The sequence below is a fragment of the Herpailurus yagouaroundi genome, unplaced genomic scaffold, assembly GCF_014898765.1.
Source record: "Herpailurus yagouaroundi ecotype Mexico unplaced genomic scaffold, PumYag 139, whole genome shotgun sequence".
NCBI classification, from domain to species: Eukaryota; Metazoa; Chordata; class Mammalia; order Carnivora; family Felidae; genus Herpailurus; species Herpailurus yagouaroundi.
Window position 1 is genome coordinate 3,582,634 of NW_024412394.1, and position 69,158 is coordinate 3,651,791.

Sequence of the window (69,158 nt, forward strand, 5' to 3'; positions counted from 1 at the left end):
ATTGGAGAACTTAAAATATTATGTTGCAGTTTTATTTTGTGCTTATTTTATTTTACTTTTTAATTTTTAAAAATGTTTACTTATTTTTGAGAGAGAGATAGAGAGGAAGTGCAGAGAGGGAGACACAAAATCCGAAGCAGGCTCCAGGCTCTGAGCTGTCAGCACAGAGCCTGACTAGGAGCTTAAACTCATGAATTGTGAGATCACGACCCGACCCGAAGTCGGATGCTTAACCGACAGGCACACAGGCGCCCCTGTGTTTCTTTTGTTACAAGTGAAAATAAATATTTTTCACATGTTGAAAAGCCATTGGTATTTTTTATCCCCCATGAACTGTCTATTTATTGATGGTCCCAATTTCTCTATAGGAACTCATGATCTAAGAAGGAAATGAGCTTATTTTCTGTGACATGTGACTATTTCTTCACAGTCTGCTTTTTGACTTGTCAGTGGCTAATTATTATTAATTTTTTTTGCCATTCAGACGTTTATTTTTTATTCTAAAATTTCTATTTCATCATATGTGTCAATCTTTTATGGCTTCAAACACTTTGTGATAAACCTGGAATGGCCTTACCTGCTCCAGGATTATTTAAAAACCCATCCCATGATTTCTTACAGCATCTGTTGAAACATACACAAGAGTAGAGAGAATAGAATGAATCAGTCGTGCCCTCGCCAGCTTCAACAGTAATCAGAACAGGGCCAGGGTCTTAGTTCATCTGTGCCCCACCCATCCTTCCACCCCTCCATGACTTTGAAACCTATCCCAAACATATAATTTTATGGGTTTTTAATGCTTGAACTTATACCATCTGGAACTATTTTATTTTATTCTTTTTTTTTTTTTCAACATTTATTTATTTTTGGGACAGAGAGAGGCAGAGCATGAACGGGGGAGGGGCAGAGAGAGAGGGAGACACAGAACTGGAAACAGGCTCCAGGCTCTGAGCCATCAGCCCAGAGCCCGACGCGGGGCTCGAACTCACGGACCGCGAGATCGTGACCTGGCTGAAGTCGGACGCTTAACCGACTGCGCCACCCAGGCGCCCCTATTCTTTTTAAAGGATTTAATTTATTTCTTTATTTTTAAACATTTATTTATTTATTTTGAGAGAGAGAGAGAGAGAGAGAGAGCATGAGCAGGGGAGGGGCAGAGAGAGGGAGAGACTGACAGTGCAAAGCCCAATGCAGGGCTCGAACTCACAAACTGTGAGATCATGACTTGAGTCGATATCAAGAGTCAGGCGCTTAACTTAGCCACCCAGGCGCTCTTAGATTTTATTTAATTTTAAGCAATCTCTACACCCAACTTGGGGCTTGAACTGAACCCCAAGATCAGGAGTTGCATGCTCTACCGACTGAACCAGCCGGGTGTCCCCATCTGGAATTATCTTGGAGCCCCAACTTTGCTTTCTGCAGATAGCCAGTCCATTCTCTGAATGGTTTTTTGAGTAAAGCATCTTTTTAAAAATCTTTTTAAAAAAATGTTTATTTATTTTTGAGAGCGAGTGTGTGAGTGGGGGAGGGACAGAGAGAGAGACAGGGACAGAGGATCTGAAGCAGGCTCTGTGCTGACAGCAGTGAGCTCAATGTAGGGCTCAAACTCAGGAACTGTGAGATCACCACAGCCAAAATCAGACGCTCAACTGGCTGAGCCGCCCCGGCACCCCTTGAATAAACTGCCCTTATCCACTGATTTGAAATGCCACTTGTAACATACATGAAATTCCCATATGCATTTGAGTCTATTCCTGTCTATTCTGTTCCATTGATTCATCCCTGTATATTCATGCTCCAGTACCCCTCTCTTCTGATGGTTGTAGTTCTACAATACATTTCGGTGCTAAGTTAGACTATTCTCTAAAAGATGATTTGAATGTAAGCCTCCCCCGGTATTTGCAGACACTGAGTCACGGTGTACAGTTACCCCGGGGCAGTCTGTATACCAGCTTTAGCCATAATGTACCCCGTCAACACTCTAAGGCATAGCATCACCCTGGCAACCAGAGACTTGGGTCCGAGTCCTGGCTTTGCCACTGAGAGCTGGGTGACCCTGAACAGCCCACCTTACCCTTCAGAGCCTCTGCTTAGAAGGACCTCCCCTCTAGTTCCAGCAGTCTACAGTTCTAAGCTTCTAGAGAGAGGGGCCTGGGGAGTATCAAGCCAGATTATGAAAGGACAGCCAGTACTCGCTTCTACAGGAAGTCCTGTAGATCACACAGGAGATTGGCTTGCTGGGGAACGGAAAGGACGATTAAGCAAGAGACAAGACTGTTAGCAGTTCCAGAGCTCGTGGGCTCCTGGGGAGCAGCGGTTGCCTCATCACCAGGTCCAGGAGGCCAGCACTGGGTGCCCGACTGGGAGCCTTTAAGAGGTGGGAGCCACTGGAGTTGCAATGCTTCTTTTCTTTTGGAGGGGTGGTGGGGGGGAGAGGGAGCAGTGGTCCCCATCTGGCTCCTATGACAAGGGTGCAGAGATCTGAGCCTTCTTTTCTCAAGAATTGGGAACTCTCTGCATGGTCTAATGAGGGCCCTTGAGCAGGGGACTGGGATAGATTGCCTACCTTAGATGGCTGTGTGACCTTGGGCAAGTTACCTGGCTTCTCAGAGCCTTGGTTTCTCTATAAGTCAGTGAGGGGAAGAGAGAGGGGGAGTAGACCACAGCAAGGCGTTCAGTGGTCTCTCAGACCCACCAACCTGGACATTTGGGTTCACTATTATTTTCAGTTATTGAATTGGGGTGAAGGGCAGAACCAGTTCCTTGCCCCTTTGGTGAGAGAATGATGGAATTGGGGAAGCCCTAGGATAGCTGTCGCTTATCCCATTTCTCTTTTTACTTTTTTTTTTTTTTTAATGGTTCTTTATTTTTGAGAGAGAGACGGAGCATGAGCAGGGGACGGACAGAGAGAGAGGGAGACACAGAATCGGAAGCAGGCTCCAGGCTCTGAGCCATCAGCACAGAGCCCGATGCGGGGCTTGAACCCATGGACCCTGAGATCATGACCTGAGCCAAAGCCGGACACTTAACCAACTGAGCCACTCAGGTGCCTGCCCCCCTGCCCCATTTTTCTTATGTGGCTCTCTGCTCCCTGACCCAAAGCTCGTGGTGCCTGCTCCCCTAACCCAGTCCTCCAGTGGGGAGAGCTGGTTCCTATAGATGCCTGGGAGCGAGATCCGTTTGCTTTCAAGTTTGGCTTTCACGTTTGTATGATTGCTTGGGCGAGGAATGTGGGGAAAGGGGGTAGGGCTGAGGGTGTGTGTGCATGTTCCTGGTCGTGAGGGGCTTCTGACTGTCATGGGTGTGAGGTAGCGATAATGGCGGTGGGGATGTGGCAGAGGATGGAGGGGTGCCCCCGCTGGCTGACTCTGAGGGGTGTTGACCCGAGTGACTCCGAGTGGCCAGGGACCTTCATCCGCGCCAAAGACCAGTGAGGAATGTCCTGTGAGACCCGTGAGGGAGGGGTCGGCGGTGGCTGAGTGGGAGCTGGCTGAGGAGGGAGTGTGTGTGCGTGTGACCCCACTATCTCTGAGGGGTCGTTCCTGGCCGCGAAGGGGGCGCGGACTGTTTTTAGGGTTGCTACAAGGCCACGAAGGGAGAGTTGGCCATCCACGACTGATGGTGTTCGTACTTTGAGGCGGTGCTGGTGGTCGGGCACCTGCTGTGCTTCTATCCCGGGACCTCCTGACAGGCAGGGGGGTGGTACCTCGGAAAGGCCCTCCGGGGGAAGGACTGAGTGCTGGGGCTGTGGCCAAGTGGCAGCCGGTGAGGTGTCCAGAAGGTGCTGCCTTCTTACCAAATGCCAGGGAACTGTTGGAAATGGGCTGCGGTGATGCAGTTCGACCAGGAATTCCCAGAAAGGGATGTCAAGAGCATCTCATATCCTGGGATATGGCCACAGGGAATTTGTTTTAGGATTCTCATTTCCTTTACTTGCGGGAGCCTGACAGACTCAGTGATGTGGCACCCGTATCGTTATAAACTCTTCCCCCAGGGCTTTGGTTCTAGAAGCTTCCCCACTGAGAGTCTTATCTTGCTGCCTCCTGTGTGTTATCTCCATCAGCGGAAGTCCACGTGCAGCTTGAGTTTCCAAGTCTCACACCTACAGGCAAAGCCTGCCCACTCGGCCCTGTTCCAAAGCCCTTGTCTCACGCATGTGTGTCAGGCATCCGTGGTCCCCAGGGGGCCCTTCGGCCCACCAAGGAGGGACCTTTCTAGGAAGTGGCCTTGGGGGAAGCCCATCCCACACAAACCAGCACGGTAGATCCTGTGCCAGTTCCACTACTGGTGTCACGGCTTGGGCAGGTCTCTTGCTTCTCAGAGCGCCCCTCCCTCGGTTTCCTCGCATGTCAAGTGGGAATAAATCGCATCTGCCCGGTACTCGGCTCTTATGAGGCTCAAGCAGAATTCTGCCTCCATCTGCATCATCACCACTATTGTCAATGCCGCCTTCACCCAGCAGTCACTGTGTGCTGGGCACAGCTGTGAGTGCTTCATTGTGGGCTACGTAGTCAACAAGTATTTGCTGAGCGCCAACTGTACGCAAGGCACTGTTTGAGGCCCTGGGTCATTAGGTTACAGCAGTAAGCAAAAGCGCATACTTTCAACTCATGGGAGGCTTGCATTTCAGTAAGAGGAGATGGAGAATTTACAGAGTAAGTGAATAAAAGACTATTCTGAGAAGGTGACAAGTGTTAAGAGAAAAAAAAAGCCAGAAAGGGAGGGGGGCTGTGCCAGGGAATGGGAGGTGGTGTTTCAACTTGCATTATCATATCTAATCCTCACTGCAACCCTGTGGGGTAGACAGCAGTCCCTTGTTGCAATAAGGAAACAGACATGGGAATGTTAAGCGATTTGCCCTAGGTCACACTGCTAGCAAGCGGCAGGACTGGGAGACGCAGAGGTCTGTCTGACTCCAAAGCGCTGTGACTGGAGGTCACTTCCTCTCTTGGGCCTCCTTTTCCATGTCTATGATTCAAGAGGGTGGGATGGACTGCCAGGGGGAGGGGCACCTCTTCCTAATTCACCGAATGGAACACGGCATCGTGGCAAGACTGCTACCTTGCGCTGGCATTCAGTCAGTTCTCAGTAAACGCTTGTCACTCAAGCGCATGCTAGATCTTGGGAAGGGTCTGGGCAGAAGGAAGTCTTCTTGGCAGAGAAGACTGCTAACTGTCCTGTGGGGTGGGGAGCCCTGACTTGTAGCATTTGTTGGTTCACATGGCTTAAATACTCCCCCGGTGGCTGAGCCCAAGCCACTGTGCTAGAAAGAGACGTGCACAATTGGCTTTTGCAAGGGCCTCAGATCTGACTCTGCGATTTTCATCTATGATCTTAAAACTGCATCTGAAACAGATTTGGAAGGCCCCGAGAGAGGCAAAGATAGTAAGCTGGAGAGAAACAGATGGAGACACAAAACACACAGGAAGAAAGAGAAAGACAGGTGGGTGGGTGGAGAGAGATTGAGGGACAGACTCTACTTCCTTTAAAGTCTGGGGGGCTCCACAGCCTGGGGAATTGCTTCATTCAAGTCCTATGCAACCCGTGCGAGGGAACACGCCCAAAGGGAGGCTGGACCAGTGGCTCCGGACCCCTGGAATAAGCCCCCCATCCCTGAAACAGAGTCCCCTGACCCCTCCACTCAGCCTGTCTGTGACCTTTTACCCCGGCAGAGAAAGCCCAGAGGGGCCTTCTTGTTCCTGCCGTTCAGTTCCTTTGCACATGCTGTTCACGGCTTCTAAATCCCACCTGCCTCCTTTAGAGCTTGGCCCAAGTCCCATGCCCGGCAGAAAGCAGCGTGCCTCTGAACATCAAGCTCCTCCCACCCTACACAGTTTCATGTGCCCCAGACTTATTCCCCGCCCAGGGCAGGCTCAGACTACACCCCTTTCAGACTCCAGCCTCCCTCTCTTCTGTCCTTGGGGTCTCACCTAGACAAAATCCTCATCAACTGACCTCAGACCTTCAGCGACAGTGGGGAGGTCCCCAATTAATGAATTGGACCACGCTTTTATTTTTTTTATGTTTATTTTTGACAGAGAGAGAAAGAGCACATGAGCGAGCGGGGGAGGGGCAGACAGAGAGGGAGACACAGAATCCGAAGCAGGCTCCAGGCTCCGAGCCGTCAGCCCAGAGCCCGACGTGGGGCTCGAACTCACGGACCGCGAGATCGTGACCTGAGCTGAAGTCGGACGCTCAACCAACTGAGCCACCCAGGCACCCCTCTTTCTTTTTAAAAGTAGGCTTCATGCCTAGCAAGGAACCCAGTGTGGGGCTTGAACCCATGACTCTGAGACCAAGACGTGAGCTGAGATCAAGAGTCAGACTTCCAACCGACTGAGCCACCCAGGTGCCTTAGAGAAGACTTTCCAGGAGCAAACATCTGAAAGAGATGAGGGCACATAGATAGGCAGAAGGAACAGGAAGGGCAAAGGCCTCATGCTGGAGGCCACGAGGTTGGGGATGGGGCATGAAGTTGGGGAGGCCAGCTGGGGTCCAATCAGCTTCATCAGCCATGGTGTCTTGTCTCCAGGAGCCACCAGAGGGTTTTCAGCAGAGTGACTGTGTTCGGCAGCCCGGTACCCCCTCACCACTCTTCTGTCCCCAGGCCGAAGCAGTATGGAGAGTGAACAGAGAGTTTCCCGAAAAGGCCGCAAGCTGGGCTCCAGCCGCCGCCGGCAGATGAGAGAAGCAGCCGATAGCCTGGATGCTGCCGCGGCCCCAGAGCCAGAGTCCTGGTCCTCCCAGGCGGCTGCCGAATTGCAAGCCTTCTTCCAGGACTGTGGTGCCAAGGAGAGGGGCTTTGTCACTCGCGAGGACCTGGCGGTGAGTCCACGTCCCTAGCTCATCCCCTGAATCCCCTTTCTTTCTTTCCTTTTAAAGAATGTTTATTTATTTCTGAGGGGGGTGGAGAGGATCCAGAGTGGGCTCCTCACTGACAGCACAGAGCCTGATGCAGGGCTTGAACCCATGAACCACAATATCATGATCCAAGCCGAAGTCAGACGCTTAGCTGACTAAGCCACCCAGGTGCCCCCTGAATCCCTTTTCTGTAGCCGCCTGAGACTTTCCATCCCAGGAAGACAGGGCATGCCTGTTCTTTGTCCTTTCTCTCATCCAAAATTTGCTTTCAAAGAGGAACTCTTGTGCACTGTTGGTGGGAATGTAAATTGGTGCAGCCACTGTGGCAAACAGGATGGGGGTTCCTCAAGTATTTTGAAATAGAAAAACCCGTACAATCCAATAATTCAACCACTGGGTATCTGCCCAAAGAAAACAGAAACACCAGTTCAAAAAGGTATATGCACCCCTGTGTTCATTGCTGCATTATTAGTCAAGATATAGAAGCAACCTAAGTGTCCATTGACAGATGAATGGATAAGGAAGATGTGGCATATACATATAAAGGAATATTACTCAGTCATACAAAATGATCTTCTCATTTGTGACCACATGGATGGACCTAGAAGGTTTTGTAGTAAGTGAAATAAGTCAGAGAAGGACAAATAGTCTATGATTTCACTTATATGTAGAATTAAAATCAAAAGAAATGAACAAACAACCAAAAAGCAGAAATAGCCTCATAAATAGAACGAACTGGTTGCCAGAGGGGAGGTGAGTAGAAGACCGGTGAGGGGCACCTGGGTGGCTCAGTTGGTTAAGTGTCCGACTTTGGCTCAGGTCATGATCTCACGGTTTGTGGGTTCCAGACCTGTGTCGGGCTCTGTGCTGACAGCTCAGAGCCTGGAGCCTGCTTCGGATTCTGTGCCTCCCTCTCTCTCTGCCCCTCCCCAGCTGGCACTGACTGTCTCTCTGTCTCCCCAAAATAAACAAACATTGAAAAAAAAAGGACAGACTGATGGGAAGTGGGGAACAGAGGCTTCCAGTTATGGAGGCCATGGGGATGAAAGATACGGCATTGGGAATACACTTAAGAGTATCATAGGCGCATCTGGGTGGCTCAGTTGGTTGAGCGTCCAACTCTTGCTTTCAGCTCAGGTTCTGATGATCTCCCAGTTTGTGGGTTCGAGCCCTACATCAGGCTCTGCACTGACAGTGCAGAGCCTGCTTGGGGATTCTCTCTCTCCTTCTCTTTCTCTGCCTCTCCCCAGCTCATGCCCTCTCTCTCTCTCTCTCTCTGTCTGTCTCAAAAAAAAAAAGGTATTGTAATAGTGTTGAATGGTGGTGTCTACACTTCTGGTGAGCACAATATACATGTAGACTTGCCAAATCACTATGTTGTGTAACTGAAAGTAATATAACATTGTGTGTCAATGATGCTTCCATTAAAAATTAATTAATTAAAATATAAAGACCAGTGGGCAAAAAGCACAATGTACATATCAGGTATTTATGTTTGTATGCAAAGAAATGTTCTCCGTTTTGTTGGTTTCATTTGAACTGGTTGCCTGCAAAACACATTTGTTACACGATAACATTAATGTTTTTGTGTCTGGCACAAATTATTACCTTTTTTTTTTTTTAGATTCAAGTTAGTTAATATACAGTGTAGTATTGGTTTTAGGAGTAGAATTTAGCGATTTATCACTTACATAACACCCAGTGCTCATCCCAACAAGTGCCGTCCTTAAGGCCCATCACCCATGTAGCCCATTCCCCCACCCAACACCCCTCCAGCAACCCTCAGTTCCTTCTCTGTATTTAAGAGAATCTCTCTCTCTCTTTTTTTTTAATGTTAATTTATTTTTGAGAGAGAGAGACAGAGTGTGAGCAGGGGAGGGGTAGAGAGAGAGGGAGACACAGAATCCAAAGCAGGCTCCAGGCTCTGAACTGTCAGCACAGAGCCCGATGTGGGGCTCGAACTCATGGACTGCAAGATTATGACCCGAGCCGAAGTTGGACGCCTAACCAACTGAGCCACCCAGGTGCCCCTGTATTTAAGAGTCTTTTATGGTTTGCCTCCCAAAATGTTCTCTGGGTTAATTGACAAATACACATGTTTTCTGAGGCAAGTAAATAAATAAATAAAAATTGCTCTCAGAAAAAGTGAGGAATTTGTTTATATTAATGTGTAACTAAATGACTGACAAGACGTTATGTGTGCCACTCTTCCAGAAACATTTGCATTTTAACAAAGGAAAGGACTTCAAGCCAAAGAAGGAACTTGCAAGTGATAGAATTTCGGGCCCATTGAGCAGGGAAGTTTATCCTGGGGAGCAGTCAGAGTCCTGGAAGTCAAACCATGTCGATGACCGTAAACATCAATGAAACATAAGATCGGCCATGGTTGTGTGTTCGAATAACGAGTCTGAGGCTCTGGCCTAGACCAACATTGACCAATTCTTCTTTGGTTTTTCCTCATTCTCTGCAAAGGGGCCCATGTGGGTTGCTGGAGTCACACTGGGCCTGCCCGTCTCCTCCTGACACCGTTCCGTGCTCCAGACTCTGTCCTTCTCCCATCAAAACTGACCTTTCTTGTGTTCTAGCCTCAGGGCCACAAGGTACAAATGGCTGACGTTAAAATATAATTTTCAGGGGAGCCTGGCTGGCTCAGTCGGTAGAGCATGTGATTCTTGATCTCGAGGGTTGTGAGTTCAAGCCCCACGTTGGGTGCAGAGATGACTTATTAATTAATTAATTAATAAGACTTTTTCAGGGGAGCCTCTGCCAACTCCCTAGAATAATTCAGTTAAAAAAAATATATATATATATATAATTTATACACAAATTATATATACACACATATATAATTTATACACAAATTATATATACGTATATATATAATTTATACACAAATTATATATATACATATATATAATTTATACACAAATTATATATATACATGTATATAATTTATACATAAATTATATATATACATGTATATAATTTATACATAAATTATATATATACATGTATATAATTTCTACATAAATTATATATACATATATATAATTTCTACATAAATTATATATACATGTATATAATTTATACATAAATTATATATATACGTATATATAATCTATACATAAATTATATATATACATATATATAATTTTCAAAAAGGTAAAAAATAGACTTTCAAGTAAATATAAAATCAACACTTATCAAAGTTCTTATCTAATGAATTATTATTGTTGATTAATGAAGGAGCCAGGAAGATGTTACGACTGGCTCAAAAAGTATGTAAGAAGCTAGGATACAGTATTTAAAGGTAATCTGACAGGACAGTGTTAGGATAAGATTGCTGAGTTAAATTTTTAACATGGCTGATGTCCCACAGGCTGTAAATCTTTGGGGTTATCTGTTCTACTAGACAAAAATTATTTTCATCTCTCCTGGGCAAAACTTCACAAGTTAACCAGTAACTTCAGCACGTCTGGGACTTTTAATTAAAGATAAACAATGAGATGGACTGAGTGCATTCCTCTAGTCTAGACAATGCTTGAAGCGACATGCTCTCTACCTTTCGGCCCTGTTTCCAAGTTTCCAAGTATTCAGGTGATTTTCTGTGATGATAAATACTCTCCCAAGCTTATTCTCGATATAAAAAAGCCAATTCTCATTAGGTTTCCATAAGTGAAACATGTGCATCCTTGAGTTTGCTCTGCAAATCCAGACTTCGAAGGCATTAAGCCATTTTAGCTTCTGTCTAAACATTTTCATGCAGAACCTTAGATTTAAAACTTCTGTTATTTGCTCTTCTATGTAAAGTGAATGTTTGTCCCAGTTTGCCTGGGACTGGAGGGGTACCCGGGATGAGAGACTTCCAGTGTTAACACTGGGAAAGTCTGGGGCAGACTGGGTCAAGCTGGCCACCCTATTTTCTATCCTCAGGCCAGGAAACTAAACCCAAGACTCTCTCTCCACCACCTTTTACCTGCAGCCCCTATAAATGCAAAGGGTTTCCTTTCTCCTTGGGGTTCCCAATTTTACTAAGGTCCCTCTCCTGCCCGAAAGTGGTTTTCTTTATCAACTGGCTCCAGGCCAGGTTTCTGGAAGGGTTTTGCAGACATTGGTTCCATGGCTGTTCTTTACAATGGACTCGTCATGTCTGATTATATGAGAATCATTCTCCTACATGACTCATCAGTTACACAATTGATTCATCCAGCTATATCCCAACAGAAAGGAGGACAGATTCTTATTGAACCCGTGTAAATAACTATGTTAACATGGAAACTAAGGAGGTTCAGTAAAATTGTTGGTTTCTGGTATAGGAGGGGGTCAGTCAGTGAGATTCAGACAGCATTTAAAATGTTTAACTTCAGGGGAGCCTGGGTGGCTCAGTCAGTTAAGCATCCAACTTTGGCTCAGGTCATGGTCTCACGGTCCATGAGTTCCAGCCCCACGTTGGGCTCTGTGCTGACAGCTTAAAGCCTGGAGCCTGCTTTGGATTCTGTGTGTATGTCTCTCTCTCTGCCCCTCCCCTGCTTATACTCCGTTTCTCTCTGTCTCAAAAATAAACAAACATTAAAATGTCTAACCTCAGTTGAACAATTCACTCCGTTCTATGTAATTAATTCTTGTCCTGCTGGATCTTGGGTGAGCTGGCTGCTTCTGGACTCAAGTGTCCTAGAAATTGTCAGTCCACCAGTTCAGTCTGAGGGTCGGCTAATGTCAGCTCAGAATCCTTGTACCCAAGTGAAACAACAGAAACAGAGGTATCAGAAGCATAGAACCTGGCGCAGTTCTTTCCCACAAGTCTTTGGGTCAGTCTTTTGTGGCCTGCAGATTTTACCGGAGACTTCAGGACAAAATAGGAAAGCAGAAACTTATTTGGTAATGAGACTGAAAAGCTGTAATTATTTATTACAGTAACTAATATTATCAGAGTAGAAGAGAGTAAAGTTCTTTGTTGGGATACTGCACATAATGATTTCATAAGGGTTTGATCAGTGCTCCCCCTGGAAATAAGCACTTGCAAAGGCATTGAGAAATCTCCAGGGCCTTCCCATAAAGCATGAAATTTCTGAAATAGTGTATTAATGACATCTTACCTACATAAAGCTTGAACATCTCTTCTAATTTGGTAGTTCTTCTGATGATGCTCTTTTTTTAACCCAAACCATAAATAAATAAATAAATAGATAGATAGATAGATAGATAGATAAATAAATAAATAAATATATATATATTTTTTCCTAACGTCTATTTATTTTTGAGAGAGAGAGACAGAGCATGAACGGGGGAGGGTCAGAGAGAGAGGAAGACACAGAATCCGAAACAGGTTCCAGGCTCCGAGCGGTCAGCACATGGCCTGACGCGGGGCTCGAACTCACGGAACGCGAGATCATGACCTGAGCCGAAGTCGGACGCCCAACCGAGCCACCGAGGCGCCCCGGATAAATATTGTTTTTAAATTTAACCTTCACCCTCCTAACCCAAGCCATATTTGACGTCAGATTTTGTTACAGTTTATACCCTCAGTTTTGATTTTCATCTGCATGCAACAAATATTGCAAGATTTCTTTTTTTTTTTATTTTTAAAAATATTTATTTATTTTTGAAAGAGAGAGACAGATAGAGCGCAAGGGGAAGAGGCAGATAGAGAGGGAGACACAGACTCCGAAGCAGGCTTCAGGGTCTGAGCTGTCAGCACAGAGCCTGATGTGGGGCTCGAACCCATGAACTGTGAGATCATGACCCAAGTCAAAGTTGGACGTTTAACTGACTGAGCCACCTAGGTGCCCTGAAACTCTGCCCCAATGAAACACTAATTCCCAGTCTCCTTTCTCCCCATCCTCTAGAAGGCCCCATTCTACTTTCTGTCTCCATGAATTGGACCACTCTGGGTCCCTTGTATAACTGGAAAAATACAATATTTGTCTTTTTGTGACTGGCTTCTTTCACTTACCATGATGTCTTTAACGTTCATTCATGTTGTATATAGCATGTGTCACAATTTCCTTCCTTTTTAAGACTGAGTAATATTCCACTGTATGTTTAGACCACATTTTGTCTTTCTGTTCATCCCTCAATGGACACGTGTGTTGTTTCCATCTTTGGGCTATTGTGAATAGCGCTACTGTGAACTTGGGTGTACAAATATCTACTTGAATCTCTGCTTTGCCTTGCACAACTATTTAAAGTGGCAGGAATGAATTGACTCATTAACATGACTCAAAGGTCTAGCTGCTCTCTTGCACATAAAAATAAGAAGTAAAAGGATATAAACTTAAAATCATGCTTAGCAAAGTTTTAGCTTTTCTTTTTCTTTCTCTCTCTTTTTTTTTTTTTTTTGAGAGAAAAAGAAAGAGAGAGAGTGGGGGGGAGGGGCAAGAGGGAGAGGGGAGAGAATCTTAAATAGGCTGCACGCCCAGCACAGAGCCCAACATAGGGCTCAGTCCCATGACCGTGGCATCAGGACCTGAGCCAAAATCCAAAGTAAGACATTTAGCCAACTGAGTCACCCAGGTGCCCCAATGTTTCAGTTTTTCTCAGAAACTGTCCAGGTAGCCAAAAATTCTTTCTTTTCTTTTCTTTTCTTCTCTTTTCTTTTCTTTTCTTTTCTTTTCTTTTTTCTTTTTTAAAGTTTATTTACTTTGAGAGAGAAAGAGATGGGGGAGGGGCAGAGAGAGAGGAAGAAAGAGAGAGAATCCCAAGCAGTCTCTGCATTGTCAGTGCAGAGCCCAAAGCAGTGCTTGAAATAATGAACTGAGCCCGAACTCACCATCTGTGAGATCATGACATGAGCTGAAATCAAGAGTTGGATGCTTAACAGACTGAGCCACTCAGGCACCCCCTAAAATTCTTTATTAATTAATATTAATTCATGTTTTTAAAGTTACCTAAGGATCTTGGAATTGTGTAATGAATCAATTTAGTTGAACCCAAATTTACATTTTTATAATCTTAAACATTATGTGAGGATTATGTTGGATTATTTGATTAGTGAGACAAAATCAGAAGTGTGGAAAATTCAGATTAACTAGTTTCTTCACAAAAAAGAAATCCAGGGGCGCCTGGGTGGCTCATTCGGTTAAGCGGCCGACTTCGGCTCAGGTCATGATCTCGCGGTCCGTGAGTTCGAGTCCCGTGTCAGGCTCTGTGCTGACAGCTCAGAACCTGGAGCCTGTTTCAGATTCTGTGTCTCCCTCTCTCTGACCCTCCCCCATTCATGCTCTGTCTCTCTCTGTCTCAAAAATAAATAAACGTTAAAAAAATCAATAAAAAAAAACAAAAACAAAAAAGAAATCCAGATCTTATAAAAAGTAGAAAGTATAATTGTACGATACTTAATATAAAGCAGAGAAAACACAGATATTATTTATATTTTATAAGCAAAATTATTAAACCAATTTAATTTAGCCAAAGATCCACATTAATTACATTAACTTGGTTCCTTAAAAGCTTTCTGAGCTAGCAATTTCTTTTAAGACGGATTAAAAAAAAAAAAATCTAGCACAGGGGCACCTGACTGGCTCAGTTGGTTGAGCATCCGACTTTGACTCAGGTCATAATCTCAGGTTGGTGATTTCAAGCCCCGTGTCGGGCTCTGTGCTGACAGCTCAGAGCCTGGAACCTGCTTCAGATTCTGTGTCTCCCTCTCTCTCTGCCCCTCCCCCACTCATGCTCTGTCTCTCTCTCTCAAAAATAAACATTAAAAAAAATTTTTTTTAATCTAGCACATTTAAAGCATTAGAAGCTCAGTTTCTTTATTTTCTGTGATTTGGGGGGAAATTAGATTTATATAAACACTTATTTGTCTCTATAAACCAATCAACACAGAACTCCTGTAAGAGACATAGTACTCTAAGTCATTAATACCCGCCAGATGCAGAAAAATATTTCATACTCACAGAAGAGTTAAAGGTATTTCTGAATTACAGACATGTAGACACATAGATACACAGACACAGTGGCTTCATATCCACAACTCACAGGCCACAGGTCAAAAGTAAACACAGGCACACGAAACTCACCTGTCCAGATCTCAAAGAGTTGTTCTCCTTCCCAGTGGGTACAAAATGCTTCGCCACTTTGGAGCACACGTAGAAAAACCACCATCACCACCACCACCAAAGATCAGCAAATCAGGTTTTCTGTTGCCTCTCAATCAATAGACACTGGACACTAGGTCTCTATCATGCGTCCCACAGAGATCAGCAATGGCCGGTCCATAAAATTGAATTCCCCATCATGGCGGCCACCAAAAATGAAAACACAAAATCAGCGAGGAACAACAACAACAAAAAAAGACAACAACAACATAAGAAACAGCAATGGGGCGCCTGGGTGGCTCAGTTGGTTAAACATCTGACTTCGGCTCAGGTCATAATCTCACGGTTCATGGGTTTGAGCCCTGCATCAGGCTCCGTGCTGATGGCTCAGAGCCTGGAGCCTGCTTCAGATTCTGTGTCTCCCTCCCTGTCTGCTCATCCCCCTCTCGTGCTCTCTCTCTCTCAAAATAAATAAATAAATAAATAAACAAACATTAAAAATTTTTTTAGAAACAGAGTCAGCAAACCTAAAGTTCTGTCACACATGGGATTCCCTCCAAGAGCCAAGAGAGAAAGTGCTTGGGTTCACAGAGACCACGAAAGGCACCTCTCCAGTACCGTAGGTTGCTTGGTTCTGACAGCTGAGTTTACTGGGGCATCTCCATGAAACCTCCCAAACTCTTAAAATATAATTTTCAAAAAGATAAAATTATTACCCTTGGGCAAAAACAAAATAAAGCCGTCTCAAAGACTCTATTTAGCTCATTAATTAATGAGAGATATTATGAATGAATGGTTGAAAGAGCATTTAAAAAGCTGAATAACAAAGAAGTGTTACAATGAGATGGCTGAGTTCGATTTTTTTTTTTTAATTTTTTTTTCAACGTTTATTTATTTTTGGGACAGCGAGAGACAGAGCATGAACGGGGGAGGGGCAGAGAGAGAGGGAGACACAGAATCTGAAACAGGCTCCAGGCTCTGAGCCATCAGCCCAGAGCCCGACGCAGGGCTCGAACTCACGGACCGCGAGATCGTGACCTGGCTGAAGTCGGACGCTTAACCGACTGCGCCACCCAGGCGCCCCATGAGTTCGATTTTTAAAAGCTGGTTAATGTACAACAGGCCATGAATCTTTGAGGTTATCTGTTCCAGCAGATGAAAATTGTTTACATCTCTCCTGGACAAAATCTACAGGTTAATGTGTGACTTCATTTAGTCTGGGACCTCCAGTCTGTGCTGGGGGAGGAAATGAAGTACATTCCTATAGGTCTAGAAGATGCTTGGGTGGCCTTTGCCCCTGTGGAATGCTGAAAGAACGTGCCGTCAACCTTTCGGACTTATTTTCAAATTCCAGATAATTCTTTTGGATACCGATAAACACATTCTGGGGAGGATTAGCTACTCTCCTTTATTAGGATCCTAAAGGGTGAGACTCAGAACAGATAAGTTTTGATGTTGGATGGAGAAAGGGAAAAAGTGTGGAGAAAGGTCAAGGCCGTGCTGAGGGGGGGTGCTGTCTTGGGTGGGGTCCTGGAGCCTCAAGGGTGGGCCATGGGACAGGTTGGGGCTGGGACTCCAAAGTTGGGGAGAGGGGAGATAGGAGTGGCTGAAGGCAAACACCTCTTTTTTTAATTAAAAAAACTTTTTTTAATGTTTATTCATTTTTGAGAGAGAGAGAGAGAGAGAGAGAGAGCACGCCTGAGTGGGGAGGGGCAGAGAGAGAGGGAGACACAGACTCCGAAGCAGGCTCCAGACTCTGAGCAGTCAGCACAGAGCCCAGTTTGGGGCTCGAACCCACCGACCGTGAGATCATGGCCTGAGACGAAGTCGGTTGGATGCTCAACCGACTGAGCCGAACAGACGTCCCCAAACACCTCTTCTTCTTGAGGGTGGCCCAGAGTCTTCCCCAGTGGGAACAGCGCCCAATTTACCTCTTCCTTGCAGGTGGCCAAGTTCAGCTTCCTGAGTGGTGAGGACGAGCTGGAGATGATCTTTGACTGGGTGGATGTGGAGCAGAAGGGACGCCTCTCCCTTGAAGAATTCAGCTCTGGGCTCAGTATGTCTGTCCTGGGAGGGCCTCTGGGGACTTGCTGCACAGCCAGGAGTCCCATGCAGTGTGCCCAGTACGGGGAGGCTGGCCGGACAGGAAAGGCAATAGAGGACCTCACCACACACCTGAGAGCAATTCAGGGCGTGGATGACAATATGGATTATTCTGGAGATGAGGATACTAAGCCTGTGTGGGCAGGCAGCTGGTTTAAGACAGAGCTCCGTCTTAAAACTCTAACCCAGGAGGCCTGTTCACTTCTTTTACCACCAGCGAAAGCAGTTCATTGGCTGGGGGCTCCCCTTAGCAACCCCCCCCTCCTCCAGGGAGGCCTCCAGGCTTACTTTCTGATGCCTCACTTGTGTTCTCCCCCAAAAAAGGCTTCCCTTGAGCAAGAAGTTAAACACCCCCATTCTTGGGACCACAAGCCTCGTTTCTGCCTGAGGAAAGCTTTGGTTAAGGGAATTTCAGGCCCCAGGGAGCAGCAGAGGGTGATATTTAGTGGTTGAGGACTTCCCTGACCCTTTGTCCCCGTTGGGCAGGGCTACTCCAACACCCGATTCTCAAGACAGTCCCAAAAGGACCTAAGGAGACCAAGGCTGGCAGGGTACATTATTTCCACTGATCTTCTCAATAGGGGTATACCTTCCAGCCCAGGGAATGGAACGTGTGATGTCCTTGCAGAGGCCCTGCAAAGCACAGCTCGGCCTTAAATGTCAGCAAAGCCATCCAGAGTTCTCAGGTCTGCTGAGTCTCCAAAAGTTTGGGGGACAACAGAGAGGGAGGCCAGGAATCTGCATTTACACGTTGTAAAATGGGCGGAGTATAACTTAAGTAGATTCCCAAGGTCGATAGGACGAACGTATGAACATGGCCCTGTATAAATGTGACCAACGCAGATACACTTATCTCCCCAAGGGCTGAGCCAGGGCAAGATGGGAGATGGGGGGTGGGGGGTGAGCCCAGCCCCACTCTGCTGCCTTTTGTCCCCTCTGTCCCACAGAGAACGTCTTCGGCTCCAGCACCCACGGGGTCCGCAGAAAGAGGCCAGTGCCCTCCGAGAGGGAATCTGCAGCCGTCAGCCTCCCGGTGCTGGAGGAGGCTGACCCTGAGGAGAAGGAGGCGTTCTTCGCATTCATACAGCAGCTGGGGGCAGGCCACTTACTTCCCGAGTAAGGCTGGCGCTGTGTGTGGGGGCGGGCCCTGCCAGTCCGTGGGGGTGAGGACTCACCCGGACTCGGTGTCAAGGTGGGAGGCCACCAGATAGAGCTGGGTGCAAATCCTGGTGTGGCCACTTGTTAGCTGTGTGACTGTGGGCCAGTGGCCTAACCTTTGACCTCTGTTTCCCAGCTGCAGTGAGTTTAAGAGCAGTTGTGGGATTAAATGAAGCCCGTGTGGAGGGTGTCTGCTCTTGAGGAGTCCCTCCCACCACCACTCACTCCCCCTGTCCTGCCCTATATGACTGCTCCCCAGGATTGGTGGGTTGAGGGTATCAGGCTCCCCAAGGTACTCACATTCTTAAAAACACGACTCACTGAGGGTGCCTTTCTTGACCCACAAAGAGGATCCCCCGATTGGAGCGGTTTCAGGTACGGTGAGGCCCTGGGCTGGACAGGTTTGGAGATGGGGAGGGATTTTCTCCAAACTGTCTCAGCCCCTGGGCTCATGGGGTTCACTCATGCTCAGAGAAGGGGGACCCTGCCTCTCTCACGTCTCCCAGGTCCCACTGGGTCTCTTAGAGCCGGCAAGGGAATCACTGTTGCCTGTTTACCTACCTCAGGGGGCTCTGTGAGGACAGGCGCTCAGAAGGTGGGGCCAGGAGTGGTGGGGCATGCAGCGTGGGACTTAGGGTATAGGCTGGCAGGGCAGGTGTGGTGGGGAGCCATCTGCCCACTTGGCAGCTTGGCCTGGGCTCAGCCCTCCGGCATCTGTCTTCATGACTTAATTAAATCTGTGTGAAAGCAGCATTTGTCGAGTGCCAGCCATGGGCCAGGCTCCAAACTGATGCTTTCACTGGGCAAGTCTCATTCTCCAGCGACCTTACTGGGCAGGTATCAGCCTCCCCGTTTTACAAACAAGCCCAGAGAGGGCATGGGAGTTACCAAAGTCACACAGCTACAGAGCGGGACAGGAGAGAAGGCAATGGAAACCCTGGGCCGTCAGGCCCCCGAGGCCCACCCCCCCCCCCACGCCATAATTCATCACCAAACCGTGGAGAGACGAAGGGCTGTGGGGGTTCACAAAGGGAGAGGTTCTGGCCAAGGTTCCTGGAGGAGGTGGGAACTTGAATTGTACCTGGTAGGGTGTAAAGTGGTTTACGCGGCCCAGGTGCCCGGGTCTCCTGGAGTGTTGCCATTAAAATGGAGAAGTGGGCCCCCTGCCTCCTGGTCCCACCTCATATCTAATCTCTGGCTACCCGGCTTCCCCAGGCAGGCAGAGATCTGGCAGCTGTGGGGGAAGCTGCGGCAGGAGGAGCCCCAGCTGGCAGGCAACCTGGAGGGCTTTCTGGCCAGGATGACCAGCCGCCTGCAGGAGGCACAGGCCGACAAAGAGGCTTTGGAGCTGACCCTGCGGAAGTGAGTGGGGCTGGTGTGGAGTGCGTGCTCTCTGCCATTTGGCTGAATGCGAATTGGGTTCCTTCTGCTCCAGAAGCATAGAGGCCTGGGGTTCACCTCGGGGCCCGGGAGCTGGTGGGGGGCAGAGCTGAGCTGGAAGAAGGGATGGCTTGGGGGTCCTGGTGAGGAGGACACTGCCTCAGCAGTGATGGGGATGGCAAGCGTGTCTCAGTGCAGGGCCACCGTGGCACCCACCTCCAGGGACATCGCTCTTGTAGATTATGACGTATGTGGCAACCCTGGGTTTGGCGTGGAGTCTGAGTTTGGGGGTGGGGATGGTGACACGGGAAGCAGCGATGGAGTGAGGGGGCAACAGGGACCGTGGGGCAAGTCCAGGGGAACCAACATCTTGGCGATGGTTACAGGAGTCAGCATGATGACCGATGTCAAGGGCATACGGGTCAGGGGCTGTTACTGGCACGACTATTCTCGGGGTGGCAGGGGTGAGTGGGTCAGGGGCTATTACTGGGATGACTGCTCTCAGGGTGGCAGGGGTCAGTGGCTCCTGAGGTGAGCAGTGGGATGGACCCTAAACCCAGGCCCAGGGTCCCGGGGTGCTGACGTGCCGCCCGCCTCTCACCCCTGCCAGGCGGGACTCTGATCACCATCGAGAGGTGCAACAGCTCTATGAGGAAATGGAGCAGCAGATCCTCCAGGAGAAGCAGCAGCTGCAGGCCAAGGTGGCCTCCCCTGGCAGCCCGCCCCTTCCCCCCCTGCCCTGGACTCGCTGCGGCGGGCGAGTAGCGGGGCCAGAGACCGGCCAGTGGGGGCAGCGGGGAGGCTGCTGGGACTAGGTCCTGTCACCGTACCCCCCCCCCCCAGCTGGCATTCCTGAGAGAGGGGGTGGGGAGAGCTGTGCCTGAGCCCCCTGCCCGTCTCTGCCAGGCCTCGCTCTCCGGGCCTGTCTCCTTGTGGCCACCATCTAGGCCTGCGTCAGGGAAGTTGTCCTGAGATCCCTCCCTGCTGGGGCGTCCTGGACCCAGGCCCCGGGCCTGGATGAGGTGGAGTGTGGGGAGGCCCGGCCCTGCTGGGGCTTAGAGTGTGCAGCGCTGGGGCTGAAACCTGTCTGCTCTGCAGAGCGACTCCCGGCGCCTGGCCTTCAGTTCCCAGATGCAGGAGGTCCTGGAGGCCAAGGAGCGTGAATTTCAGCGGCTGACTGAGGGCCAGAGGGAGGTGAGTGACAGCGCTTCCCCGGGAGCCCGATTTCTGAGCACAGGCTCTGACACCCATCTCCTGAGAATTCATGGGGCTGACTGGGCTCCCGTATAAGAGCGGCCCCCTTTGCTGAGATGAGGCCAGGCAGTGCCGAGGGACCGCTGGGAAGGTCCAGGTTCAAATCCCTGCCATTGCAATTAAGAGCCATGCAAATCTGAGGCAACAACTTTGCTTGTCTTGGCCTTAGTTTCCCCATCTGTAAAATGGGAATAGCCACATCTACTGCATCTCCCAGGCTAGTTTTGTCAAATGAGGTAATAAATGGGAAAGCACTTTGAAACAGGAAAGCACTGGGCAAATGTGAGAGCTCAACGTTGGAGAGGCTCAGTGGCAGGGTGGTATTCGGCTTTTGTCTCCACTGTCCGCTGAGTGACCTTGGGCAGGTTTTTAACCTCTCTGAGCCTTGGTTTCCTCATCGGAAATGGAGATCAGAACTCTTGCTCTAAAAGGCCGCTGAGGGGCACCTGGGTGGCTCGGTCGGTTAAGCGTCCGACTTCGGCTCAGGTCATGATCTCGCGGTCCGTGAGTTCGAGCCCCGCGTCGGGCTCTGTGCTGACCGCTCAGAGCCTGGAGCCCGTTTCAGATTCTGTGTCTCCCTCTCTCTCTGCCCCTCCCCTGTTCATGTTCTGTCTCTCTCGGTCTCAAAAATAAATAAAAACGTTAAAAAAAAATTTAAAAATAAATAAATAAAAGGCCGCTGGGATGACAACAGATGCCATATCTGAGGGCCTGGCGTGGTGCCTGGCACATAGTAGGTGCTTTACACATCACAGTTGTTACTGTCTCTGAGTCTGACCTAGCTCCTTGCTGCCCTGATGCCCCAGGGCTCATGGCCTGTGGTCACTTCCAGTTGGCATTGTGACTAAGTCTTTGGGTCTGAGACCCTGCCCTACCATCCCTTCCTTTCTCAACTCCCAGACCACCATCGTTAGTAAACTCGCCAGGACAACCAGCTGTCCTTCAGCAATGGACGAGGTTCCCAGAGCCTTTCCCACCGTTGCCTTGACTGGCCCTGTCACCTGGTCTCACCTTCCCAAGGGGCTGATTTCCAGGTGCCTCCACAACAGCTGCTCCTTGGAAATGGAGGCAGACCCCTTCGGCCAAGGGAGGAGATTGGACTTTCCACGTGGGGCCATTTTGTCCCATCCCCTGCCAACGTGAAGGGTCTCCCCCGAGGTCATTCATTCCTTCACCTAATGATTATTTATGGTGCAGCTACCAGTGCCTGGTACTGCTCTAGGTTCTGGAGGACATGACAGACACAAACCCCTGCCCATGGAGTTATAGCCTTAGTCAGGAAGATAGATGACCAACAAAATTAGCAGGTAAAATCTATAACATGTGAGATAATGCTAAGGAGAAGAAGAGAAGCAGGGTGGGGGGATAGAAAGGTTTTGACAGGGGAGTCCAGGAAGACCTCACTGAGTTGATGACATTGGAGCGAAGACCTGAAGGAGATGAGGGGTGGGCCGTGTGACATCTGGGGAAGTGCAGTCCAGGCAGAGAGAACAGCGAGGGCAAAGGTCCTGAGGTAGACACGTGCTATGAATGTTCCAGGAGCAGCCGGGAGACCTGTGGCTGGAGCAGACAGAGGGAGGGGAGAGTGGTGAAGGGGGAGGCCCGAGACCCAGTGGGGCGGGAGGGACTCTGCAAGGCCCAGGATGCCCCGGTGCAGGTTTCACCTTCCGCTCTGAGTGTTCCAGCTATGTGCCATTTCCGAGTCATGTGACTTGCTGTTGGCTCGGGAGCTCCCAGCGGACCGGATGGGGTTCAGGGATGAGCAACCATCACAGAGCTTTGAGCAGAGGGGGGTGTGATCCCATTCAAGTGGGCAGGCCCTCATGGTGCTGCAGTGTGTGTTCCTTATACAATTCCCTCTCTCCTCCCTACCCCAGCAATTCAGACGTCTCTCCTGGGTGGGAGGTAACGGAGCTTGTTAGGCCAATAAGGGGTAACCCCCCCCCCAATCCTTTGTGTGTGTGTGTGTGTGTGTGTGTGTGTTTAAAGTTCATTTGTTTTGAGGGCGAGAGAGAGAGCGCGCAGGGGAGGGAGCAGAATGAGAGGGAGACAGAGAATCCCAAGCGGGCTCCGCACTGTCAGCACAGAGCCCGACGTGGGGCTCGAACTCACGAGCCCTGAGATTATGACCTGAGCCAAAATCAAGAGTCGGCCGCTCAACCACCTGAGCCACCCGGGCGCCCCCCCCCCTCCAATGTTATGTTGAAGCTCGGTCTCCAGAAGCCTGGGGTCTGTACCCCACGGTGGCCTTTGGAGGCTGTTTGTCGCCCTGGAAGGCAGCTGGGCTTCTCCCCTTCTCACACCCTGCCTCCTGCAGCTGGAGGCCCAGGTCCAGTTCCTCAGCAGCACACATCAGGAGGCCAACGCGGAGAACCGGCAGCTTCGGGAGGCCGAGCGTGACCTGGCTGGGCGGCTGGAGGAGGCGCAGGAGCGACTGCAGGTGACCAGGGGGCGTCTGAATGCCGCCAGGGGCCACGTGTCCTGGCAGACAGAGGAGGAACCAAGGCAAGTAGCTGCCATTCCTGGGCTGAGGTGGGGACCCGGGGTTTCCTGAGAGAGGTGAGGGAGTTCTCTGAGGCTCTGGTCAGCACCCGGAACACCCCCAGAATCTCCCTCCTTAAGCTTTACAACAACCATGCCAGGCTGACAGTCTCGTGCCCGCTTCTCAGACAAGGAAAGTAAGGCACAGAGAGGGGAAAGTCATGTGTCAAGGTCGCACAACTGGGATTCACACACACACACACACACACACACACACACACACACACGGTCTAGTGTGGTAATGGACCCCAGGCAGGTACTCACTCTACCTGTTACAGCCCAGAGGAGTGAGATGGGCCAGGATGGTCAGGGGAGGCTTCCTGGAGGAGGTGAGGTTTCATATAGGCCCCAAAGGATGGGCAGGATTGGTTGAGGGGGAGGAAGGGGGTGTGTGCAGGGTGAGAAGGACTGCCCGAGCAGAGAGAGACCGGGAGGGGGGCCAGCTGTGAGGCATTACCGATGGGGAGACATGTAAGCGGGGTTGGTATGACATCTATCTGCCCCTCTCCTGACCTTAGCTTCCTAAACCCTTTCTAGTGTCCCCAGGGCAGGTGAGGAGAAAGCTCCAGACACCAAGGCAGTCTCCTCAGAGGAGGCCCCCCTGCCTGGACTGTTTGGGGATGAGGATGACTGGGACCAGCTCCTGAACAGCTTCAACACCTCCTCGCGCAGAGCCCTGCAGCTCTCCTGGAGCCCACCCTCCACCCCGAGAGCCCCGGCAGGCCCCCAGACGCCCCGAGTAGTCAGGCAGTTCTCCATCTCGGAGCTGCATTCTTTGCCGTTTGGTCAGGGGCCACCTTCAGATCTGTATGGGGCTCCAAGGAGCCCCACGGGGGTGCCCTCCAGGGCCACGGAGGGGAAAGGAGTGGACGTGGGTGGGCAGGACATCAGTCCAGAGCAGCCTGTCCAGCCTCACAGCCTGGAACCTAAGGAAGCGTCAGGGCCCGGCCCCGAGGCCATCTTCCACGGGAGTTCCCCAGGGGCCCCGAGTGAGGAGTCAGGGAGCCTAGTGGCAGCTGCACTCAAAATGCTCGTTCCTTTGGAGGTTGCACCCCCTCCTCCGGTGACCTCCTCTCCTCCCCAGGCCCCAGCTGGGCCCAGTGAACAGCTCCAGGCCTCATACTCAGATGACAACAAGAGCCCAGAGCCTGGGCCTGTCCCAGTCAAGCCGCCCAGGCAGAGAGAGGCCCTCCTGCATCAGGACCCACACGCCACTGGCTCTGAGCCAGGACTGGGGTCCCCAGGAGCCGGAACCCCCACACCGGGGCTGGCTGAGCCCTCCCAGGATCCAGAGCCTGTGGGTCGGGCTCCCACAGAGGGATTGGAGCAGGGCCAGCTGAGCCCTGGTGCTCAGGAGGGCCATCCTGGAGGGCCAAGAGAAGCTCACAGCCAGGTCCTCGGGCCAGAAGGCCTGCCCACCCTTTCCCGCAAGAGTCTAGAAGAAGAGCCCAAGGTCGAGGAAAGGAAACAGGTGGATCAAGGAAGCCTAGACCTCAGTTCAGGGCAGTCCACTGAGGCTCAGGGCCTGAAAACGGGGCATTCAGAACACCCCCAGCAAGACGGTCTGCCTGCCCCTCGCCCGCATGATGTACTGCAGGCTCAGGCTGAAGCAGGGGCTCCTGCTTCTAGAAAACAGTCACCTCCACTGGACTCTCCCCATGAGGGGGCTCAGCGTGGGGATGGAGCAGGGCCCTGGGAGCCCACACAGAACCTCCCCACCATGGTTGAGCTGGAAACCCACCCCATGCCCTCACCTACAGCTGCTCATACAGAAGAACAAGGCTCCCTACGACCCAGGGAGCCAAGGGCAGAGAACAGGCCTGAAGACCCAGGAAGTGACTCCAAGGAGGCTGAGCTGACCCCATCCTCAGGGTCCCTCACTGCCAACGAGCCTCCAGCCAACCCTGATTACCTCTTTCACATTGTCTTCCTGGGAGACTCAAACGTGGGCAAAACATCCTTCCTACACCTGCTGCACAAAAACACCTTCACCCCTGGGCTGGCAGCTACTGTGGGTAAGAGCCCACCTGGGCCGGGGGTGCGGGGGAGAGGAGGGAGGAGGCTGGGTGGGAGGGGAAACCCAGGGCCCGGGGCCAAGGGGCTGGAGCAGGGCCAGAGAGAGCCGTCTCCGGGGAAGCTGCAGGTTCTCCTGGCCACGGGCCCTGCATTAGACTTTATTTTATGTGGGCATAATCTTACTATTTTACTAATTATCTCTAATTATAGGTAATTTGCTTTGCTGCATTGATCTGATTAGCTTATAATGTGCCACATCAACAAAGCACCCTGCAATTTAGGGGCCAATGCTGGTTGATGGTGAAAACAAGCAAGTCTCCGCCCACATGGGCCGTGGGCAGGCCACTGCGGGGGGGGGGGGGGGGGGCCCCGGCGCTCACATTTGTTCAGGACCACCCCCCCCGGCCAGTTAGCCAAGCTCTGGCAGGAAGTTGTCTTGGGCAAGTTGAACACTTTACACAGAATGTATTTCTAGAGTAGGGTCAGTTAGTACCTGAGTTCAAATCCCCTCTCTGCCACTGGCTAGCAGTATGAACTTGGGCAAGTTATTTAACCCCTCTGAGCTCCCAAACCCTCATCTGCATATAATGGGGACAAGAGTGCTAACTTCCTAGAATGGTTGTAAGGGTTACTTCCTTCCGTACATGTCAAGTCTTAGAATAATATCTGGCATGTCATAAGTGCTCAATAGTTTTTTTTATTATTATTAAGTTTTTTAAATGTTTTTTATTTATTTTTGAGGGGAGGAGGGGCAGAGAGAGAGGGAGACAGAATCCGAAGCAGGCTCCAGGCTCCGAGCTGTCAGCACAGAGCCCGACGCGGGGCTCGAACCCACCAACTGCGAGATCATGACGTGAGCCAAAGTCTGGCGCTTAACTGACTGAACCACCCAGGCACCCCTGTTTTTATTGTTATTATTGTAAGTAAATATTTGATAATGTCTAATTCAGTGGCCCCTGCAAATGAAATGTCCCCAACCACAAAGACTCCTCTACCTAAAAACGTCAGGATATATGACCACTTGTCATCGTATAGAGCCACAGAAATGCAAGCTCAGGAATGAAGAGGAGACCCACTTAGGCACAAAGACGGGGGAGATCCGTGTGTTCGTGTCAGTCAGGGTGCAGGCTGTCTGGGGACCAGTGCCAGGCCAGTGAGTAAATGACAGCCTTCATGCACAAGAGGCTCTAAGACAAGTTCTCAAACTTTTTTCTAAGAATCCTAACCTGGAGAACCAGTTAAGAGTGCAGCGTCCTTGGGAGTAGGGAACTCATAGCAGGCCTGGTCTGATGTTGAGCGGGGTCACAGGGTCTGCAAGGCCACTGTTATTAATCACTAAGTAAGTTATTGGTTACTGACTACCTACAGTGCCCAAGCCTGTCTTACATGCCTTATTCCTTACAGAAGCCCTCCCTGTATTAAATGATCTGCCTCCATTATTATGTGATAAGAAGGTCCCACAGAATTCAATCAAGAAAAACACAGGTTGCAAAATTGTAAAAAGACAGGTCGAGACTGCGCTCACTGCTAGGCAGCTTGGGAGGGTCTGAGATCCAGGTGGGGGAGACAAATCTGTCCCAGGGCCAGCTGCGGTTTGGTGCCCCCTGGTGGCTGCCATCCATCTGGCTTCATTATCCATGGGGACGTTTCTGGCTTCCCCAGTCTTGAACATTTCCCCACCCAGCGTCACCTCTTCCATTCTCACCCCCTCTCAGAAGAACAGGGCTAGGTGGAGTCCCAGAGCCAGAGCCAAATGGGTTATATTTGAATGTGCATTTTCCATAGCCCCATTTTACAGATGAGGGAAACAGATCATTGAAGACCTGGTTAACTTTCCTGCCCTCGCTGGGGCCCAAAGTTCATAGCCATAGTCTCCTGCCTTCAAAGCACACGCCCTACCCTCTTCTGGGTCTTACCCTCTCCTGGGTTCAGCATTACTCTCTCCCTGGGGAGATTCCTTCGGAAAGAGGTCATTGTTATACTCTTAATGTAAATAGCAGATTCCTTGGGAAGGAGATCACTTCTATTCTTAACGGCATGTTTGGGGGACAGTATGGGGGCCGTATGGGTGGACTGAAGAGGGGGTGGACAGGGAGGTAGAACAGCGGGGGTAATGGGGGGGGTTATGAAAGAGTCGTTGGTAGGTTACACGGTGGGTATTTAAGCTGAAGCTGGATATTATCAGCGGGGGTTGGATTAGACAATCTCGGAGGTTCCTGTAGACCCTGGGCTTCCTAAGACATTCAGGAAAGAGGGCAGTAAAGAGAAGTAAATGCTACAGACTTCTGCATCACCATTCTGCAGTCAGGTCTCCCAGGTGGTCACTTCCTGTGGAGAGCATGGGCAGTAGGGGGAGGGAGGTGGTCGGTGGTTTTGACTAGAGCAGCAGGTGTTCACCGAGGTCACCATAAGAGACGGAGGAAAGTCTCTACTAGCTCAGGGCTGATATGAGGAGGCACCCCTTTCCTGAGCTGGCCTGGGGCCTACAGTGGGCCCTGTAGGAAAGGGACAAAGAAGCCCCTCTCACTCACCCCCTACTCGGCCGGATTTCCTTGGGAAGTGGGGATTGGCAGGAAGGTGCACCCCAAACTTTCTACACTTCCCCGAGATTTCACTCTTACCTTCATAGCTCCAGGGACAGAGAGGGTCTGAAAGCATGACCACGGCAGGGGTGGACCTGGGAAATTTGAAGGGCTAGGGTTCAGGGAGATGAGAATAGTGATGAGGGGTGCCTGGGTGGCTCAGTTAAGCGTCCGACTTCAGCTCAGGTCATGATCTCACAGTTCATGTGTTCGAGCCCCGCGTCAGGTTCTACGCTGACAGTGCAGAGCCTTTTTGGGATTCTCTCTCTCCCACTCTCTCTGACCTTCCCCTGCTCATGCGTGCTCTCTCTCAAAATAAATAAACAAACATTAAAAATAAAAAGAATAATGGTGAAAATGATCACCTCCCAAGAACCCCCTCCGGAAACTGGGCTGAACCTCAAACATAAGTCATTTAATTCTCCCAACCACTCTGCGATGTGTGTCCTTTGTTTTATTTTAAAACCTTTTTTTTTTTTTTTTAACAGATATTTATTTACTTAAGTGAGCTCTATACTCAACGTGGGGCTTGAACTCAAGACCCTGAGATCAAGAGCGGCGTGCTCTCCCAACTGAGCCAGCCAGGCGCCCCGGTGCGGGTCTTTTTAAATTGTCATCTTGCATGGGGCGCCTGGGTGGCTCAGTTGGTTAAGCGTCTGACTTCGGCTCAGGTCATGATCTCGCGCTCCATGAGTTCAAGCCCCGCATCGGGCTCTGTTCTGACAGCTCAGAGCCTGGAGCCTGTTTCAGATTCTGTGTCTCCCTCTTTCTCTGACCCTCCCCTGTTCATGCTCTCTCTCTCTGTCTCAAAAATAAATAAACGTTAAAAAAAATTTTTTTTAATTAATTGTCATCTTGCAGATGAGAAAGGGAGGCTCAGAGAGGTACAGTGACCTGCCTGGGGTCACAAAGCTAGCAGCTGAGGGCGGGCAGCTCATAGTCAGGCATCCCTGACGGCATTGCTCCTTCCGCCCTCCTAGGCTGTCTGTTTCTACCCTGCTGTCTGTTCCATAATTAGGAACGAAACAGGGAGTATTCTAAAAATAAAATAATGAAACTGGTTTTCTTGAGGGACCTGAGGAATAAACATTGCTGTACAGGTGGGAAGACGGATATGTTCACAGAGGTCGAAACAACGCAACGTGCCTCGAACTGGCACTGACCACCAGGGTGTGGGAGTGCGGTGGGGGCAGTGAAGCCCACAGGCTAGGTGGTCAGGAGAGGCTTCTTGGCAGACGTGGGCCCTTGAGTACGGATGGGATTTGGAGAGCTGAGGGGAAGCCCGGCAGCCCGAGGGGCTGGTACCGGGGACAGGTCTTGGCTGGAAGCCCTGGATGGTAACTTAGAAGCGGACCTGATGCCCTCTGTGTGTCCTAGGTGTGGATTTTCGGGTCAAAACTCTGCTGGTGGACAACAAGCGCTTCGCGCTGCAGCTCTGGGACACGGCTGGCCAGGAGAGGTAACCGGCCCTGTCTGTAATCGTGGTGTCAGGGCCGCTGAGGTACAGCGGGGTGGAGGGCAGCCCTGACCTCGAAGAGTCTAACGTAGGCAAGAGGCAACCACGTGCATGAAAGGTATCCAGCCCCTAAGGATTTAGGAGGCTGGGGAAGGAGAGGTGAGTCAAGCCCCGGTGGGGTAGGTGACCCAAGGGCCCCTCGGCCTGACAGGGCAGCTGGCAGGGCCATCCCCGCATGGCCTGCAGGGACGGCTGCCCATCGCCTGTTCTGAAAACGCCAGCCTGCCCCTTTGCAGTTAGGCAGTAGCGATCGAAACTTAAAAGGCATATTTTCTGGGGAGTCTGGGCGCCTCGGCTGAGCGTCCAACTCTTGGTTTCGGCTCAGGCCATGATCCCAGGGTCGTGGGATCAAAGCCCACGTCCTCTCTCTCTCCCCCACTCTGTCCCCCCCCCCCGCTCATGCTATTTCTCTCTCTCTCTTTAAAAAAAAAAAAAAAAAAAAAAGCCACATCTTCTTTGACCCAGCAGCTCTGCTTCCAGAAACTTACTCTGCTGATCAACTCATACATGACTGTAGTCTCGACACGTTCAAAACAACATCACTTATGTTGTGAAACACCGAGAATGACCAAAACGTCCGGAATGGTGGCCCAGCTGATTCTACCCAATATGTAGAATAGTATGAAGCCACAAAAGAGATTGAGCGTTCTCCCCGTGCACCCGTGGGGAGACACCTCCAAGACGTTTTACGAATTCAAAAAGCAAAGCTCAGATTACTGAACATTAACGGATACAGTGAGGACTTTACACTGTGTTTGCCATGTGTGTGCGTGTATGCACATATACAGTTGTGCGTGTTCATAAAATCCCTCTGGAAACTGCTCACCCTGGCTGCCCCCGGGGAGGGAGACTGAGTGGAGGCAGGATGGGGGTGGTGGCGGGGAGGGGGGGGCAGTGTCAGACTTTTCACTGGGTGCTGGCTGGTACCTTCTGAAGTCTGAGCCATGAGAACCATTACCTATTCAACGAGAACTACCCTGTGAGAAGGAAAACTCTGTTTGGGAAGCAATTAGAAGCAGGTGAGGCTCCTTGCCCCACTTTGCAGACGAAGTAGCTAAGGCCTGGAGAGGCCAGGGCATGGGGTCAGCCCCCCAGGCCTGGCCTCACGCAGACCGTCTGGGCAGGTACCACAGCGTGACTCGGCAGCTACTCCGAAAGGCTGATGGAGTGGTACTCATGTACGACGTCACCTCCCAGGAGAGCTTTGCCCACGTGCGCCACTGGCTGGACTGTCTCCAGGTGAGCCGATGGCTGCTGGGGTTGGCCCCAGTTTGGGGAACCAAGAGGGAACTTGCACCCTGCCCACACCCCCCCTTTCTCCCAGGATTACAAATGACACAGCAGACTCGTGGGTGATGCGACCCGCTGAGGGCAGGTGGCTGGATGGGCCGGGGGCATCGGCACACAAAGAAACCACAACCACATAGTACCGCCTCCAAAACAAACTACTTCCTTTATCTTATGAACATTTCTTTCCTATATGCAGTAGCTTGGGGGTGTCTTCTTAACACCTGGGAATAATGCAAGTGTAGAGACACTCTAAGTGATAAGTCGTCCGTCCACCCGTCTCTAGTTCTCGCCCCGTGTGCTTAGTTGACACGCACACACTGAAATTCTGCAGCATGGGCTAGCACCGCAGAGGGGTGTGAAGGAAGACGTGTTGTCTTCTCTGTGGGAGTTTCTAGTCTAGTTGAAGAGAAGCCAACGAAGTAGGATAAGGTGATATATGAAGGAGGCTGGGCTCTGGGTCTGACAGGACCTAGGTGTGAATCCCAACTACCCTGCCCCAACTCTGTGACCTTGGACACGTGACTCAGCTTCTCCGAACTTCGATTTTCCAGCTTCTCTCAGACAGTTGTTAGGATTAACTGACATCATTGCCTTTAGCACAATGCTGGGTATATAGTAAGCACTCAGTAAACAGAAGCTTAGCAGCAGTAGTAGTAGTCATGAAACCACTAGGAAATGAGCCAAGCCGGCCTGTGTAATCAAGCACCGGGCTGTTCAGCACAGGCAGGAAGAGAAGGGCATGGGCGGGAACAATCCTGGAAGGCCTGCTAGGGGAGGCACTTTTGAGGCTGGCCTCGGAAAATGGCTGACAAGTTGGTAGGCAGAGAGGAGGGGCTGACTCACTGTCGACCGAAGGGTGTGGAGTGGGTGTGACCCAGAAAGGCGGTCATGGGGGTGGGGGTGGGGGGGGGGGGCAGGGTGTGCTTAGTCAGCTCCCTGGAGGGCGGGGCCGCGTCCACCCAGGGCCTGGCACAGCATAGCAGGCACCCAGCACGTGTGGCTGAGGGAATGTGTTCTGTGTGCAGGACTCAGGGTCCGATGGGGTAGTCGCGCTTCTCCTGGGAAACAAGATGGACTGTGAGGAGAAACGGCAGGTGCCCACCGAGGCCGGGCAGCAGCTGGCCCAGGTGAGCACCCGGGCGTCAGGCCCTCACCCAGCCTGGACTGGGCAGACCCCTCCCTGGAGGTTAGTGGACGGGTCACCCCGGCCTGGCTAACCGAGAAGGACCCGTCGCCCGTTCCTGCCCCTGCCCCTGCCCTGCCAAAGGCCGGGTCAGAGTGGACAGCGGCCTGGCCCCCTCTATTTCTGACCTACCCCGTTCTTGGGCCCAAACGTGAAGCTGTGATGGTGGGCGTGACATTGACCCTCACGTTGAACTAGCAGTTCTCCACACAGCGTTTTGACCCCCACAAAAGTATCTTCCGAGTAAAGAAAGGTTTTAAAAGCTTCACTTAAAATTCCCAATCAAATCTTACTTTTCTCTCTGGTCTCTAATTAACATAGCATTCCTTCTAATTTATTCTATCTTAGGACTCAAATTCTTCTCTGGCGAGAGCGCATCCAAAGCCCCACCACCAGGCAGCGGATGCTATTTATTGACGAATAGAATTTGGCCACGTTCCAGAAACTCTGGAGAATAATAGAGAAGGAAAAAAGAGCCCACCCCTTGCCCCACCTCTGCTACAGCCCCTCTTGGCATTTCCATATTGTATTTCCTTCCTCTTCTCTTTTCTCGTAATCATGAGGTCATCACTGTGGCTCCTGGTTGGCGGGAATGTTTCCCTCCTAAATGTAGTGGCTCATCTCTTCGACGTGGTAATTCCTCCTCTGGCAATACATCCTGAGGAAAGAATCCGAAATAATAATCCCTACGAGGATAGAGTAATGGATACCCGCGTGTAATGTATAATCAAGAGTGTTTACGCGAGGATGTTATTTACAGTATTATTTATAAGAACAGACATTTGGCAGGGGGTGGTGGTCAAATTGTGGAGGTTCATGGGAGAGGCTAGCATTTGCCGTTAAGAATCGCGTCCCAGAAAAAATATTTGAGGGTGTGGAGGAAGTGCTTGCAATATAACGAGAAGTCAAAAGAACAGCTGGTCGTCTGAATCCTGTGAGGTTGCTGATATTTGACCAGGGCCCCGTCAACCTAGCCATTGCATATGCTTTAATCCAACAGTACAATGACCTTGAGCCCACCCTACCCCAAAGGGTTATATAAAACAGAGCGAGGGGCGCCTGGGTGGCGCAGTCGGTTAAGCGTCCGACTTCGGCTCAGGTCATGATCTCGCGCTCCGTGAGTTCGAGCCCCGCGTCGGGCTCTGGGCTGACGGCTCGGAGCCTGGAGCCTGCTTCGGATTCTGTGTCTCCCTCTCTCTCTGCCCCTCCCCTGTTCATGCTCCGTCTCTCTCTGTCTCAAAAATAAACAGTAAAAAAATAAAAAATAAAACAGAGCGAAAAGATATATATCAAACACTAACAGGAGTGGTTTATATTTTGCACCTATACATTTTTAGAAACGTTTATTCATTTTTGAGAGAGAGAGTGTGAGCAGGGGAAGGGCAGAGAGGGAGTGGGACAGAGGATCCCAAGTGGGCTCTGTGCGAGTGGCAGGGAGCCCGATGTGGGGCTTGAGCTCACGAACCATGATCGTGACCTGAGCCAAAGTCAGACGCCCGACCGACTGAGCCACCCAGGCGCCCCTGCACTTACGCTTTTTGAATGCTGTATTTTCCAGTATTTCCCCCAGTTGAATATTTTTGAAATAAAAAACCCCACACAACTAATGGTTTAAAATGCCCCCGGAGGGGGGCACCGGGGTGGCTCAGTTGGTTGACCGTCTGACTTCAGCTCAGGTCGTGACTTCGCTGTTCCTGGGTTTGGGCCCCTGCACTGACAGCTCAGAGCCTGGAGCCTGCTTCACATTCTGTGTCTCCCTCTCTCTCTGCCCCTTCCCTGCTCATGCTGTGTCTCTCTCTGTCTCAAGAATAAATAAACATTTAAAAAAAATTAAAAAATATATATATATCCCCAGGGACATTTCTCCAAGTTGGGACACGGGCTTTCCACCATTGCTCTGTGGGCTCTGGAACGTTTCCGGGGTGGCATCTTTAGCATGGTGGCTGGCCAGGGTGGAGAGGGCCAGCGGGCAGGACCAGGGCTGGGACCAGTGGCCACACGGAGAAGGGGCTGCCTCGCTTGTTATGGTTGGCCTAGGGACGTACTGGGTGGGACTCTGTCTGATGGCCAGGGCTTTGGCGGTGGGGGCAGCCACCAGGATGCTCAGTGTGCTCCCTGAGGGCACCCATACCCCTGTCTGTCTGCAGGAGCTGGGAGTCTCCTTTGGGGAGTGCAGCGCCGCCCTAGGTCACAACATCCAGGAGTCCATGATGAACCTGGCCCGGTGAGTGCCACCCCGCCCCTCCCCACCCCGAGAGCCTCCTGGGCAGCCTCCAGACCCCTCCTGAGAGAGGGAAGGCCCACTCTGAGGAAGCACTGCGACAACACAGGGCTCACACTCTGGGGAAGGACAGAGAGCACTGTGCAGAGAGTCCGAAGCCAGTTCTACCAACGCCGTTGACTGCATCACCTCCTAAAAGTCTCACGTGCCCTGTCTGAGCCTCGGCTTTCTCCTCTGTGCAGTGTGGTGGGACAGAGAGAGTCACTTTCCTGCTCCCAGCCTTCTAGTAACTCCCACTAGATTTAGAATAAAATCCCAATGCCTCGCAGTGGCCTTCCTCATCTCCCCTGTCCCTGTGTGCGTGTGTACGTGCACACTCACTCAGCTCCAGCTGTTTAGGGGGGGACCCTCCCTCACCACTCCCCATCCCACCACTATTCTGGATCCCTGTCCTCTGTTTGTGTCTTTCAAAGCCCTTCTTGGGGCGCCTGGGTGACTCAGTCAGTGAAGCATCCAACTCTTGATTTTGGCTCAGGTGGTGATCTCGCGGTTCGGGAGTTCGGGCCCCGCGTCGGGCTCTGTGCTGACTGCTCAGAGCCTGGAGCCTGTTTCAGATTCTGTGTCTCCCTCTCTCTCTGACCCTCCTCCGTTCATGCTCTCTCTCTGTCTCAAAAATAAATAAACATTAAAAATTTTTTTGAAAAAACAAACAAAACCAAACAAAACCCCTTCTTGACAAATCGTAATCACAGGTGCATTTGTCTGCTTCCTTGTCGCTGTCGGCCTCCTGCACCAGACTGTAGCTCCAGGAGGGCAGGGCCGCGTCTGTTTTGTTCAGCCCCTCCCTCCACACCCAGGGCCCGGCACATACTAGGTGCCCAAGAAATGAATGAAATGGGTAAGGCGGACGGGGTACTAGGCCAGATGATCTGGAAGGCCCTTCTCTGACAAAGCAACCAGGGCGAGCTTGCCGAACCACGCACCCGATCACACTGTGATGGTCTCTGATCCAAAACTGCTCAACGGATTCCCTCCGCTGTAGAACAGAAGCCCGGGTTCCTGAATGTGGTTTCCAGGCCCCTGGGGGCCCTGACCCCCTGTTGCCTACAAGGCTTCTTTCTGGGCCGGTCAGTCTTTAGGCTCTGGGAGTTAGCACAGTGGTCCCCACACAATAAATATAATCTGAGCAAGTGAATGAACCAATGAGCTTCTTTTATTTCCCCAATCCCCAGCTATCTTTTGACACTGAGCCTTTGCCCCCTGCCTGGAATGCACCCTGCTTTTCTGCTAGTGAACCCTTGTACTCTGCTGGGTCTCCGCTCTGACGCTGCCTCCTTCCTCCGTAAATCCCTGGAGAACCTGGTGTGAGGTCCCTCGGCGTGCTTCCCCATTCCTGGGTTCTGACAGCCCCTTCTCCTCTCTGTCTCCCTTACCACTCAAGGCAAGGACATGCCGGCTTCACTGTCCCCTTCAGAGTCCCTTGCACCAAGCCTGGCACACAGTAGTCCGGAAAGGATGCCAGGAAAGAGAGGGCAAAAGTCTCCATAGCCCCATTTTTCCAGTGCCGTGTGGAATGCAGGACGGGAACAGAGCAGGGGGGGAAGAGAGGTAGCTCAGGGGGTGCAATCCCCCAGCCCCACAGCTGCACCCGCAGGTCCCTCCCTGCTGCCCCGGCAAGGTGAGACAGAGGACTGATGTCTGGCGTCGTCACACAGGTCACTCAAGATGCAGGAAGACCGTCTGAAGGACTCCCTGGTGGAGGTGGCCCCCAAGAGGCCATCTAAGAGCTCTGTCTGCTGCTTCTGACCACCTAGCCCAGCCAGGACAGGACGGCACCCCTCGGGTTTCCTGTTCCTCGGCTCCTGTCCCACCTGCCTGGACACAGCAATGACAGAGACGGCCAGCTCAGATGTTCAGGAAAACCCCTCCTCCGGTCAGGACTCGGATCCCAGGGTAGGGCTGCACTAACGCTGCCCTTTGCACTCTGAAGAAGGACTTTGCTGAGGTGACGGTGGTGAAAACTCTTTAAAGAAAGGAAAAGTCTAGAAAAATGAATGAAGGAAAGCACACCGCATTCTTGGGCACACATCTCTGGGTGGTAATGTTGCAGGGTGAATGTGCGGACGTGTTATTTCCCTTTTTATATGTGTTTGTATTTCCAGATCTTCTGCAATGATTCGGTGTTCTTGATATAATCAAAATGAAAAATAAACGCTAAGGAGAGGGAGAGAAACTTCCCTGGGAGCTTGCTTCGGGGCTGATTGCTAACGGATACAGCCTGTTAATGACAAAATACTCTTTATTCAAGCAGTCCCCCTGTTTCGTGCCTGACAAAGCTGGTGAACCTTGTCCCATTCACCCCTGTTTGCAAGCATGGAGTTCCTTCCAAGCAGAATCTGAGTCTGGGGAAAGAGCAACGTTCTGATGGCCCCTGACAAGCCCTGTTCCTCCTGTCTCCTGTCCCCCCCCTCCCCCACTTCCTTTCCCCCAGACCTGACTCTAAGGGGTCGTATTCAAAGATCACCTGCTCTAATGCCAAGATGTCCCCTGGTGCAGCTCTCTGCCCTCAGTCGTCAGTCTCCGGGTGCTCTCGAGGTCCAGCTGGGGTGTGGCCGGTGGGGCCTGGGGAGCAGCAGAGACACTGGCCGCGGGTCACTCGTGGGCTCCTCTTTGGAGCTTTTGTAGGGATTCCCAGAACTGCACAACATTTGCCTCCTGAAAGGTACAGCCCCCCCGCCCCGGGCTGCGGTTTCCCGTGCCCTTAAAGGAGCTTGCTTCGAGAATCTTAGGGAGACGGCCCCTCAGTGTTGGACTATCTCCCGTCACGTATGTTTGTCGTGATTGTTGTCCCCGTCATCTAACCGCAACGACACCCACCATGTCCTGCAGGCCAGCGTGTGCAGGATGCAGGGTGCGTAATGATAATTTCGTGATCCTTCAATCCTGGTGAATTCCCCAGCTGAATCCAAGGAAACCCCGGTTCCGTGGGGGAGACAAGCAGAGACAGTTCCAAGAGAAAGAGGTACAGAGCAAGAGACTGCAGGAGAGGAAGGGAGGGTGGGAGGTGGAAGACAGAGCTTGCCTACAGGTCGAATCAGTCTCCGATCTTGGCCCCCATCCCTCTGCTCGGTTCTGAAAGGGATGCCTCCACAGCAGTGAGCTCTCTGTCAATAGAGGCATACAAGTGGCAGTTGGGTGACCCTTGGCAAGAGGCAAGGTGGAAAAGGTTCAGGCATCCGAAGCCACCAAAGGTTGGATCCAACGCCTTTCACGGACCCCATTCAACCTCTAGACAACATGCAGGATGACTTTGTGACCTAGGCCGTTCTCTCCCTGGCCCCTCTTATGGATTCTTTCTTATCCCCGATCTCTTCTCCCTTCCTGGATCCTCTCCGTCAGCCCACAAGTGCCTCCCTGCTCTGAGAAGTTTCTAGATTGCAGTAGGTTCCAAGACAGACAGACGGGGAGAGGTGGGCTGGAGAGAGTGATGTGTGCCCATGGACGAGGGTGGGAGGCGGGTCTTGCTGTTGCTAATGGCTCTCTCTGGGGCCTGGGGACCTGGCAGGCACCAACGTCTCTGTCCGGTAGGCCAGCGAGTTAATGAGGCAGGTAAGCAGGGTGTGATTCCTGGGGGAGCCGGGAGAGCGGATAGAGCCCCCGTCCTCTGGGGGACCCCGTACAGAAATAGCCCCCAGGCCTGCCCCTTTCATCTCAGCTCTGCGCCCGCTGGAGGCAGCCAGCTCAGGTTCCCTAGAGGTGGGGTGTCAGAAGGGACCACACACCTGCCCAGAACCTTCTCTTGGCTTTCTCTGGCTAGGTCCAGCTTCTGTGCCGAGCAGGGCTGTGGAGGGGCCGCCAGCCTTTCCTGGTGTCAGAGGGCTCCGGGTCAGCAAGCAGGGCCCAGGAACCTCAGAGCAGCACGAGGCAGGTAAGGAGAGCAGCAGGAGGGGCTCAAGGTAGATTTCAGAGGGAGCATCCAGGCAAGTGGTGAGTTCCCAGGGCACGTCCGCCAAGCAGGCGCTGGTCACAACTTAGCTTGAGGCTGGTTAGGAAAAGGAGGGTGGGGGCGCCTGGGGTGGCTCAGTCCGGGAAGCGTCAGGCTTCAGCTCAGGTCATGACCTTGCGGTTCATGGTTCGAGCCCCGCGTCAGGCTCTATGACAGCTCAGAGCCTGGAGCCTGCTTCGGATTCTCTACCTCCTCTCTCTGCCCCTCCCTCGCTCTCTCTCTCTCTCAAAAATAAATAAACATTTAAACAATTTTTTAAAAAAAAGAAAGGAGGGTGGGACTGGGCGGATGGGGCTCAGGTGGTGGAGGGAGAAGGGGAGGGCAGGGGGACAAACTGGAGTGTGGACAGAGGTGTCAGGGAAGAGAGATTTTTGGAACGGTGGGTGGGCAGGAACAGAACAGGCATCATTTGCAAAGCTCCTACTTGGCGCCAGGCACCGTTCCGAGCACTTAGCTTGTATCACCCCATTCAACCCAATCATCAGCCCTGTGAGATGAGGCTTGTGATCATCCCCACTTCACAGCTAAGGAAAATGCGGCACAGAGGATGAGTCGCTTTCCGCAGCCACACGGCTAGCGGGTGGTGCAGGGGGCGTTTGAACCCAGGCTCTGGCGGCCACAAGCGTCGCCATGAAGTTACGGAGCTTCTCCTAGGAAGGTACGGACGCTTAGGTGGAGCCGGGGCCGGGGCCCTGGACCCTTTCTTCCCCTCCCCTCGTCTCCACTTCTGTCATTGGCAGCAGGCCTGGGCCGGGGGAATGAAGAAAGGGAAGCCAGGGCAGTTAGGGACTGAGGCTGGTCCCTCGGTTCCTCCCTCACCCACAGTTCCTGGAAGGAGCCTGAGACCTTGCAGTGGCGTGGTATTGGAGGCAGAATTCACACAGGCCCCCCTGAGGTCTCCTCTCGGCTGCCCTCGGGCCCCAGAGGCCAAGCAAGTCCCCCAGGCAGGGCTCTGCTGCAGGGGCTCAGGGGACCCCCGGCTCCGAGCCAGAGAGGGGTCTCTCCAGACTCCCCCTGCCTCCAGTGTAGGAGAAAAGGGGAAGGAAAGTAGAATCAGGACCCCACGGAGCTGTCACGTTTGCTGCTGGATCCCTAGAAGCTGGTTCAGGGTATAGACTCAGGACATATTTATTGGGTTAATGGGCAAGTCTCTTCCCAAGAAAGCTAGGGATCCCGGCCTGATCCGCACGGTGGCAGGTGCAGACAGTAGTCCCCCTGGGCTGACTCTGGGATGTCTAGACTCCGTTTCCCAGCCTGGTTCCGGGGGCCCCCCATGTTCTCAGCATGTAGGACGCAGTGAGGGGGAGAAGATCCGACACCTGGGGAGCAGTGCCTCCCCCCACCCCCACCGGGTACCCAGCACAGCCATAGAAAGGCGGTCGTTCCCAAGCTGGTCCGCCCCGTAGAGTCATCTGGAATCTTTCAAAAAAGCCCACATCAATGAAATCTTGTCACTGGGACCCACGCATTAGTATTTTTGAAACTCCTCAGGTGATCCCCATGCACAGACAAGCTTGGGAACCACTGGCATGGACTTCACACCTTCTCAAAGCCCTTCCATATGCACTTTCTTACTTGAACCTCGAATTAAAATCTGTTTCACAGGCAGGCAAGGTTTTGTTTAAAAATATATATGCGCGTGCGTGCACGCACGCATGCACGTGCATATACATAGACACACACACACCCCCCAAATTCGTTTTGCACTCCCTGCAGAAATTTTATTTATTTATATTTTTAAAGTTTATTTATTTATTTTGAGAAAGAAAGAGAGAGAGAGCCTGAGCAGGAGAGAGGCAGAGAGAGCGGGGTGGGGTGGGGGTGGTGGGGGGAGAGAGAGAGAGAGAGAGAGAGAGAGAGAGAGAATCCCAAGCAGGCTCCATGCTGTCAGCGCAGAGCCCGGTGTGGGGCTTGAACTCATGAACTGTGAGATCACGACCTCAGCCAAAACTGAGAGTCGGATGCTTAACCGACCGAGCCACCCAGGCGCCCCATCCCCGCAGAAGTTTTAGAAATAAAGAAGTTAAAAAGAGGAGCATGAAAATTACCCTTTTGTAACAGTTACTGTTGACATCGGTTTTATTTCCTTACTTCTCTACAGTTGAGGAAACTGAGGTAGGGAAACATTAGGTAACTTCCCAAAGTCACGGAGCTACAGCGTAGCAGAGTCGGGACTTGAGCCCACGGTGTAGACCGAGCCCGTCCCATCAGGCTGTTGTGAGGTCTCAGGGGACCGATGCATGCCAAGGGGGCCCCCTGGATGCAGGGCTCTGGGAAAGGAGGGGCGCTCAGCAGGGGAAGAGACCGGTTTCTACACTGTCCTTGTGTGTGTGGAGCAGGAGGATGGAGCCTAGGCCGGAGCCCAACGCCACGTTCACCTCCGGGCTCACAGCCACACCTGAGCGACCGCTCCGTCTCATCTTTGCCGGAGTCTGCGGCCTCATCCTGCTGGTGGGGCTGGTGGCCAACGGGCTCATGCTGGTGGTGGTGGGCCGGGCCTCAGGCGCCCCCCGTCCGCTCCTCGCCCTGACCAACAGCCTCATGGTGAACATCACGCTGTCCGACCTGCTCTTCCTGGCCTGCGTGGTGCCGGTGCTGCTGCTCAGCTTCCTGCGGCCCCACTGGTGGCTGGGCCCCGTCCTCTGCACTGCCAGCCAGGCCACCAACAACGCCACCATGTTCTGTACCTTCTACAGCATGGTGGCCACGGCTCTTCTGCGCCACGTGGCCGTGGCCTGGCCCGACGTGGCCCTCCCGTCTGGCCGGGGCGCCCGCCTGCTGCTCTGTGGGGCCGCGTGGGTCCTGGGCCTCACTGCATCATTGCCTACCTGGCTGTTCCAGAGGGTGGTCGTGGAGGAGGGGGCCGTGGGGGCCCCGGCCTGCCTCTTGCTCCTGAGCCCTGCCCAGGCCTCCTGCTACTTCAGCCTGCTGGGAGCCCTGGCCTTCCTGCCTTGTACGCTGGGGCTGGGCTGCTCTTTCGGCCACGTGGGCTGGCTCCTGCGGACACGGCCCCGTGGCCCCAGCGGGGAGAGCGTCCGGGAGCACCAGGAGAACGCAGGGCTCATCCTTGTGGTGCTGGTGGTCTTCGTGCTGATGTGGGGGCCCTGCTCTGTGCTGGGCTACGTGGCAGCCGTGGGCGGCCTGCCTGCCACGCCGGTGGCTTTCGTGGCGTCCAGCCTCTGCACCATCCTGGCCTATTCCAACTGTGCCGTCAGCCCCATCCTCTGCTTCTACCTCTCCCGCCCCTTCCGGGCAGGGCTCAGGGACCTCTTCTGCAGGCCAAGGGCAGCCAGGCACCCTGGGGGTGTGGGCGGGGCCGGTATGGTGATGGAGAGCATCCAGCCTGGCCTCAACCCAGGTCCCGGGAGGCCTCTGGGGTCTGGCGAGGGTCTGAGGAGATAGGCTGACGGGAGGGCTGAGAGTCAAGAGAGATGGGAAGACCCTTAGCGACGTTAGAGCCGGTCCCCTCCATTTTACCAGTGGGGACCCTGAGATCCAGAGAGGGCAGGTGGCCCAGCAAAGGTGAGACAGCAACCAAAATGGCAACTAGGTTGATGCTCCCATTCCACCTTGGGACTCAGATACCTGTAGGCTCCACTACTTTCTAGTGGTGGGACCCTGCACAAGTCCCTTAACCTCTCCAGGGCTCCGTCTTCTCATCTGGAAAGTGGGATAACGGTAGCACCTTCTTCACAGGGTTGTTATAAAGATACTCGTAACACACATAGAGCGCTCAGAACACCTGCTGCTTCATAAGTGCATATGAGTGTTGGCCATCGCGATTATTATCATCATCATTTTATTTTTATTAATTCAGGGGCACTTGAGGGGCGTGGACAAGAGATCGGTAAAGGGACTTCCAAAGGCAGAAGTGTGGAGGCGAATGACCTGGGGAATGACAGTCCAGGGTCCTTAATCCTGAGGGCCTGTGGAGCAAATAGGGGTGAGGAGGGAAGACAGCTGCACCCGGGGTGGGAGCCCAGAGTCCAGGAGAGCCTTTCAGCTGCCTCTCCCTCCTCTGCCTGCCCTCTCCTAGCTCAGTCACACACACCTCTCAGCCCCACGAGGGAACACAAAGTCAACCTTTGTGCCGTGACTTTCTGAACACCCTCCTTTCTTCTCTGTGGTTTCCTTCCTCTCTCCAGAGAAATGAAAGGTCCCCACCTCTCCCACCCAACCTCCTCTGAGAAGCTCCCAAACTCCATGCCCTGCCTCTGGCCTCCTGGTAGCAGGCCTCAGTCTTCTGTGTTAGTGGTGGAACCAGGGAGGTGATCTCTACTTAAAGTCCTAAGACAGAATGTTCAACGTTTTCTGCTTGCTAACAGTGTTACAGCTAAACACACACACACACACTCTCTCTCTCTCTCTCTGACTCCATGGTCAAAAAGCTTTGGAAACACCGGATTGAACCAAGTTAAACTGGTCTCTTTGCTGCAGGACTTATCAGAGCCTTGAATGCTCCAAAGGCCACTGGGATTCTCTGAGAGGGGCTCAGAGTAGGCAGTTCCCCAAAATCCATGCCAAAAACACAATGTTTCATGGGCCATACCTTGAGAAATAACCCAGGAGAGAAGCTACAGTGTCAAGCTCAGTAAAGATGCACTTGGCCCCTCTTGGGCGGTGGCTCTGAGACTTGATTCCCCTGCCAGGTGGGCATCTCTGCTTGACGCTTTCCCACAGACGTCCAAGGTGAGGCAAAATGGGTCACTGGTTATGGGAACTTCCCTCTTCCCAAGCTATGACCCCACCCGGTTCCCACTCCAAGCACATCGGAATGCAAGTCAGAGGGTGATCTAATTATAGGGACAGCCATGAATCAGCTCTAATTTACTATAAAATCATAAGAAGTAAGTAAGTCCCCAACTTTGGTATAATTAGTCCCAAATTTCTTGTGATGTGCAGATTGGGAATGGCTGGCTGGAGGGCTAATCTGAGAGCGAGCTTGCCCAGAGGAGGGGAGAAGTCCCCTTTCCCTGAGATCCTGGGCTCTGATGGCCACAGGGGTTGATAGATGAAGAGGGACACGGAGGGCAGGGGCTGCCCTCTGAGGGTACAACTGTGTGTGAATCAGTGTTTCCAAACTTGAGCAGGGCCTGGCGTGAGTGCTAGGTAAATACTTGTTGAGGGATGAGTCAGTGGGTGATCAAATGTAATAAACTGACCCACCTGTTTTTGAGAATAATCTGATCATGTTATTCACCTCTCTCACCTCCTGACTCCATTTCACTCAAGAGTAATGCTAAAGCCCTAACCACGGCCCACAAGGCCCTATGCACTCTGGATTCTTCACAACCCTGATCTCACCTCCTGAACTATCTCCCCACTTAATACAGTTCCAATCACACAAGCCTCCCTGCTGTCCTTCACATGAAGTATGCTCCTGCCTCAGGGCCTTTGCACTTGCTGTTCCTTCTACTTGGCCTTGGATACCATCGTGCCTCCTTCTCTCATTTCCTTAGGGCTCATTTCAACCTTCACTTCCTCAGAGAGGCTCTCCCTAACCACCTCATTAAAATATCACCCTGTCCCTCTCTAGCCCCTTATTTTCTGTTATTTGTCTTTGTGACTCTTACCACCACCTGAAATTAAGTTATCTACCTATTTAAGTGCTTACTGGGTTTTCCTGTCTTATTTATGTGTTTGTTGTAAGCTCCATGTGGAGACGGGGCCTGTGTTTTGTTCATTGCCGCATCCTGAGTGCCCAGCACAGACCCTGGCACATAGTAGTTGCTCAGTAAATCTTCATTAAACAAAAGAATGGAAGAAAGATGGAGAGGAGAACCTGGACTCTGTCGAACAGCAATATATTTTCTATTTTTCACAGGGAAAGGAAAACAAGAAACTTTAGTAAAAGAACCAAATTTACTCCAGTTTAAGGCAAATTCCACACAGAGACTGTCTCAGAGACGGGCACAGGACCAGACAGCATAGAAACACCACCATCATGCATGACAGGGAGGGAAGCGGCATTGGGGCAGCAGACGGGCGTGGGGGGAGGGGGGGTGGCGCCTAGGCATGGGATGTGCAGTGGGCCTCGGAGCCTCATGCTGCAGGAGGGGCTGGCATGCATGACCAAGACTGGGCAGCTGGTTGGGCCCAGGGGTGAGATCACCTGTCTCACCTTCCCCACAGCAGGGGCAGAAGCTTGGGCTCAGACACCAGAGCCCAAGGCTGAAGGACTCAGGTGGATTTGGGGTGACAGGATGGAACAAGGTGACCCCAAGGGCCAAGACGGCCTGGGGTAAGGGGTCACACTGCTAAGGAGTGGGATGGGGGGAGCTGGGCATGGCATGAATGGACTCTCAGGACATCAGAGCTGAAGGTAAATCCGGGACCATCTGGTCAACCCTCTTGACTTACAGATGTGGAAACTGAGACCCAGAAGGCAGGAGGGCCTTGCTTGGGTTCCCACGGGCGGCAGCTAGAGGCAGGGCTTGAACCCAGGACCTCTATCTCTTATCCCCGTGGGTCAGAGGGGCAGTGTAGGAGTGTTGGGGCTGGACTGTTTCTTCCAAGGCCTCCAGGGGGGTAGCAGAGGCCTGGGCCCCAGGGGCCCCAGGCAGCTCTGGCAAGAGAAGGGGATGCCTGGAATCAGAAGTCAGCTGTAGAGATGCCTGTGGGTCTACACCAAGGAAAGGCCTGTGGATCTGTGTATCTAAAACCATGTCCTTCTGGGCTTGAGAGGCACCAGAAAGGACCCTGTGCCCAAAAGGCCTCCATTCCCAGCCCACCATGTGGCCTACGGCCTCCCCTCACAGCCTCCCCTGCATGGGTCCGCAGGGCTCCCAGAGCATGCAAGTGTCCCTGGGAAGGGTCACATGTTCAGGCATCCCTGCAAACCCAGCAGCCTCACAGGGTTCACTGGAAATGGGGATGGGATAGATACTGGGGTAGGAGGGCAGGGGCCAGGTATAGAAATAGACACCACAGGAGGAGGGAGGCCCAGCCCAGGCTTCACGGCCATATAGGAGCAGACGGGATTGCCAGGTGGGCCGAGGGGGACCTCAATTCTCCTCACTGTTAACACCTTCCTGGCTGGGCCAGAACCAGGTATCAGGGAGAAATGAGAAACGCAGGGGCCCAGAACCCACCTCCACCACCTGTACCCTCCCAATTGCCTGGGTTGGGCCATAAGGCTAGGAAATTAGAGAGGAGTCTTCAGAGGCCCCGCCTCCTGCTGGCCTCCCAGGCACACATGTTACAAAGGCTGGGCGGGGCAAATTGCAAGAGACCCCGCCTATACTCCCCCCCCCCCGATGGGCGGGGCAAATTGGAGACCCCGCCTACACTTCCACTGGCCTCCCCGGGCCCCAGCCGCCCGCCACAGGCCAGGGGACTTCGGGAAGAGCGCTCAGATGTGTGTGTGCAGGGGGGAAGCAGGGGGCGTGCGGGCTGGGGACTGTGGGGGCGAGGGCTCTGGGGCCGCAGGCGGGGGGCGCGGGCGGATGCCCTGTGACTTCATGTAGGACACCAGCTGGTCAGGGATCTCGGCCAGCACATCGCGGGCCAGGCGGGCCATGCTCAGCACGTGGTTGCCAGTGCGGTCCACGTAGTCCCTGAAGGGCACGAACTGGCCAGAGGAAAGGCAGGGTCAGGCAGGGTCTCCGGCTGGACCACAGCCCCCACATCTCCAGGCCTGGGTTCCTGTCCTATTCCTCCTCAGCCGCGGCCCTCTGCACTCACCCCCTCCCCATGGTGGTGAATTCTCATAGCCCCTGTTCTCTCATTCACTCACCAGATTCGTACTGAGCGTCTACGTCATGCCAGGATACATCACCAAACAAGAGCACTTAATCTCTGAAGTCCTGGCACCAACACAGGGACTTAGCCGGTGCTCAGGAAACGCTGACTGAGCCCCCTGGCTTGTGAGAGCGGGCCTTCCCATCTCCCCCCACCTCTCTCTCTTTGGCTCCGCTTCTCCTCTTCCTTCTCGCGCTGACACCTAAAGTCAGGCCCCTCTGGCTTCCTCCCAGGCCCCTCGAGCCCCTCACCACCCCTTGAATGCCTCAGCGCATTCCTGGCTCTAGGCCTTTCTATGCAAGGGTCCCCCCTCCCAGATTGCCCCTGCTCTGAGGTCTAGCCTCCTCTCTTTGCTCTCTACCCCTGGAATGAACCCTCCTCCATCCCCTCCTTTTTTCTTTTCTTTTTAATCCAGGGGTTCTGGAGAATGTCAGTTTTCATTCCCAATCTCCTAAACACTAGGGACTCGGTCTGCAGGAGATTCACAGACAGAAGTGCTTACTAAGGTGCATTCTGAGGCTTGACTGGGCAGGGACACCCTGAGGACAAAGACCTGTCTGCTCATTACATCTGCCATCCTACAAGGGATGTTCAGACAGGGCTTCAGTTAAGCAAGCACTGCCCGTTCTCGGAGAGGGCGGAGAGGGCCGCAGCAACACTATAGACACCTCCCCCCCACCTTCAAGGGTTTGCCCTCCCACTGGGAAGGCGGCCCAGCAGAAGACAATGGAAGGTGCAAATATCAAGTGTGAGTGCTCTGCATGCAGGAGGCCAAGGAGACCTGGGGGCTCAGGGAGAGCACTGGCAGAGCATTCTGGTCGGGGTAACAACATTAGGGGTGAGTCTCAGACATGGGAGAGAGGGGTCCAGCTGGGGGAGAAGTGTGACCCAAGCACTGATTCCCGCTCCCTTCTCCGGTGGCCAGGCCACTCTGGGGCTCTCTCCAGGGCCCCTTTCTAGAGAAGTCTCTAAAAGGGGGGGGGGGGGGTATAAGGCCAGCCTGGCTAGAGAGGCTCTTGCATCTTCCTTGGAGCAGGCAGGATTTGGGTTTCACCTGGACAATGTCCCGTTCTGCCAGCTTCCCCCGGGAGGAGATCCGCACATCGTCACCATCCAGCTCCACCATGGCTGTGTGAGGAGAGGCATTGGGGGTGGGGTGAATTAATGGTGGGCACCTGGGCCTGGCACACCAGTGGAACTTGTCCTCCAATCCCAGGCCAATCCAAGACAGAGACCATCAGACCAGATCCCCATGTTAGAGATGAGGAAACTGAGGCCAGGAGACAGGAGGAGCCCAACCAGGTGAACCCCTGGCTTCTAGCCCAGTGTTCCAGCTCCCCCACCCTCCCCAAGCTCCCAGGGTTGGAGGAGGGAGGAGTGACTGGGCCTCCTCCCCACAGCCTTGGGATGGGTACACAGCCCGACACACCCTTCCCTGTGCAAACAAACACACCCTTACACCCTGTGCTCACCCAGACAGTCACACCCACCCATGAGCTCTCACTCTTTGGGGAAGGGTCATTCCCAAGGGCCTGAAGCCTCTGGGGGAATACCTGGGGGGATGGGGACTTACCGTCGAACTCCGCCTGGCCCACGCCAATGATGATGATGGACATGGGCAGTTTGGCAGCCTGGGAGATCATGGGTAGGGGCAGAAAGGGGTGGGTCAACAGAAGACAGAAGGAAAAGAGAAGAAATGGAACAGAAGGATGGAGACACGCAGAAACACAGAAAAGGGGGGAGGCGGAAGGACACAGACAAAGGGAAACCCAAGGTGAGGCCCCAGAGAGGAAGAGAGGGTCGAGAGGGTGAAATGGGTCACGGGTCTGCTTCTATGAGACACCCCCATCCCCGCTTCTGTCCCTGGGCCACCAAGTGGGACATCTTTTACGTGGGCAACTAGGACTGCCAGCTGGGGTGGGAGTCCCTTATACAGGGAGAACACCCAGTAGGGGCAGCCATGTTCCTGGGCCTCCCCCACTCTGGGCTCCCGCTGGACCTGGCCAGGCCGGGCTGGGGTCTGGGGCAGCAGTCCTAGAGATGGGCTAATAAGGGAACCATAGGCATCTAGAGGGAGTGGACCATCTAGGGTGGGTGCAGAGGTCATCGGTAGGACCCTTCATCAGACGGTGCCCCCTCCGCCCCCCAAACCCCACTGCGTGGAAAGCCTCGTCCCAAGGGTTCCTCTAAAGCAGCGGGAAGGCATGCCCCCCACCCCCATTTTCCTCCCCCTTCCCCACCCCCCCAGCTCACATTGACGATAGCCTCCTTAGTCTGTGCCATGTCCGAGATGACCCCGTCCGTGATGATCAGCAGCACCGAGTACTGAGAGCCATCCTGCACTGCGGCCGCGGTCCTGGGGTGGGGTGGGGGCGGCTATCTGTCTGGCCCGCTCGGTGTCCCTCCCTGCCCCCCACACTTTGGTGGGGACAAGCCTTTAGCCGGAGGGGAGTCTCTTTAGGGTCAGAGCTCTCTGAAAGGCGGGTCGACGGGAAGAGACACCTCCTCCCACCTTCCCAAGAGGACAGGGGTGGACACGAAGGCCGTGTGAAGATGTGGGGATGGGCGTCGAGCGGCCCCGGCACTCACCTGGCCACGTGGGTGACCACAGGGGCGAAGTTGGTTGGGCCGTAGAGCTGCACCGTGCGCAGGCTGTGGTGGTAGGCCTCCAGGATGCCATCGATGCCGCAGCAGGAGGGGTTCTCCTGGTTGCCGTTCTGGGGGCACCGGGGATGGGGAGGTTGAGCTCAGGAAGGAGGGAGGAGTGGGAAGGAGGGCAGCCGGGTGCTCTGCTGGCGGTGTGGGGGGGGGGGGGGGACCGGCGGGGGGGGGGGCGGGCGGGTGGGGGGGCCCCTAGACACTTCTCTGGGGGGGGGTCGGGGAAGAGGAGGGAGCCTCAGGGCAACACGTGCTCTGGGTGAGCAGGGTTCCGACCTGCCCCTTGCACCACTCTTTGTACCTGCTCAGGTGGCACCCCCTCCACGAGAGCCCTGGCTGCTTCCCTCGGGGCCCCCCCCCCCGGGCAAACCACTCCGTCCTAAAATGACTGCAGGGTCTGAGTGGCTCTGGAAGGGCCAGCCAACTAACCTGTCCTCCCGTGTCCTGTGCCTGGCACAATTGAGCGTCCCCAGCTCGTGGGAGGGAGGGAGAGGAGGTGGCCTGAGAAAGCATCCCTCAGGTCCCCCATCGCAGCACTAACTCGGGGAGTTGCTGGAATTACCTGTAGTTGCCCATACCCAACGCACACCCCTTGTACCCTGATTTCTGGGGTTTGGGTGGGGGTAGTTCAGCCAAGTCTCTACTGCACCTCTACTCGGGTCTTGTCAGAAAAAAGAGGGCAGACCCCACTGCGGGTGGCATCAGACATGGAGGGGAGATGCTGGTAAGCCAGCTGGGGAGTGGGCCTCTGGAGGCCCTGCTACAAGCCCTCCTACACACAGCAGGCAGCTTACCGCCCCCCCACCCCCCGCCCAAGGGCTGCACGGATGTCCCCTTGCCCCAGGCTCGTCACCACGCCCCGAGCCCGGTGGGCCCTCAGCCTGTCCTCCCAGGACCTCCTACCAGCGGGAACTCGTGGGACACCCTTCCATCAGGGGGTAGCTTGGCCCCGAAGCCAAGGGCAGGGAACATCTTGTCGCTGTCATAGTGCTGGATGATCTCCCCGACGGCAGTCAGCGCCAGTGCATAGGCGTTCAGCTGGTAGGGGCTCATGTAGTGCAGGGACGTGGACTGCGAGGGGTTCCCTGCAACACGGGACACGGGAACATTTGCTGGTGTCGACACTCCAAGCACCCCGGGCTCAGAATGCAGTGGGGGGGTGCCCAAGGCACCCCTAATTTGATTTATTTATCCTTGACTCCTTTCTCTCTTGCCACACCTTCAATCCTTTAGTAACTCCTGGTTGCTAAACCTTCAAAATATATGCAGAATCCCATCTGCCGTCCCCAGCTCCGTGATACCACCAGCCACCCAGCCCAGCTCTCGGCCTCTGCCCTGGGGCCTGCCGTCCAGCCAGACGAGCCTGTCAAACCCCAGGCAGCTAGATCATGCCTCTTCTCTCCTCCAAATGCTCTCATGCTCCTATCCCACCCAGTCCCAACCGGGGGGTGCCCACAGGCCCCAGGGGGTCTGGCCTCTGCTTACCTCCCTCCTGGCCTCCTGCCACCCCCTCCTATCACCCACTCAGGCCTGGCCCCTTACCAGCCCCACCTCAGGGCCTCTGCAATGGTGGTTCCCTCTGGGACACTTTTCTATAAATGTGTACATGGTGTGTGGTCTTCCTGAGCAGACTCCTGAAAATTACAGCCTCCCCCAACGCTCCCTGTCCCTCTTCCTGCTTACATTTTCTCCATAGCCCTTGTCACCACTGATAATGCCCGCATTTTACTTATTTGTTTATTAATGAGGAGCACTCTGGCACAGACTGCCAAGGTACAGATCCTGTCTCTATCTGTGTGCTCGTGGATGGTTCCTTAACCTCTCAGCCTCAGTTCCTCGAGCTTAGCGTGGGGATAATAGTCTCACCTCCTGGGATTGTTGTGAGGAGTCGTGATGTGTTACTGGAACTCCCCTCATTGTAATGACAAGGCCCCTTCCAGCTCTGACTTCCTACCACTCTAGGATGCTAGGGCCCACCTGAGGAGTCCAAAACCTGGGCTCCTTCTGATAGACACGGAAATGGGCACTGAGCACCGCTAATGGAGGTCCAGACTCCAAGGAAGGTTGTGAAGTTTCTAACAGCGTGAAGTGGGGCACTGATTATTCCTGGTGACTCGGTCATAGCCCAACCCTGGAGAGAGTCAGAGGAGGGAAGGGAGCTGGGACAGCCCCAGCGAGGGTGGGAACTTGGGGCTCCTGCCCTCGCTGAGGACCACAGAGCTCTGCTCGGCCTGAAAGTTGGCCTGCACAAAGGATGTGAGGTTTAATCCCATTAGGAAACACTTCTTCTCCATGTGCTGTTTGTGGGCCCAGAGTAGCACTGCCCTACCTTTGCAGGAAGACTGGGTGCCCTCAAGGGCAAGGCTGTGCCTCAGAGCACATAGGTCCAGAGCCCAGATTTATTAGACCATGGTCCAGTCTGGGGATGCCTTTGCCATCTTGATTATACTTTGGCTCCCCAGGCTTAAGTACCTTCTTTTTGGTGAGGATGAGGCCAGAGAATATGGGAGATCTGGCTCCCAGCTAGGACCAACTACGACAGCTCTGAAAAGTACCCCCCATCCCTTTCCAGCCCCAGCCCCACGCCAGCTCCTCTGCCCATCCCCCACTCACCATTGGAGGCCGTGAAATCGATGGCCACCGTGAAGTTGATCTGGGTCCTAAAAGAGGAAGAGGAGCAGGGGAGTTAGCTGGACAGGCGGCAATCTGGCTTCCACCCCAGCCCCACGCAACACCCCACTTATGATGCTGCCTTGCTAAAAGCTGGAACGTGAATCCTACTGAACTTCCAGATCTCCCAGTTGTTTACAGGAAATATAAGGGACAGAAGAACATGTTAAATGACAGCAGGGGGATGCAGCCAGAAAAGCCAGTCTGGGGGCAGCAGTGAGGAGTCCAGGCCCCCTGCAGACCTCGTGAATCAGAATCCCTTGGCGGGGAGCAGGAATCTGTTTCAGCAAAGCCTCAGGTACTTGGGGGAATCAACAGATAAAAAGAGAATTAAGGGGCAAATGGACCAATCGCAATATATTGATCTTACCTGGATTTCTGATTCAAACAAGCCGATGAAGTAACACAACGGGGGAAATTCGAACACTGAAAAGGTCTTTGGTATTAAGGAACTGATTTGTAGGTGTAATTACGGTATTATGGGTACATTTTACAAAGAGAAAGTCCTTGGGGCCCCTGGACTTGGGGCCCCTGGCTCAGTTGGTAGAGCATGCAACTCTTGATGTTGGGGTTGTAAGTTCGAGCCCCACGTTGGGTGTAGAGATTGCTTAAAAATGAAATATTTTAAAAAAATAAAATAGGGGCGCCTGGGTGGCTCAGTCGGTTAAGCATCCGACTTCAGCTCAGGTCATGATCTCACAGATTCGTGGGTTTGAACCCCACGTTGGGCTCTCCACTGACCGCTTGGAGCCTGCTTCAGATTCTGTCTCCCTCTCTGTCTCTACCCCTCCTCCACTTGTGATCTCTCTCCTTCTCTCTCTCTCAAAAATAAACATTAAAAAGTAAATATAAATAAATACAATCTAATTTCTTTTATTAAAAAAAAGAAAGTCCTTAAATTTTAGGGGCGCCTGGGTGGCTCAGTCGGTTAAGCGTCCGACTTCAGCTCACGTCACGATCTCATCGTCCGTGGGTTCGAGCCCCGCGTCAGGCTCTGTGCTGACAGCTCAGAACCTGGAACCTGCTTCGGATTCTGTTTCCCTGTCTCTCTGCCCCTCCCCTGCCCCTGCTCTGTCTCTGTCTCCAAAAAAAAAAAAAAGTCCTTATATTTTAGAGCTATATCCTGAAGTATTTGGGGGAATGAAATATGATGTCTGAGATTTGCTTCAAAATAATTGGATGTGGGGCGCCTGGATGGCTCAGTTGGTTGACGGTCTGACTTCAGCTCGGGTCATGATCTCCCAGTTTGTGAGCTGGAGCCCCACATCAGGCTCACTGCTGTTGGTGTAGAGCCGCTTCAGATCCTCTGTCCCCCTCTCTCTCTGCCCTTCCCCTGCTTGCTCTCTCTCTCTCTCTCTCTCTCTCAAAAATAAACATTTAGATTAAACTAACTGGGTGAAAGGAAGCACGCATGCATGGAACAAGGCTGGCCAGCAGTTGGTAACTGTTGAATCGGGGTGAAGGGTATTTGGGGTCTCATTACGCCTTCTCTCTACTTTTGCATGTATTTGGAATTTTTCTGTAATAAAAGGTTTGGTTTTGAGGCTTCAGATTCAGGGTGGAGGCTTTCTGAGGGTTTGGCTGTTCTAGGTTCTGTGCTAGATGCTGACAGAACAAAGCCGACAAGGGGCATCTGGGCGGCTCAGTTGGTTAAGCGTCCGGCTTCAGCTCAGGTCACGATCTCAGTTTTTGAGTTCGAGCCCCGCATCAGGCTCTGTGCTGACAGCTCGGAGCCTGGAGCCTGCTTCAGATTCTGTGTCTCCCTCTCTCTCTGCCCCTCCCCTGCTCACACTCTGTGTCTGCCTCTCAATAATAAATAAACATTAAAAAAAAATTAAAGAACAAAGCCGACACGACGTGAACCCCTGATAACGTCTAGTCTCGTGGTTCTAGTGACCACAGAGTCAGCAGGGGAATTTGTTTAAGAAGAAGGTCCCAGGGCCCCACTCCAAAGGATGCCAGTTCAGTTGGGTCTGAGATGGGGCCCCAGAATCTGCTTCTTCAACAGACATTCCCTCAACAGACATTCCCTGCCCTCATCCAGGGATGGATTCTGAAGACGGGGTTCTGGGATCACACCTGGGGACACCCTTCTGGTGGGTCCCAGTTGGGGTGATGTAAGATGGGGCCGGGCTCACTTCATCTGCATTTAGCAGACGGCACCTCTCAGAAGCCAAAGCCCTCTCCCCACCTGACCACAGATGAGCTGCTGCTCACGGGACCATCGTCCCCTAGGAAGGATGAAGGACACGGTTAGCAGGAGACCCAAGCCAGGGTCTGCTGGCCAGAGATAGTCCAGCCCACGCTCTTTCCCCTCGCCTGCTGCCTGGAGGCACAGCATCCAGTGGACTCCAACATCTGCCAGAGATGCAGCCACCAGGAGGCAAGAGCCTGGGTCCCTCACTGACTGTGTAGAGCGTCTCACCCATCCCTGCCATCCCATGAATGAAAAATAAACCGTTGTTTGTATTAAGCCTTGAGGTCACAGGATTATCTGTTATAGCAGTTGACCTACCCTATTCATCTCTTTGTGGTCATGTCTCACTGGGGAATAGACAGATTGTGTCTTTGTTAGAGGAAGGGAGACACTTGGAGGGTAAGAGCTCTGCTCCCAGGGCCACTATTGGGAGGGTGGTTCTGGTCTACGGGACCACAGCTGAGGGACACCCACCTGCCCGGCTCTTCCAAATAAGGGTGAGGGGAGAGGCAAGCCTCATTCCTTAACTGGTCTTCCCCTGCTCTGGGTTCTGAAACGACTCAGGGAAGGAAGGGGCTGGAAAGCAGGTACATTTAGGGGACAGCTGCTCCCTGCGGGCTCGCCTCTCCCGCCTAAGGGCAGAGCAGGGCAGAAGGCAGGCTGCTGAGCAAGCTGCTCCCTCTGACACCGGGCAGAGGTGGCCAATCCCTCTCTCCAGGTCCAGAGAGGATCCTGGGACAAGAGCATCCATCGGCTGCCTGCCTGGACACGTACGTGGAGCTCTCGCTCCCGGGAGCCAGCTCTCTGGCTCAAGTCTCTGGGGAGGGCGGAGGGAGGTGTGGGGGAGGGCCAGGGAGGCGCCAGCAGCCTCTGAGGGCTCCTCCATGAGACATCGAGGCACCCAACCCTTTAACTCCACTGTCTCCGCCTGCATCACACCCCACCTGGTAGCTGTGAGGCAGGCAGGGCCACGATTATTCATTACTGTGGAAGAAATAAATGCAGCATGTGGCGACAGAGGAACCCTGCCGCTGGCTGGGCGTGTGGCCACGGGCAAGTTATGTAAAATGGGAGATAATCATCCTCACCCTGCCCACTGTGCTCTGTAAATTGGGGGCACTATGCAAATGAGGAGAAACAGGATGTGGACTGCTTGAGAATTAGCAGGTGCCATGGAATGCTTGATGGGATAGAGAACAGGGCAGTTTTGATGGGGGATGGGAGCAAGGGCAGGGTCTGGAGTAGGCTCAGAGGAGAGGCGGGGGCGGGGGGCAGCGGGGGGGTGGGGGGCCTCTGGGTGACCGCAGGCAGGTGTGTGCTCAGTGGGTAGGAGAGCTCGCAACCTTGAAACCAGTTTCAAGGCGACAGGGAGTGGTGTCATGGGAGAGTAAGTGTGGTTTCCCAGGGCCTGACTTTTCCCTCTGCCCTGGAGAGCCCGGCAGCCGAGTGCCCACTTGGCTGGGATGAGCCTTTGGCACCTGCCCTGTCTTCTTTCCAGACAGGTGTAGTCACTCACCTGCCAGCACCTGTGGGCTCTCGGCTTCCCACACCCTGACCTGGCACCTGTTCTGGCAGGGAGCACACTAACCTCACCTCGGAGTCAGACTCTCTTTCCGCAAGCTGTTGGCTGGAGCCTCCAGGCTTCCCTGCCTGCCTCGGCCTGGATGCCAACCCCTCTGGCTCTTTCTGCTTCTTACACTCGTGTCTGACCACCTGGGACCATCTGATGGCTCAGCCCCCAGTGCCTCCTGTCCCTTGTATGTCCTTGATGACACTGGGCAGGTTAATCATTGCCCACCCCCCGCCCCCAGCCTCCCCGACAGACCAGGTATCAGCAGCTCAGAGAAGGAAGGACCATTAGAATTCACTTGACTCCAACTTCTATGTGTGTAAAGGAGGAAACTGACACGAAGGAAGGGAAAGCGACCTGCCCAAAGTAATGGGGCTAAATTAGCAAGCGGCTAAGAAGGGCTGAGAGCCTGGGCCTCCTAACTCCTAGTCCAGGGCTCTTTCCACCACCTCCCTAAGCCCTTAGTTGTCTTTGCCACGGAGTCCCTACCACCTCCAGATCCCATCCCTGCAAGGGAACCTGATGTGACCCAGGCTGGAGCCTCCACAGCTCAGGAGCCTCCTCTCCGGCCACTCAGGATCCAGGGACATGCACGGCTCCGGGCGAGTTGTTTGAGGCCAGAAATGGGCGTTTGCTCGGGGCTCGCAGGCTTCGTCTGGGGCCTCAAAGAGGCCAGCGTGGGGCTAGAGCTCCTCATGTCGATGGGTGGGGCCCCCTTCCTCTCCCTGAAGCCAAAGAAACCGGGCTGGATCTCTTCTCACCCTCCTTTAATGTAGTCAAGAAACGTGCACTCGGACTCCACCGCAAAGGAAAGCAGCGTGACCTTGAAAACAAAAGGCAGCTTGGTCAGCGGGGAGCCCAGGGCTGGGGGGAGACGGTTCGCTGAGAGTCAGGGGGCACACAGCAGGCCACTTCTGCAGACCCCACTGCATACAGGACCCACAACGACCCTAGAAGTGCAGCTGTGGTCCCATTTTATAGCCAAGGAAACTGGCTTCAAACAGGTCATGCCATCTGCCTGGGACAGGGCTGAGTGAGGCTGGAACCCTGGTCGGTCTGACTCCAGAGCCTGCACTCTGGACCTTGATGCCAAACTGCATCCTAGGAGGGCCCTGCCTCTGTCACTGGGGCACAGGGGTCAAGCCAAGAGCACGAGTTTCCCCTAAGTGGACACCGATGTGGAGTGTGGAGGGCAAGGGGGTCTTCCTGACACAGGCCTGAAAACCTGCCAAAGCTGACTAGCTCCACCCTTCCATGTCCTGCTAACTGTCGACCTAAAGCACCCCTCTTTGGTCTGCGCTTATCTTAAACCTTACTTGTCCCGACTCATCCCTCTGGTGTCTCGTGATCCCTGCCTTCTCAGCCCTGAGACCCTCATAAGCAGCCTGTTCTTTCCCTGGAGGTACCTGACGGGGGGCCCCCCTTCAGAGCAGATGCCTTTCGACCTATGCCTCCTGGCGGCTTTGGCATCAGCTCGGCCAAGACAGGCAGCTACCTGGCACCTCGCTGCAATAATGATTTAGGATCATGGAGACAAGTGAGAGCCTGGCTGCCAAAACCAATTAAATGAGGCAAGACTGGGGCAGGGGACCTAGTACCTGTGCCAGAGAACTCTACCCCAGAATTTGGGGAAGCCCCTACTGGTGCAGATTCTGCTATCGGTACCAACTCTCTGGGTAGGCCAGGGAGGGCCTCTGCTTGACATCAGCCCAAATAATGGGAAGGTCTGTGGGTGCTGAGCTGGGCCTCGGAGACCCCTACCTGCTGTGGTTATGGTGTCAGGCACCCGGACGGACAAAGCCTCCTTTCACTAGCAGTGGACCATGGCAGTGGCCTCTACCCTGGCCAGCGGTCACCAGATGACCAATGATCATCTTGCAGCCTGGTCCCCCAAGGACCAGGGGACCCCCAAACCAATTACATCCGTTTCCGTTTTGGGGGTAGGGCTCTTGCCCTGGATCTTTTTTTAGTTCCTCACATGAGTCTAACCGACAGCCGGGGTTGAACCCCACTTCCCCCCACAAGGCTCTGGGCTGAGGCAGCTCCCTAACCTGCCTGACCATATGGATTCACCCAGGGACTTTGTTGCTCAGAGTGTGGTCCCTGGACCAGTAGCAGCAGCAGTAGCACCTTGATGCTGCTTAGAATGCAGACATGCAGATTCGTGGCACATTAACAAGATCCCCCGAAGATTCTGCACACAGGAAATTAAGTATGAGAAGCTCTATACACGGGTTCCCGAGCCTCCTGATATGGAACCCCAGAGAACTGGACAGGGCACAGGCATTTTAATAAGCATCCTGGACCCTGACTGATTTGTTACGGTGAAGACTGACCTGAAACAAATCATGTCCCCTCTCCGGGCCTCAGTTTCCTTATCTCTGAGAAAACGGAATGAGATCGATGGTTTTCAAACTTTTTTTTTTTTAGCAGTACATCTGAGATTTCTCAGCTGGGGAAGGTGCTGCCTCCCCTAGGGGCATGGGAATGTGTAGGAAAGTTCTGGGGCTCTGCCAATGCCTGGGGCTCTACTGGTAGCCATGGCTGAGACCAGGGGTGCTAAGCGCCCCACGACGCACAGGGAGGTCCTGGGACATGAAGAATGATCCTGCCCCCAATGCTGACAGCACGCAGCAGACACACTGCAGCTTTGGACAAAGGAACTATTACTCCAACATTCTCCTGACTGAGAAACAGTTACAATCAGTCCCCTTTGAATGAGCAGAGTAATTTGCAGTTTGCAGGCCTGCGTCTCCATCGTCTGTCACAGCCACCCAGCGCAGTAAGCCGGGCAGGGATGATTTATTCGCCCCATTTTACAGATGGAGAAAGTAAGGTTCCTCAGAGGAACCCCGGAGCTCCCTGGCTAGGACCTCTTCTGGGTCTGGAGGTGCAGTTTGCTTAACTCTAATGACTAAGTATGGCTGCATTTGCAGATGGGGCTGTGGACATCTACAGCACAGAGGGACACGAAGCGTACAAATCTTGAATGTATTTGCAGGGCAAAGATGCTGGCTTGTTCTAGAAGTGCACTGTGGGCTCCGCCTCAGGGCCTTTCTACATGCTGATCCCTACAGCTAGAATTCTCTTTCCCCAATATCCTCAATACTCGCTCCCTCCCCTTCTTTGAATCTCTGCTCTAATATCACCTTCTCAGAGAAAAGCTTTCTTTAATTACTTGACATCAAATAGTTATTTTGTCGCTGGCATTCCCCAACACTTTACCTTTTGTATACTTTTTTCTACAGCACTCCTAACCACACGACAAATACAGGTATATGTATGTGTGTGTGTGTGTGTATATATATATATATATATGTTTTCTGTCTCCCCCACTAAAATATAAGTAATAGAATGGCAAAGATTTGAGTCTGTCTTGTTCCCAGCTGTATCCCTCATGCCTAGAACATGACAGTGCTCAGTAAACATTTGTTGGATAAATGCATGAATGTCCTGAAGATCAGCCCCCGGAAGCCACGGGGCTAGTGTGATCCTAGGATGCTCGTGGTAAACAGGGGCAGTGCCGGCTGCCAGCGCTCAGTTTAACTATTGTGCTCACTGCCATCTCTAACTACGACCTTGGTTGTGACTTTCTGCCTCTGTGACCTTGGGCGAGTCACTTCCCTGCCTGCAGCCTTGGTTTCCTCTTTCATGACAAAGGGATGGTAATGTCTGCCTCTCAAGGAAACAACCTATGAAAAAGCACCGGGGTGGGGAATTTCCCACAGCAAGGGCCTCTACTCCTTTTCTGCTTCCTTTCTACAGGAAGTCCCCATGGGAATTTCTCATTCTGTGTCACAGGTATGGCCTACACCATCTACATCGACATCTACTATCTCCCCCCAGGGGGAGGCTCCATCGGCCCCACCCCTCCCCACCCCCAACGCCCCACGTCTGGTTCCCACACTCTGCACAAGCCCACCACGCAGACATGCGCAACTCCTGACACCAGACCTAGCTTGGACCTCAGGATGTCTATGCCTGGCTGCAGGGGGCGGCGGGGGTGAGGGTGGGGGGGCGGCGGGTGCCACTCACTGTGCCAGAATTCACGTATTTCTTTTTCTTCATTTTCTTTTTGGGGTTTACCACCTGCAAGAGAAAACAGTCACAGGATAAGAAGGAGTGTTTCCAAGCAGTCAGGGCTGGGCCCCCAGAGCTTCTAACGACCCCTGAGTATGGCCCCAGCCCCAGCCAGCAGAATGTGGGGTCCAGGGGAGGGGAGGGTCCCGGGAGGTTTTATGAGAGATCGGCATTTAGATTTATACACGCGGGCTTCCTGATTAGACCCAGTGTTCCACGACCAAACACAACAGGAGTAATATTTATCTAATCTTCTTCCCCACTGCTCCCCCAAACACGCCCTCCACCCAAAGCAGCCAAAGGAGGTTCGATGTTGCAAAGGGGCCCTGTCTGCGCCTGCCCTTGTGTGTTGGCTCAGGCTGCTCCCCTCACCCCAAATGCCTTCCCCCTCCTTCCTCCACCAATTCCCCCTCCCTGAGATCCAGCCCTACTGCTGCCCAGAGGCCTTTGAGGCTCCCCCCTCCCCCCAACACTGCAGTTAGAATTTCCTTAACTGTTCTTCATGTGAAAGCTCTCATTCCAAACCAGACCTGTCATCAGAGAATATATCACAGACCTAGGGGCATATTTAGTAGATGCTAAAAAAAAAAAAAAAAAAAAATCACTTGTTGCTGGGCTTAACTCAGTGGTCTCAACTGCCCGCCACCTCCCCCCTCCCAGGCATTTGGCAATGTTTTGAGATATTTTGGTTGTCACACTGGGGGAGAAGGTAGAGGCAAGGGATGCTGTGAAACATCTTGGAGTGCACAGGGCAGCCCCCATCACAGGAAATCATCGAGTCCAAGATGCGGGCAGAACCACAGCTGAGAAGCCCTGGGTGAATGAGGAGGACCAGAACCCTCCAGGGGGATTTCACACCTGCCACATCCGTACTGGGCTTGAGCCTCACCAGCTCTTTTGTTTTCACCTGGGAAGCTCAGGCCCAGCCTTTCCCTAATCTCCCATCAAAGGAAGCAAGGTGGTTTGATTTTCACACCCTAGGTCCTCTACAGGTTCCTGGTGAATTCATCCCCACCCCCCCCCACCATCTCCCCAGGGGTGGCCAGTTCTGTCTTTAGCAGAGGCCTCTTCTGTCGGAATGAGAGTTGCTATCCATTTCTGGAGATAAGGAAATGAAGGGACAGGGACAGTGACTTGCCTAAGGTCACACAGCTGCTCTGGGTAGTGATCAAACTGGAAACTAGGTTCCAGCCCTCAGCCCGCCTTCCTGCCTACCTGGGTGTCACCTTGATAACAAATACAAACACATTCCTTCACAAATACTTCTGGGGGGGGGGGGGAGTGGGGGATACCAGTTTCTCTTCTAGAACCTTCACTCCAGTTGGAGAAAGATATGTCCTAGGGACATACAGGACAAGAGACACCAAAAAGGGGAGCCAGAAATGTGAAGGGAGTTGGAGGAAGGAAGGACTGTTCTAGGTCCAGCATCAGTAAGGCTCCCCGGGACAGGTGGTGTTGAAGGCAGGTGCTGAGGACAGGAAGGGTTTGGGGCACGGGGAGACGGAAGGAGGGCATTCCAGTCAGAGGAGATAGTTGCAGGGGGTGGGGGGAGGCAGGGGGCGGGCACAGAACTGGGGTCCAGTTTGACTGCAGGGCCACAGAGTGGAAGAGCAAACTGGGCTGGCTGGCAGAGAGCCTAGAGGGGCCAAGCTAAATGTCTGATGACTTCTAAACTAGTAGGGGCAAGATCCCAGGTTCTAGGATGCTGGAAGGGGAGGGGAGGGGAGAAGGAGAGACATCAGGGGTATGTTTACCCTCTTGGTTCTGCCACCTACTGGCTGTGTGACCGTAGGCAAGTTACTTAACGTCCCTGGGTTTCAGGGAATAAAAAGTACCTACCTTATAGAAAGGTATGACGATTAAATAGGTCAATACAAGCAAAGTGTTTAGGACATGGTCCACAATGTAGCAAATACTATATAAGTGTTAGCTGCTATTAATTCTTATTACTATGACCCCTACCGCCCCCACTAGTCCACGTGAGAGGTCATGAGCGGGTTGCTGGAACAGGTAGTGAGCTATGGCAAAACAGCATTGTCAAGAAGTCAACACAGGTCTTGGGCCCGGGGCATGGCTGCGGGAGCAGGAAAGGGGTCAGGGTTGACCAGGCAGACACAGAAGGAAGGAAGAGCTGGTCCCAGGTGGGAAGTCCAGGTGGGAAGGCTGGCCACAGCTCTGCAGGTGGAAATTTGCGAGCCTGGGGAGAGAGCCCATGACAACCTCAGAGCCTCCACAGGTACGAAGGCCACTCGGATGATGTGTTGGTCACAGACACGTTCACGGGAAAACCATGTAGTAGGCCAGCTCCAACCCTGCACTGTGCCTCAGTTTCTCAATCTGTCCCATAAGGGTGTGGAACTTTTAGAACTGAATACACCTCAAACTTTTATTCCAAAGTCTCCTCCCAGCTGAGGAGAATAAACATGGACTCCTGGGGGGCTGGGTGTCGCCCAAGGACCTGGCCACAAGCACATTTCTTTGAAGTCTTCTGGGTTACCTTTAAATTAGCCTGTATTCCACATTTCCACTCTCTAATTATAACTGTTTTAATATTAAAGCAATGTTTTGTTCTCAGATCCTCATGTGAAGTGGGCACAGAAGAAACGCCCTGTTTATTCTGAGGTTTCGTGCCCTCCCAGCACCCCACCCTCACCCTACGGTACCAACCTCTCCGGCCCTAAATGGCTGCACCCTGAAGTTCCACGTGGGGGACCATCGCCCCCTGGGGGCCAGCCAGGGAATCTCCCAACTCCCAGGCTGGAATTCTCCGCCTTCTCCTCTCCCTCTCTTCACACCTCCGGGTCCGGATGGCCCCCCAGGGCAAGTCTGGGGTGGGCCCTCCTGTGCAGGCAAGTCCCTGAATGGCTCTCAGGGGCCAGGAGCTGTGCTGGCTTTGGGAATAGGGAGTGAGACACTGCCCCCACCCTTGAGGACGTCATGGTCCTTGAGGGGACAGAAAGCTTGACAAACAGGTAATAGCCAGGGGGTGGGGGGTGCACAGGAGCACCGAGGAGAGGTATTTACTTCAGACTTTGGGGGTGGAGTGCGTGTGCAGGCAGAGAAGGCTTCCTGGAGGAGGAATAAGACCCAAAGGGAGTCTCCAAAGATCCACAGACCCAACCAAGTGAAGAAAAGCTAAGGGAGCCCCAGGGGAGGCACTATGGAGGGAAGCACAGAGGCTGAGCCAGCAGGGCGGTTCAGAGAGCCTTGGACAGCATAATGGGGCTGACAGTGGCGGTAGGCAGGGAGGGAAGGGGCAAGACCCCAGAGCCTCCTAGGGGTGTATGTGAGTTTACTTATGCACACCCACTGGTTGCAGATTGCAGGCTGCTGGGGTGCGGAGGAGCTTGGACTCTACCCTGTGGGTAAAGGGCTCTGCAGACTCTCAGCTGGGGTGAGGGCGTCTTTCGGAACCTCCTCCCCACTCCTCTGCATGAACCGGGCTGACGCAGTAGGGGGGATGCACAGCCAAGGGTTAAAGAGGGCAGCGAGGTGGTCAGACTGCCATTTTGGAGGAGCCCTTGGATTACTGAGTGGAGGACGGTAGGAGGTGGGAAGGCCGTTAGGGGGCCGTCGCAAAGCCCCCCACGCGGGGGAGATCATGGCGGTGGAGGTGCATGGGAATGGAGGGAACAAATGTCAGAATGTGTAGGTGGTGGGATTCAGTTGTGGACTGCATGTGGGGTGAGGGGCAAGAGGTGTCAAGGGTGACTCCCGAGGTGCCCTCCGTGACGACCACCCAGGAGTTGGAGCCTGCTGGCCAGGCAGAGGGGACAGCTGTGGAGAGGCCTTCAGTTTGGGAAGGCTGAGTCTGAGGAGCGGCCAGCAGACAGCTGGACATAGGAGTCAGACACCCAGGGGGAGGCCGGGGCCCAGGAGAAGGGTCTTTCCTGACAGAAGCCTTGTTTTCCCTTCAGGCAATTTGGACTCTAGAAAGGCCTTTCAGTGGCGCCCCGCCCCCCCCCGCCCCATACTGCAAGCCTTGCCAGAGTTGAATTCCTTTTCTACCTGATGGTGTTTCTGATGGGGAAAACAAGTCAACCCAACCTTGTCTGCTTTGAGCTTGAGAGATCATGGCCTCTTCAGAGCCTGTCAAGCACCCTTAAAAGCCAAACTCCCAAAGGTGTAATCCCTTCGCTTCACTTCCCTAAAAATCTCCTTAAAGGAAGCCAGAGAAGGAAAGCATGGGGCCTGCTTCTCTCTGCCTGGTGGGGGAACAAAGACAGCCCTTCCCTTGGCTGATGCAGAAAACAAAGCAATTAACTGTGAGGATCAGAGCCCTTTCAAAGAAATTCACCCACGCTCTATCTTCACAATGGCCTCGTTCAAGCGAGTTCAGTGTGTGCACGGATCATCAGCACCTGCTGGGTGCCCAGTGCTGCCTGGGGCCAACACGACAGGAGGCCACAGAAAGGGCTGTCGCCTGGCCTGCCCTTAGGGAGCTTCTGTCTAACCGGAACACGAGACCTGCCCACTCAGAACCCAGACACAGGGGGAGGGAGCGAAGAAAGTGTGGAGCGATTCAGACTCGGCGACGGGAAGTCAAGGCCTGTTCTTCAACTTCACTAGCTGAGTGGCTGCTAATGTGAGGAGAGAGCCCCACTGTAGGGCCGTGGTGAAATGTAAATCTCTTGGCACACAGACGCTCAACAGATGATGCTGGAAGACAGCAGTGATGTAATAATAACAACGCTCACTAGGGGCCAGGCACTGGTCTAGTGACTTATTTAATTCTCAGTATGCATGGCGCAGAGTGGTTCAGGAACTTAGCCCAGGTCACATAGCTAGGACGTGGTAGCGTCAGGGTAGGGACCCAAGTGGTTATTAGGGTTATAAGTATCTGCAGTTAAGCCGGTCTAGCATGAACCGTGCATGAAGTTCCCAGGGAGGAAGCATGAGGCCGGAGTGGCTGGGAAGGCCACCAGAGGAGGTGGAACTCGGCCAGATTTGGAAGGTGGGAGGGCATCCCGGGAGGGCGAGCACACCCACACACAAAGGCTCAGCAGCAGAAAGTGTCCTTTAAGGGCAAACACTATCATCTCCCGAAAGACTGGGGGCCTTGTCCCAGGTTCTCCAGGTCCCGGTGGAGGGATCCTGACTCCCGTTCCTCTGACTCTTTCCTTCCAGAAAAGTTAAGAAATTCAGCAGGCCCTGAGACTGGTCTGATTGAAGGCAGAGGGCCACCTTGAACTCAGGACCTTGGGTCTCAGGCCTCAGAGCCTTCTGATAATGTCCCCCCCCCCCGCACCCCCCGCACCCCTACCCCCCACCTTGTTGGAAGTACTCTGTGGAGGCCTCTCCACAGCTGTCCCCTCTCCCTGGCCAGCAGGCTCCAACTGCTACTCAGTGATTTGGAGCCAGACACGTCAACACTGTTTGCCTTTTGATTTTCCACTTACTGAACCGCATGTCTTTGGGCAAATTCCCCAACTTCTCCGAGACTCAGGCTCCTTAACTGTAAAATGGGACAATAACACCCACCTCCCAGGAGAGCGTGCAAATACCCCAGCCCCACACATGGCCCCCTGGAGTCCTCAATGTCTGGGAGTCATGTATTATCAGAGCAGACCCCAGCCCCCAGGGTGCCCACCTCACCTCATAGATGTTGAACTGGCTCTGCCCACGGGCCAGCTCCCGGTAGCTGGTGGTGAACTCCCCGATGAAGTCGTGGCTGCAAGGGAAGGGCTGCCACTGAGACCAAGCGGCCCAGGCCGCGCCTTGCCTCTGCCCACCTCCCCGCCTCCTACATCCCTTCCCCTGGCTCCCCATTCTGCTTGGGGCCCCTGCTGCAGGGGCGCATGCCAACAGAGAAGCTGGGTCCCTGGGGAAGTGTCCAGGGTCACCCATGGGGCGGGAAACCCAGTGGTCACCTAGCAAAGTGCGGGGCCCCGGACGACAGGACCCACTTGGTACTCGGGTTCTTGTCAGAACAAACCAGCCGTTCAAGGGATTTTGAGGACAACTGGAGAAATTTAAATATGAAACGAATATTCGGTGGTATTCAAGAATGATTGTTCCGTGCGTCAGGTGTGATAATGGCATTCGCAGTTATGTAGAAAAAGGTCCTTATTTTTTAGACGTTCTCAATGAGATATTTAGGGGTAAAAACGCCTTGATGTCTGTAATTTAAACTACATCAGCAAAACACAGATAAAGCAAATGTGGCAACATGTAACACTTGTAAAATTCAGATGATAGGCTTAAAAGCATTCATTAAACTCGCCCGTCTTTCTGCGTATTTGGACATTTTCCCAATAACACTTTTTGAAAAGGCCATTTACGCTATGTCCACCCAGGCAGCTGGAGGTGTTTTCTGCGGCGGCCACACCTCCTGGGACTGCCCCCACTGTCACTGTCCCTGGTAGAGGGAACCTGGAGTGCCTTCCGGGGAGTGATGCCCAAGGCGTGTCCCCGGGGCCTGGCTCTGCCTTGAGTCCACACTGTATTTTGACTACGTATTTCTAGCTCTCTGCAGTCAGACCATAAGCTCCTCGATGGCAGGCCTCTACGGCATCTGGTGGCTGTCCCCAGTTTTCCCCAGTGACGGAGAAATACGGGGAGCTCCCGGGTAAGATGAAGTAAATCATGGGTGGAAACATGGAGCTGACGTGCCTGTGATGTGGTTGAAGAGGGGAGGACAGGGGGACAGAGCGAGTTTACAGGTGCTGGGGCACTGGTGTCCTCTCTTGGAAGGCCTTGGGGTAAGGTGAGCTACTTGGCCCTGCCAGGGCCTAACTGAGAGCTGTCTGCACAGCCCTTTACAGTACCTCCTATCCACGTCGCAGACTTGAGAGGCATCGATAAGGAGTACGGGCCTCTGCAACGCCCCTGGCAGTCCCACAGAATGGAGGAGTCACAAACGTCAGGGCGTAGTTGGCTTTGGTCCAACAGACAAGTAGGAGCCAGTGAGGTTTCTGGACTACAGCCACAGGAGGCCCCTTCTGGTCCTCATCTGTGAATTCCCAGTGAGGCTGCTCCCTGGGAGCACATTCACAGACAGGGAGGGCACTGACCTCCCCAAACCCGACTGGAAAGTGCCACCCTACTGGCCAGGCTCGGCCCTACTCAGGTACTGCTTCGTGGCTCTGGAGACCATTCAAGTGTGTCAAAGCTTGCATTTCCCGGGGCGCCCGGGGGGCTCAGTCTTAGTAAGCATACTTCGTGGTTTCGGCTCAGGTCATGATCTCACGGTTCATGAGTCGGGCTGTCTGCTGACAATGCGGAGCCTGCTTGGGATTCTCTCTCTCCTGCTCTCTCTGCCCCTCCCCTGCTCTGTGTCTCAAAATAAATAAACTTAAAAAAAAAAAAAAAGCTTACACTTCCCAAAGCCGACTCCCTCAGGGCCTGCTCCCTGCAAACAGATCCTCTGATGCACCAAGGGCCTCCCCACTAGATTCGGGGGAGTCTCTGAGGGCTGAGCTTGTCTTCTGTGCCCGGTCACCCGGGCCTCTGTGTGCTTAGCCTCACACAGAGAACACATCCATGAATGCTTGGGGGGGTCGCTCGGGGGTTGCTAGTTTCTGTACATTAGGATATGCACATTTCAGAAAATCCTAATTCTCCCAAATGTAAGGAGATTTTAGTCACTGGCCAGCCGCTAGGCAGCTATTTCGGGAAAAGAGGCCTCTTATGCCCCTGGAACCTGTCATGCAGGTCACAGAGCCTCTGGTGCTTCAGTGGAGCTGGGCAGGGATAAGCCACTGGAGCAGGGGACCTCCCACGGGAAGACCCTCTCGCCCCCAGAGCTGTCCCCATCCCTGCTCACCTTTTGTCCTCCTGCCTGCTTACCTGCCATCGCGATCCCAGTCGTACACCTCCACCTTGATGGTCCTGCAAGGCAAAGGGCCCGTGGTGGGATGAACTTGACCTAGCATCTGTGGGGCCTGAACAGGACCCTTCCCCTGCTCCTGGGCCAAAAGGGGATACAGGGCCCCCCACTAGGCTCCAGCTGCCCTCACTGGAGACGCAGCAGCCCAAGAGACAAAGGAACTATCTTGAGGCCTTTTGGCTAAGGTCTTAGGGACAGTGGCAGCCTGAAAGCTGTGTAGGGACTCCCCCAAATTTCAGGGAGAATGTGGAAAAACAGCTGCAGACTTCAGTTCACCCCACCTTCTCCTTGGCCACCCCAGAAGGGACACAGGTCCCAGGATGAAGCCATATTGTGAATTTATCAGGGGCGGGGCTGTTGTGGTGGGAGGGAGGTGCTCCCCAGATCTCAGGCCTAACCAGTCTGGGCTCTCCTGGGGAGGGGGCGACAAGACTGCAGGTGTGTGTGGTGGGACCCCCGGGTCTGAGGAGTCTGAGTGGTGGGGAGCCAGCCCAGCAGGGAAGGACCCAGAGCCCCTGACTGGGGGATGGCCTGCTGAGCTTTTCCATTGCCACGACTGGCTCCTGAGTGAGGGTGTAATTATCTTCACATTTTAGCCTGGCTGCTTTAATTAGTTTGTTTTGACTCCTGTGCATGGGGCTGGGCTTTGGGAGCCCATTTTATTTTTAGCTCGTTTCCATGGCAACAGGCTAGCAGACCAGAGGTGGGAGGAGGGAGGTGGAGGGCTGCGGGTTAACCCTTGGTGCCAGTGGTCCTCCAGGGACGCCCAGGCAGGGACGGGGGGGGGGGGGGCCCAGCTGCCCGGGTCCCACTGCAGGGTCAGGGTCCGGGGAGGCGGGAGAGGCGTGGGGAGCCGGGGTCTCCAGCCTTCAGTCCTAAATGGGGCTCGCACAGACCCGTGCCTGGGCCCGTCTTCTATTAACATCTCATCATCTCGCCCATGGCCGCAGCCCATCTCCTCGGGTCTGCGAGGAGTACGCCTCGGGACTGCGCAGCGCCCAGCAGGAGGCGCTGTCCCCCTTCAGATGCGCCTTCACGGCCCCCGGGGCGGGGTGCCGATCCGCCTGCAACAGGGCACATAACTGTTCCCAATGAGGGAACGTCTTGTAGGTTGTGCACCAACCGGATTTTTGTTACCAAAATGTAAAACGGGGCAGGCACAGAAGCCCACCATTTAAAGGAACCCTCTAAATTCTTGTGAAAAACAAAAATACTATGTCTCTCTGAGGTGAATTGTGTGGAAAGAAAAAAAAAAAATCTAGGCTCCTGAAGGTAGCTGACGAGCTGGAAAGAGAGGAAAGAGGCTGGGGTGCAGACTCAGATGCTGTGGGACCTGGGGATGTCACTGAACCTCTCTGAGCCACAGACCATCATCTTCAAGGAGGGACAAGAGCAGCCTTGCAGAACAGCTGCAAAGCAAGTCGGCAAACCCCGCCTGGCACACAGATGGGTCTCTATAAACATGCCTCTTCCTGGGGCGCCTGGGTGGCTCAGTCGGTTAAGCACCCGACTCTTGGTTTGGGCTTGGGTCACGATTTCACGGTTTGTGAGACGGAGCTGGGGCATCGGGCTCTGCGCTGACAGCACGGAGCCTGCTTGGGATTCTTTCTCCCTGCCTCTGCCCTCCCCGTGTGTTCTCTCTCTCTCTCTCAAAAATAGATAAATAAACATCAAAAAAAAATAAAAAAAGGAAAAATGCCTCGTCCTCCTCACTTGGGCATTTGGCCACACTTGGATAGTTTTTCATATGAAATTTATTTAAATCAGGGACACCCATGCCTGGGTACCTGGGCTCTGCCACTTCCAACTCCTAGAACGACAAGGCTGGACATGACCTTCGTGGCATCCAAGCCGGGCCACATGGCAGATCACCAGACACACACACAGCCCCAGGTCCAGTTCTTGGCAGCTCTGGGCAGTGCCCCGGGATCTAGTTTAAAGGTTTCCCTAGCGCCTCTGCTGTGCATGTTCCGGAGTGATAACCTCCAGCCCCCTCATATTCGGATGGGGAAACTGAGCCCTAAGAGCTCCCAGTGATGTGCCCAGGGTCACAGAGCGGGTGAGGGTCAGAGCCAGGACCCTGCCTCACAATGCCAAAGTCCCCCAGTCCTTCCCAGAGCCATGCAGCTCTGTAGGGGACATTCAGGAACCCCAGGGAGGAGTGCTGGTCGCCAACACCAGCCTCTCAGGCGACTCGATCAGTGACAGCCACATGCTCAGAGGCTGTAGGAGGACCTCAGTTACAGCCACAGCCTTGGATACCCA

The 69,158-nt window shown here is 53.3% G+C and overlaps 3 protein-coding genes across 8 annotated transcripts in view; 2 read left to right on the plus strand and 1 right to left on the minus strand.

Annotated features, from left to right (window-relative positions):
* Positions 1–2,290: 2,290 nt before the first annotated feature.
* Positions 2,291–36,185, plus strand: RAB44 (RAB44, member RAS oncogene family). 3 transcript variants are annotated; one of them, XM_040473348.1, is made up of 14 exons: positions 2,291–2,377; positions 6,608–6,825; positions 16,845–16,956; positions 17,951–18,119; positions 19,377–19,523; positions 20,152–20,242; positions 20,640–20,735; positions 23,113–23,300; positions 23,874–25,351; positions 29,312–29,393; positions 30,575–30,689; positions 31,766–31,867; positions 34,071–34,147; positions 35,860–36,185. In XM_040473348.1, exons 2-14 carry the CDS (start codon positions 6,619–6,621, stop codon positions 35,948–35,950), a joined length of 2,955 nt encoding a protein of 984 aa, XP_040329282.1. In that variant the 5' UTR covers positions 2,291–2,377; positions 6,608–6,618; the 3' UTR covers positions 35,951–36,185. The 3 variants fall into 3 exon arrangements, with proteins under 3 accessions (XP_040329282.1, XP_040329283.1, XP_040329284.1); XM_040473349.1 differs by lacking the exon at positions 34,071–34,147; XM_040473350.1 differs by lacking the exons at positions 34,071–34,147; positions 35,860–36,185 and adding an exon at positions 32,272–32,998.
* A 4,269-nt stretch (positions 36,186–40,454) lies between these two features.
* LOC121029236 (galanin receptor type 1-like) lies at positions 40,455–41,552 on the plus strand. The gene has a single exon (XM_040473118.1). The coding sequence runs from the start codon at positions 40,494–40,496 to the stop codon at positions 41,550–41,552; it is 1,059 nt and encodes a 352-aa protein (XP_040329052.1). The 5' UTR covers positions 40,455–40,493.
* A 2,441-nt stretch (positions 41,553–43,993) lies between these two features.
* Positions 43,994–69,158, minus strand: part of CPNE5 (copine 5) — a 79,529-nt gene continuing 54,364 nt past the window's right edge. For all 4 annotated transcript variants that reach the window (XM_040473352.1, XM_040473351.1, XM_040473353.1 and 1 more), the window contains 11 exons: positions 66,854–66,895; positions 64,661–64,736; positions 59,021–59,074; positions 55,747–55,808; positions 51,162–51,208; positions 49,452–49,633; positions 48,480–48,607; positions 48,144–48,246; positions 47,464–47,521; positions 46,945–47,018; positions 43,994–45,720 (listed from right to left, as the gene is read on the minus strand). In XM_040473352.1, the coding sequence (XP_040329286.1) occupies positions 45,502–45,720; positions 46,945–47,018; positions 47,464–47,521; positions 48,144–48,246; positions 48,480–48,607; positions 49,452–49,633; positions 51,162–51,208; positions 55,747–55,808; positions 59,021–59,074; positions 64,661–64,736; positions 66,854–66,895 (1,045 nt within the window). In that variant the 3' untranslated portion in view covers positions 43,994–45,501. The remainder of the gene's footprint in view (positions 45,721–46,944; positions 47,019–47,463; positions 47,522–48,143; positions 48,247–48,479; positions 48,608–49,451; positions 49,634–51,161; positions 51,209–55,746; positions 55,809–59,020; positions 59,075–64,660; positions 64,737–66,853; positions 66,896–69,158) is intronic.

Excerpts from the sequence above, each read along its gene's own strand:
- RAB44 (XM_040473348.1), top strand. The coding sequence starts at position 6,619 with ATGGAGAGTGAACAGAGAGTTTCCCGAAAAGGCCGCAAGCTGGGCTCC. Across the intron at positions 20,243-20,639 it reads AGCAGCAGCTGCAGGCCAAG|AGCGACTCCCGGCGCCTGGC; the intron begins GTGGCCTCCCCT and ends TCTGCTCTGCAG. Across the intron at positions 29,394-30,574 it reads GACACGGCTGGCCAGGAGAG|GTACCACAGCGTGACTCGGC; the intron begins GTAACCGGCCCT and ends CCGTCTGGGCAG.
- LOC121029236 (XM_040473118.1), top strand. The coding sequence starts at position 40,494 with ATGGAGCCTAGGCCGGAGCCCAACGCCACGTTCACCTCCGGGCTCACA.